This window comes from Peromyscus leucopus, chromosome 3 (genome assembly GCF_004664715.2).
Source record: "Peromyscus leucopus breed LL Stock chromosome 3, UCI_PerLeu_2.1, whole genome shotgun sequence".
NCBI classification, from domain to species: Eukaryota; Metazoa; Chordata; class Mammalia; order Rodentia; family Cricetidae; genus Peromyscus; species Peromyscus leucopus.
The window spans coordinates 141,929,061-141,988,951 of NC_051065.1; the positions used below are offsets into that span (position 1 = coordinate 141,929,061).

Genomic DNA, 59,891 nt, shown 5'->3' on the forward strand with positions numbered 1-59,891 from the left:
CCCTCTAACACAGTAGTAGATTTCTCATTACTCCATTGAGCAGCAGGCATTTCAGGGCCCCAAATCTCATCTTAGCATCTGTTTTCTTGGACCATTCTTATTGGTTATTTTTACAGGTTTGGTCCCCTTCAAAATGTCCTTTGGCCTTTGATGGACATTGGCTTGCTAGGGTATTATTAAAAGCATGTTTCTAAATTCAATAATCTCTCATGGAGGAGAAAGAAAAGGAGGAATTGACCAGGAATATATTCTCAATAAATTACTTGGCCATCTCTATAGAAGATTCTGAAATCTGTTCACAGGTCATTGAATATTGAGATTCCTAGGAAAGAAAATGGATTAAATTGTACATATCCTTTGCATATAGAGATTTTTATATATATTTTTTAAGTAGTTTTAGAAATAGTTTATGTTTGGGGAAGCTGTTAAAATGAGATTGCATTTTAAATTTTATTTCCAACTATTCATTCTAATACATAGAAATATGTTTGAGTTCTGTCAATATTCCATTGACTTTGATATGATATAATATTTACTGTAGCAATTAAAAACTATATTAGTTCAGATATATATAACTATATTATCTACAAATAAAATGTTTTATTTTAACTTTTCCCAACATTCAAATTGTATATGCCTTCTTCTTGCCTTATTCCACTGCTGAGTTCAAACTCTAACAGACAATAGAAGTTGTTGAATGAAGTAACTGATGAAGTTCATCCTTATCTTGTTCTGAAAGCAGAAATATGTTTTCTCTTACTAGAACTATGGTGTTAATTTCAATTTTATAGTATTTGCTTATTTGTGTGCTGTTTATTTCATATCAAAATTAGATTATATTTGGGAAATCTACTCCTAGTTTCTTATATTATAACGTGACTTTAAGTATTCATCAAATGCATTTCTATTTCTATTAAATAATTTATTTTTCTTTCCAAACTTTATTCTAAAAATGCTAATAAACCTCTAATACAAGTTGTTCATTTCATATTATTCTTCCTATGTGTTCCCCGACTTAATTTTCTCTGAGGTCGAAATTTGCCTGCTTCATCTTTGGAAAAGGAGGCAAAATAGGCTTCATAGACTTGTGTTCAGCATACTGTATGCTAAAAAATACATGGTGATAAGCTATGAGTTAGTGTCCTGACAGTCAGTAAAGGAGACAAAGAAATCTGGACATAAACATTAGGAGAAGCAGATCTGTAGTCACATTGTTGTTACTATGTTTGTGTGAGGCAGGAGATGCACACTGCCTAATGTTCCTCTATATGACAGGTGTCTTAGCTACTTTTCAACTGCTGTGACAAAACACTATAACCAAGGCAACTTATAAAAGGAAGTGTTTAATTTGGGGTTCATGGTTCTGAAGGGTTAGAATCTTTGACCATCATGGTGAGGAGGATTGTAATAGGTAGGCAGGCATGCTTTGAGCCGTAGCTGAGAGATCACATCTCAATCCATAAACACAAGACAGAGAAAGAACTGATTGGAAATGGTGTGGACTCTTGAAAACTCAAAGCCCACCATCAGTGAAACACCACCTCCAACAACGTCATACCTGCACATTTGTCTCACACAGTCCCACCAATTGGGGACCAAGTATTCAAACATGTGAACCCATGGGGGCCATTTCTCAAATATTAAGGACCAGCCTTAATAATCTTCTTCCTAGGGGCCCAGAAAAGAAGCTATGAATGGTGAGAATTATTTTCAGGAAATGAATCTAAGTTCACCAAGCTCTTAGTCCGTCTACTTTTATCCCTCTGGGATAAGATTCTATCTATAGAGCTACAGTTCTGTACTCAAGCCTAGTTCCTTTTGAAAGGGAAAAATCAGTAGCCATCTTGAGAGATGCTTCTCCCTCCCCTCCTCCAAAAGTATTTGCTGACCAGCAGCTTTAGAAGTGACCAGAAGTTGAACTTACAAAGCTGGGACAATAAATCTATATATCCTGAACTTGGCAAAACAAGATATGAGGAGTAATGGGCTCAACTGACCAGAAGTTGACCTCAGGGGAGAGTAGGACTGGAACAATAAATCTGAATGTATGTATTCTGGGTTCAACAAAAGCAGGACATATGGAGTAAAAATTTATGACTTTGTAGATCCCCTGAATCCTGTTAGCCATCAGTAACTTCATGCTTATAGTTCAGCCAGTAACGTCAAAAGAACTGCCTCACCCCAGCTCCCTCGTCCAATCCCAAGCTGCATGTAAACCTTTCCTATATAAACCCCTTAAAGCGAGTACTCGGGCCATTCTCCTCCACCCACTGTGTCTGATGTTGGACGTGAACCAAGCCTGCTTGTTTGGTTATTAAAAACCTCTGTGTGCTTGCATCAGATATTAGCTCTGTGGTGGTCTTGCTTGGGGGTCTTGCAACCTGGGCACAACACTTTCTTGCCTGACTTCTCTCTACCTTTATCTGTTGTCCCTTCTAAATTCTATCTTAATTCTCTCCTCTTAGTTCTGCCCCATGTTGGTCTTACTCATCTTGTTCTTCCCCATCTGGCTCTTCCTCATCTTCCATCTCATTCTTCTAGTTCTCCATCTAGTTCTCCAGTCAAAATCCTCTCCTGTCAAAATCCTCTCACAGTCTCTGAGATTTAACATTAAATACCCATGCAATAGCAGTGCTCTAGCTAAAGCAAGGTCACCAGGCTTGAATTCTTACAGGATCATAAAGGCAGACAAGTTTTCCTAAGGCAGTGACCTTCAGGCTTTCTTTTACAACCCAAAAAGAGAGTGGTAAAGGAGGAGGTCAACTGAGAGCTAAGATCAGTTAGTATATAAAAAAGGGAATTTATGTGTTCAATCTACATTCCTAGAAGAGAATAGGTAAGAAGTTAGGAGTCTATAATGTTACTAAGGCTATATAAGAAAGGAGGGTCTTAGCTTAAATTGCATGAGAAATAAAGCTATCTGCCTGTCCCAAGAGACAGGTGTTGTTTCTATAAGGGTGTTACCGGAGTTCAGGAGATCATTTGGCCTTAGATGCCTGATAGGTATTTTAGATAAATACACTGCTAGGAGTTCTTGGAAGCACTTATAACATACATATAGCACATTGCAAGAATTGGCTAATGTATATACAAAAGCTAAAATATCATCAAGACATCTTAAGCCATGGCTCAACCTTCAGAAAAGTCCTTGACATTTCCAAGTAGCAGCTTTTGTGATAGTAGCTGGATTCCATTACATTTTCCTGCGGCTTGCAGCAGCCATTCTCCTTCAAACCACCACAGCAGGACAGTAGCTAGAGCTAATCACCTGCAGCAGCTACCCGCTTTCCTGTGGAAGGTCATTCAGTACACTTTCCACCTGTACGTTGCCGGCTGTCTCCTCACATATGATACTTTTCTCCAGAGTGCAGTATGTATAATGAACATATATTCCTTCTATATATCCACAGTACATTTTACGTAAGTCATATGCGCTTCTTTCAAACCTGTAAGAGAAAAATAAGTACACTTGGCAAGTTATATTTTGATTACACCCACAGAGGAGAATTTTCAACATAAAATTATTGTTTTTATGGTCTATTGTCTAAGTCAAATTTGAGTTGATGATTGGGGGTACATACACGTGATATGAAACCCTGTTTTCTCAACTTTCTATGTCTGAAATATTTTCTGTCACTTAATTCCAGATTTAGCCTCTCTTCCCATGGCTGATATGATTCACAATAATGCCACATCCTAACTCTCCACCTTAACTTTTTCAGTAGTGAAACTTCGGCACTATCCTCACCAAGTGTTTTCATAATAATGACCCAAGCTAGAATAAAACTAATCTAGGAAACATTAAGTCCTGGATCATCTCTAATGTGGCATTTCCTTCTAGCAAGGTCTCAGGTACTCCATTCTGACTAGTAGTTTGTAACATTGGATGAGTGATCATAGATACCTATTTATAAATTTAAAACATTTTCTTGATAAACATAGCATTGATTCTTGGGTCCATTAATAATGGTCATCAAATAACTTCCTCAGTCAATGTGGGGAGCAAAAGAAGCCCTGAGTGTGTGAAGGCTTAAGTGGGTGTGTGTTACTGACATGAGCCAGGCATGTTGAGGACCGCGGCCTGATACCCACAGTGAAATGGCAAAGCCTTAGTCCTCCTGGAGTGAGGCTCAAAGGGATGGTGAGTCTTCCTCCCTACCCTCCCTTCCCCCCTCCACCTGCCCTCCTCAGGGTGAGGCTCAAAGGGATGGCAAACCCTTCCTCTGGTCCATGTGCAGATGTTGATGGTGTAGAAAATGTCCACCATAACATTCTCCCTTGGTTGTTTGTGGCCTGGAGAGTGTGCCCCTTCAGAGATTGCTCCTGCTGAGATCAACTAAACCTGCTTCCTGGTTTATCTGTATGAAGTAACATCCCCCACATCCAACAGTAGAAAATAAACACACTGAACTTCTGAGGTGCCTCAGCTTTTCCATCAGAGAGCCCAGACTTTCTGTGCGTTCATGTGTGCCTGTCTTTTCTTCATTCCCTTGCCACTCCAGTCAGGTCCACACATAAGGCAGTGCGAGAATGTAGCAAGTTAGATTTTCAGGAATGAGGTTTCCAGAGAGCTGGAGAAATGGCCCTGTGGCTAAAATGGAGATTCCAGAGGACCTGAGTTCAGCTTCCAGCTTACAACCATCTATAACTCCATAACCTATAACCTATAACTCCAGCTCTGGGGTTTACAATGCTTCTGGCTACCATAGGTACCTGAAATCATGTGTGAATACTCATATAAACAGATATACACAGAGACACATAGTTAAAAGTAAAATAAGTGTTGAAAAAAAAGGTTTTTTTTTTTTTATGATATCTAAGTAAACATCATCGTCCTCCAGAAAAGGCCCCCAAACAATAACATTGAGAATAACAAAATTTCACACACACACACACACACACACACACACACACACACACACACCCCATATTTTTACACTTATTATTTAAGGATTGTTTGATCACATCAAACATCCACTGCTCTTATTCACTTATTGTAGAGGAAGATCCCACAGGGCTTTGCAGTTGGCTTGAATTCAGAGTGTTAGCACCTGGGCTTTGAATGGTCTTTTGTGACTGCTATCTTTTGTAAAAGCTGCTTTTTGTTTGAAGTGTTTAAAGCTTATCTGAGTTCTTCCTGAAAAGTTCAAAGCCTCTGAAAAACTTAGTTGCAAAAGAACTCAGAAAACCAAGAGGTCTTGTGGCTGAAAATTGCTTTTGCATTTGTTTCCTTTGGGAGCTTCAGATAAGAGGTTTTGGTATGCAGAAATTGATTTGCCAAGGTGTAGATTGAATAACAATTTTTTAAAAAAATGGCTTTTGGAAAGCAATAGCAGTCAGGTCACCAGAAACTGGCCCCCCTACTGCTGTTAAGCCAAAATTCATCCTGGAGTGACCCAATTTCTTCCATGGACCCACAGAAAAACACAACACCAACACTTGGTGCCCAACATCATGGGTCTTGGAGAAAGAAGGGACTCAGGTGCTCTAGAACTGAAGGTTTAAAAAAAAAGGTGTGCTCTTAGAGTATGAGGATTCCAGGGTTTGGCAGGGTCACTGGGAAATTAAATCCCCCAGCTCAGAATTGGCAACAAGTAACATGGCTCCCAGGACAAAGAATAAATCAAGGGAAAAGGCCCTTTTAAGTAGAGAAAAGGGAAGGAAAGGAAATAAGAAAAGAAAATTTCTCAATGGGAAAAGGAGAAATGTTTAATCAAGAAAAAAAGGATTTTCCCTGTAGAAGAAAGAAAAATGTTAAATCAAGGCCTAGAAATAAAAAGACCCCATAAAAAAATAAATAAATAAAAGGAAGAAAGAAAGAAAGACAGAAAAAGAGAGAGAGAGAGAGAGAGAGAGAGAGAGAGAGAGAGAGAAAGAAAGAAAGAAAGAAAGAAAGAAAGAAAGAAAGAAAGAAAGAAAGAAAGAAAGAAAGAAAAAAGCCCTTTCCCAGTAGGCATAGAAGAACAGAGAAGGCTCTTTCCAATAAAATGAAGACATTAATGATAACTGGAACTCAGAGCTCTCTGGCTGCCACATGCTGCATGCCAGCTCTTTCTGCCAGCCCAGAGAGGTGGCATTTGAATTTCAAACAATGATGGGCAGGGCTTAACTGCTTCATCATGAGTTAGCACAGCTGGCCCAGAACTAGAATTTTCTTGTTTGTTTGTTTAATTTTGGCTTAAATGTTTTTGGTTCCCCCCGACCCCCCCAATACCAGGAATAACTCATTATCAATCAATGGTCCACTAGTGGGAGAAATAAAAAAAACGAAAACAAGCCCAACTTCTGGTAAAAAATTAGGACAATTAGGGCAAAAAAAAAATGGCAAAAAATTGCAATTAGGGCATAAAGTACAAAACCAATCCTGTTTGAATTTCCAGAAGTATTAGTCATTGATTGCATGGAATATGTTATCTTCTTTTGATCATCTGATCAATGCTGTGGGATGTTCTGTATGTTAAATGTGTTGCTCTGATTGGTTAATAAATAAAATACTGATTGGCCAGTAGCCAGGCAGGAAGTATAGGCGGGACAAGGAGAGAAGAGAATTCTGGGAAGTGGAAGGTGCAGGCGGAAAGACACTGCCAGCCGCTGCCAGCCACCGCCATGGAAAGTGAGATGTAAGGTACCGGTAAGCCACGAGCAACGTGGCAACTTATAGATGAATAGAAATGGGTTGACTTAAGCAATCCAACTTTATGTCAATATTTGTGTATCAATCACTGGAAATGGTCCATAAACAATTTCCTCAACCCATTATTACCATTATATGGGTGATATTTTATTGGATGCGTCTGATACAGACACTTTAGAACAAAAGTTCAATGTAGTACAAAAAAAATTTACTCTGTTGGGAATTACATACTGCTCCTGAAAAAATACAAAGAGGAGATTTTCTTAATTATTTAGGATTTAAATTAAGTAAACAGTAAATCTAGCTACAAAAGGTACAGTTAGGAGAGATCAATTCACACTCAATGATTTTCAAAAATTAGTGAGTAATATTAATTGACTGCGATCTACCATTGGACTGACTATTCAAGGATTAAGTAATTAGCTTCAAAATTTTCAAGGTGACTTGGATTTAAACAGTCCAAGAGAATTAACAACTGAAGCAGAAAAGGAATTGGCCCAAGTAGAACAAAATTTACAAAACGCCTATGGGAATCAATTGGCTCTCACAACTGGATGTATATATTACCTCCTGCCCATTCCCCTACTGGACTCATTACGCAAAGGGAGGATAATACTGTAGAATGAATTTAACTAGCTCACAAACAAAGTAAAAAGTTAAAAAAACTTTATAGAAAAGGTTTGAATTAATTATAAAAGGAAGAATAAGACTTCATCAATTGTCAGGAATGGATCCAGCTGAGATTGTAGTACCCTATATTAATGCTGAAATTATGCAATTGTGGGTAATTAATGATGATTGGCAAAAACTTGTAGCAATTTCTTAGCAGAAATTTACAACAAATATCCTAAAAGTAAGTGACGTCAATTTATAAAAAGAACTGAACAAATTCTTCCCTGCATAGTGGAAAAAGCACCTATTTTTGAGTCTCTTACATTTTATACTGACACAAACAAATTAGAAATGGTTGGTTATAAAGCAGGAACCATAAGTAAAGTAATTCAAAGTCCATAAGATTCGGTTTAAAAATCAGAGCTTTATGTCATTTTAATGGTTTACACGTTAAAGAATCTCTTAATATAATTATTGACTGATAATATAATTACTGATAGGAAGTGTATTAAAAGCTTCAGAATTTCATAAGAAACATCATGTTAATAGTAAAGGCTAACGGAAAAAAATTTTCCATTATTTGTCAACAAGCTAAGAAAATTACAAAAAAAAAAAAACCCAAAAACCTGTCCTACTTGTTCTTTGTATAATCAAGTTCCTTTACCTGCAGGAAGTAACCCTAAAAGTACACAGACACAAAAATAAATTGCAAATATTTATTTTTACTGCAAATGAATGTATTTCATTTAATAGAATTTGAAAATTTAAATAGACTCATTATACCATTGATCTATTCTCTGGATTTCAGTGGTCATCCGCCTTCAGTTCTGAAAAGGCTGATTCTGTAATTACACATTTGTTAGAGGCAATGGCTAAATGGTCACACCAACTGCAAATTAAACCTGATAACGGCCCTGCTTTTATGTTCCCAATAAAATGAAACTTTTTTTTTTGTACATTATAGCATAAAACACATTATAGGGATACTGTATAATCCTACAAGACAGGCAATTGTTGAAAGATCTAATCACACTCTAAAAGAGATGCTTTTTAAAAAGAAGGAGAATATGAGGACCCCCAGCGATAGATTACATAATGCTTCACTTACTTTAAGTTTTTTAAATGCTAATGAAGTAGGGACTACAGCTGCTGAAAGGCATTTGATTGTGGAAAAAAAAAACTGCTAAACTGAGTCAGGCTGTGTATTACAAGGATGTTTGAACATCAGAATGGAAAACAGGGAAAGTTGTGTGTTAGGGCTGAGGGTGCTTTTTTCACTATGCAGGGAAGAATCCAGTTGGTTCTTTCTATAAATTGAAGCCACTTACTTTTCAGGTATTTGTTGTTAATTTCTCCTAAGAAATTGTTACACGCTCTTTGCCAATCATCCTTAATTGCCCACAATTGCATAATTTTAGCATTAGTACAGTCTCAGTTGGATCCATTCCTGACAATTGACAAAGTGGTGATGAGTATGCCGAAATCACAGTGTCTAGTCTCAGCATGGTAGACTTTCAGCAAGGTGGGCCCTGCCTGCCTTCCTATTCAGTGTGTCCTAAACTCACACGTATGTGGTTGGGGGTCGAAATGCAACAGGATGCTAGCATTTTTGCATATTGAGTGCAAGATCCTGGATTCAACGCCCAGATGGAAACAGACAGACAGACGGAAACAGACAGACAGAGGGGTAACCGGGCTGGAGAAAGGGCTCAGTGGGTGAAGTACACACTCCCCTTGCAGAGAAGTCAAGTTCAGGCCCAGCACCCAGCTCACAACTACATGTAACTCCAGATCAAGGGCTCCGACACCTTGCTATAGCTTCTGTGAGCACAGCACGCTTGTGCACCTTGTGATGAATGTGGGTCCTGCAAAATTATCCAGCAGACTGATACTAAAGTTTCTATTTCTCATCTCAGATCCTGTTTCCCAAATTTCATGGATTATAAATACAAGTGGAATTTTCACATTGTTGTAAATAAAGCCTTAATTTGTTTGCAATAAAAAGCAGAACAAATACAAAGTACAAATCCAGTTATTGCCATATATTTATAAACAGCTTCCTAAATATGTTAGCAAGTTATAAAGATACTTATAAATTCATGCAGTCTATGGGGAAGTTCACATTATTTTTCACACTATAATGTTCGTCCAGTGAGTCTTCAAATAGTGCTCTCAACAGTCTCCACTTTAGGGCTATAGAGATGGTTCAGTCGAGTCCTTGACTAGCAAGCATAAGGATTTGAGTTCAATCCCCAGAGCCCATGGATAAAATCTGAGCGTGGGAGCACACACTTATAATCAATCCTAGCATTGGGGAGACAAGCAGATCCCTGGGGATCTCTGGCAACCTAGACTACTTGGGGAGTTCTAGACCACTGAGAGTTTCTGCCTCAAAAACAAAAAGTGGAGATCACCTGAAAAATAACACCAAAGTTATTCAGAGAATATTCAGTCTGGGGCAAAGGAGGCAGTTAATGACTACAAGCCAGACTTAACAGAAAAAAAGAACAATCTAACAGTCAGAGAAGGGCAATAACCACTCTGATTTCCACTGAACACACACACACATTCATACACATACACACACATCTCTCTCACACACAGCACACACACACATACACACATGCACCATACACACATGTATGTAGTAATACATTGTGTCCCCCAATATATTGTGCACCCTAATAAAGCTTATCTGAGGATCAGAGGAAAAAGCCAGCCACTATAGTAAACATAGAAGTCAGGCAGTGGTAGCACACATGCCTTTAATCCTAGCATTAGAGAGGCAGAGACCCATCCAGATCTCTGTGAGTTCGAGGCCACACTGGGAACAGAGCCAGGCATGGTAACACACCCCTTTAATCCCAGCACTAACCACAGAGGTCTGTACAGACAGAGAGGAAGTGATGTAGCTGGGCAGAGAGAGGAAGTGAAATGCAGAACAGAAAGGCATATAGGCCTGGGTATACAGGAAGCAGCTCTCTTTGGCTGAGGATTTTCAAGTGGTAAGAACATGGCTGGCTTCTTTCTGCTTTTCTGATCTCTCAGATTTTACCCCAGTATCTGGCTCTGGGTTTTTTATTAATAAGACAGTTTAGCAATTCATCTTACACATGTACACCACACACATACACATAAAGACACATGCACATGCACCCTCAACACAAACATATACATACAGTCTAAGAGTAAGTAATTTAGAGCTTTGTCAACCTTCCATTCACTCATCTTTGAATTCCAGAATATGGAACAATATTATGTACTTAAAGGTGTCTAGTGAATGGTTTCAGCTTCTGCAATCTTAACTATAAGCATTAATTACAGAAAAAATTCATAATTTGATTACTGTAGGTTATTGGAGACTTACCAAACTAATGACAAGACATGTATGGCAATTTTCTAAATATTCAAATACATCACAGAAGCCTGGAGGACAGTTGCCTTTAAAGATGTGGTGTCAGCTTATGCTGCTTTAAAAGGCTCTCTGCCAAGCTCCTGAAGAAATGTGCCCACTCACATGTAACCATAAAAATCCAGCAAGAACAGAGACTTACCCAACAGAGAGGAACATGTTCTCATTCAGTATCTCGGATCTTAAATAATTCTTTCTGGGCGACAGCCCCAGCCAATAACCATTTAACCCCTCAGACTTTACAAATTCCTAAAGAAACAGAGAAGGCCTGTTTAATACGCTGTTTCTTTTCTTTTCTTTTTCTTTTTCTTTTTCTTTTTTTTTTCTTTTTCTTTTTCTTTCGAGGCAAGGTTTCTCTGTGTAGCTTTGTGCCTTTCCTGGAACTCGCTTTGAAGACCAGGCTGGCCTTGAACTCACAGACATCCTGGATGGGTCTCTGTGATCCTCCTGCCTCTGCTTCCCGAGTGCTGGGATTAAAGGCGTGCGCCACTATCGTCCAGCTGTTTCTTAAGTCTGTATACTACCTCACAGGATCCCATAGTGCAGACTTCTGTTTTAACATTATAGTTTTGGTGTAGCATTACCACTTCTCAATGTTATTTAAAAGAAATTCAAAGTGCTTTTTAAGATGTTAGCATTTTTACAGCACAGTTTCCTCAAAGTGGGCCTGCTGTGTAGACAGGGAAAAATGAGAAGGAAACTCCGGTGCCTGGAGGCTGATGCAATCACAGAGCTGTGTTATGGCAGGACATCCTGCATCTGCTCAAACAGTAAAAACCAGCACCATCCCAAGCTAATCAGGACCATGGCTGCTAACCCTGGTAACTGAAACAGTCCTTTGCTTCCCTGTTATGGTCTGATGAGGCTTGCATAAAGTGCCACTCCCATCATGCATCTAGTATCACAACATACCCAACCCCACCTGTGTAAGAACAGAAAGGGTCAATCCGGGTCAATCCTAGTTCATTCCAGAATCTCCCCTCCTACACCCATGAACGTCTCTTTTCTCCCAGTAAAACTTCTCATAAGACAAGCCATCCAAATTCCCAGGGATGATACCCTCCTTTGAGACGCTCACATCTCTCCTGGTGGTTTACTTGTGCTTTCTGATAAAATGTTTCAACTTTTCACTGTGTGGGAGTTCTTTGTTTGATGGCTACAAGACCTTGGCGACCTTGGGTTGACGCCTCTGAGATCTCTTCAGCCTTCCCCACTGGTGATAGAAGGACCTACTGATTCATTGAATAACCTTCATATGAAAAGCTTAACAATTTTCCTGATCTAAATATTTAGGTAGTGAATATTCAGTCTTGAGCAAAGGATATGGCTAATGACTACAAGTTAGACTTAACAGAAAAAGAGAACAATACAATAAAGTCAGAGAACAGCAATAACTACAGAGCCCAGAGTTAGCAGCACAGGATGCTTTGCCCAAAGTTACATGTGTTTTTCTGTTAAAGCCAGTTGTCTTTTTAATAATAAATAATTATGAATGATTACTTGAGAAAGGTCAATGAAACAGAATAATCAATCAAAGTCCCTTCTCCTATAAAAGATGACAAAGTTTTGAAAGACCCCCACTCCATTATGAGGACATGGGGCGTTGGGCCGATGAAATGCCCCCCCCCCCAATAACTTAGCCTAAGAAACGCCATACTAAAAGGCAAGAACCAGAAAAACAGGAGTTCACAGCTGTGGCCGGCCATCCGGCCTTAAGAGAGATAACTATGGCTGGCCACCCGGCCTTGAGAGAGATAGCTATGGTCGGCCACCGGCCTTGAGAGAGAGATAACTGTGGTCGGCTACCGGCCTTGGGAGAAAAACCGTTGAGTCAAATCAGGATATTTATGGCTGCCCCCCCCGCCCCCCCGTAACTATGCTTCTTGCTTCTGTAACCGCGCCTCTGCCCCTGGGATCCTATAAAAGGTCCCCCTTGCCCTAGGAAGGCATGCAAGTCCTCCGAGAGACTTCGCCCCAGGTACCTGTGTATCTAAATAAACCCTCTTGCTGTTTGCATCTGATCCGTGGTTTCGGCGTGTTCCTTGGGTTTGGGGTCTCTCCTGAGGGAAGATCTCCCCTGGGGGTCTTTCAGTTTCTTATGGTAGAGAAGCTGAGCCATTTAGGGGAGATAAATATATATAGATTTGGTTTTTCGAGACAGAGTTTCTCTGTGTAGTTTTGGTGACTGTCCTGGATCTCGCTCTGTAGACCAGGCTGGCCTTGAACTCACGGAGATCCACCTGGCTCTGCCTCCCAAGTGCTGGGATTAAAGGCGTGCACCACTGCTGCCCGGCTAAGGGATATATTTTTACTCCAAGATAAATGACTACAATCTAGGATAAGTGGCTCACACAGGTAATTTCAGTGCTTGGGAGGTTGAAGCAGGAGGATTGCTGTGAGTTTGAGATAAGCCAGGGCTACTAAGTGAGATTTGTCTCAAAAGAAAGAAAGAAAATAATAAAGGATTACTATGTGAGAGACCAGAACTATTTACTAATAAGTGACACAAAAAGACATTGTTCAAACCAGCAGTTCTCAACCTGAGTGTCATTATCCCTTTGGAGATAGAATGACTCTTTCACAGGGGTCGCATAAGAGCATCAGAAAAATCAGATATTTACATTACAATTCATAATAGTAGCAAAATAACAGTTATGAAGTAGCAACGAAAATAATTCTATGGTTGGGGGCTCCTACAACCTGAGGAATTGTATTAAGGGGTTCCAGCATTAGGAAGGTTTATAACCACTGATTTAGACATAAACAAATAAACAAACCAGAGAATTGACTTTTCATTGGTCCTAAAATCTCTGTGTAATATGTCTATTTAACATTTGCCTCCTCTCTATCAACCCAGTATACTTATTTGAGCAAATATCACCCTAGCTGTCTTAACCTGGCTTTTTTGCCTTGTCAATAAAAAACACAATATATTGATAATAAAGATATTCTCCTGTGTGGTTTTTATGGGGTGGTGATAACTATTCTGAGGGCATACACAGAAACCTGCTCCTACACTTCCAACTTGGAACCAGACAGGCCTGAGGATTCTGGGAGTCCCTGGTCTACTTGCCTATCTTCCAGCTTCTAAGATTCTGCTTAAGCTAAAGCTGTGTGTGTTTTAGCCTGACGGTGATTTTCCTGAGACAAATGTGCAAGTCCCAGTCCCCTCCCCAGGCAGCGAAAACAATCCTGAGTCATGAATGGGTCACTGTGTGTCTTCCCAACACATGCTTCTTCACCCCATATTTCACGATGTGAAGGGATTCCGTTCTGAGTGAACAGAGACATGGAACCTTACCAGCTCATTCCTGTTCTTAATCTTCAGCAGGCTGGCATTCCGAGCTGAACAGAGCATTTCACTCTTTTGCCATGTTCCAAACCCATCAAGTTTAGAGTAACAGCTGTCCTTGAACCATTTTGAACCCTTTGGACAAGGTTTGCATTTGTGCTCTGGAAGGAGGGCAGAGTGTTACAGGTTTGTATGAACACCCTTGACCACTATTTCTCTACTGTCTGTGTAACAGTGACAAGATTTGCTGTGTTTCTTCTCTTTAGGTCGATGAGAAAGAAATCAAGTCCTCTATATCACTATACATCACCCTAGAAACATAACAAAAAACTTGGGCAAACAAAAATGTTCAAGTACCTGGCCAGATTCAAACGTATTGTCCATCATTAGGAAACCTGGGTAGTTTTCATTTGTTTTTTGTTTGTTTGTTTGTTTGTTTGTTTTTCACTTATGACTCTAAAAATTAATCACAGCAAATGCTGTCTAGTAAAAACCAGGCTCACAGAGTCACATTGGTCTGGCTTTCTCCAGCAGGTGTGTCTTTGGCTTTCAACTTCCAGAGTGTTGAAGAGGTACCTTAGAAGCACGGGAACATAGTTTAGCCACAAAAACTACAAAAGCACCGAAAGATAACACTCCTTTCCCCGGGTCCATACATCGCTTCATTTCTTTGCCAGAATCTTTCACTCCTTCAGCACTAGCTGAAATTTAGGAATGGGGTCATGTATAAAGAGGCATCCTTCCTTACTTACCACCTCTTGAGCTTTGTGCCCAGAACAAGGGGAATAAACTGCAGATCAGAGAAACTGAGTATACTGTCTGATGCTTCAGTATGTAAGTGTCAGAACCTTATAAATTGGCAGTCTAATTATTTCTCCTTTCATGTTTTTCCCCTAACTATGGAGAAATATCAATGACTCATTTACTGAACACATTTAATTCCACGTTTAATATTGGCTCCATAAGGAAGTGATTCTTAAAGGACCCTAAGGTTTAGTTTGTGGTCCAGGAAATAGTTTTGAGAGCAATATAAGGTTACCTGGTTCCTTTTTACACAGCTCACGACACAGCTGGATGGCTGTCTTTTGCAGCATGGCAGAGAGGTTCCTGATTTTCTTGGAGCTGTTGAAATTGTGCATCAGCTGTAGGGAAACATTTCTCTGAAGTTCTTCCTTGATGTTTTGTAGTTGATTTGATTTTATCATTTCTGTCTTCAAAGTTGTATAAACTCCAGGATTATTTTAAAGACAGAGAAGAAAAGAAAATAGTAGATGATTTTAAAAACCTTATAAATTCTCAGTTATTCTATCACCTTTAGAAATTTGGTGAATTCTTTCTTCGGAAATAGTATTAAAATATTAAAGTGGTAGGAAAAGGCCTCTCTATTGGATTTATTCGAGGAGATAGAGTGTATGTCTATGGACTATGTTATAGGAACCTCTTTGGGGCATAAAGCCTTAATTCCAAGAATAAACGTGGATTCAACAACTCATAGCATTCTAAACCAGTCCGAAAATACCTATATAGATACATACATTTACAAATACATATATATATATGCAACACTACACAAACTCAGCAGGTTGCATTTATATACTTATTTATATAACTATGTAACAAAAATAATTAAAGATTAGGAGGCTATGAATTTGAGAGGGAGCAGGCAGGGACATGAGAGGGATTAGAGGGAAAAGGAGGGAATGATACAAATGTATTTTAATTAAATTTAAATGTTCATTTTAAAGAATGGGATGATACATACACAATCCTCCTAAGACCCCCAGTCCAACGAGCAGCAGAAAGCACAGAAGAGTCAGAATCAAGACTGTGTTATGCTGTGAATGGGATGGAGAAGAAGGTACTGTGAAAAGAAAAAGAGCGTAGCATTTGAGAAGCAGCTCACACTAATTTCATTCATTCATTCATTCATTCAGTCAGTCAGTCAGTCATCCTCCCCTCATTTCTTTTTACTATGTATTTTGTAATGAAAAGTATTTTGCTAAAAACTAAAAGACTTTAACTTATTTTCAAGAATAATCGGATAGGAAACCATAAGTAAGACATCAGGTTTTATTTTGAGGCCTTTGACTATGCTGTGTTACACTCCAGATTTTTTTGTTCATGAGATGTCTTAAATTTCTTACCAATAAGATCAAGGCAGTGATTTTTTTTAAAGTAAGAAGCATTCAGTAAGTTCTTTTGTATGAGAGGGCAGTCTCATAGACAAAGATGTTAACCCTAGACTGATGAAAGATACAAAAAGTAAAGATAAAGTTTAGAAAATAGAGAGGAGGAAGGGAATGGAGAGTACAGATAGTGAGTGTGTGTATCCATGGATACATTTGTGGAAAGTGAGTGTCTGGAGGCTGAGGGAAGCCAAGTCAGTCTGGGGAGTCTCTTGGAATGCAGAGGTGAGGCTTGACAAGAAGCAGTTCCAGTTGTTAATGCACTCCTCTCGAATGCCAAGAGTGGAGATACAGAACGGCAAAGCGGGCTATCACTCTGTTCCGGCATCCCTCGTCAGCTCTCCTCCTCGCCTAGTCTGGATCTGCAGTTCTCATTCCAAATTTTTCAATATTGTCTGTGATTTTCCAGCAAAACATTGTAATGGAAAGATTTTATTATTTTCTGACCAATGAATCACAGACTACACCATTTTCCTAGAAGGTTATAAAACTTACATTGTGAATTATTTTTAAGGGATTATATGACTTAAATTATCTCTATGTATGGATATATGTAAAGACTGTCTCAAGAAAGTAATTCAAGAATTACCTAATATTCTTTCTCTGTTCCTGAAATTTGTCTTATATCAACAGCTGATAGCATAACAATGTTGTAAATTCTCACAAAAGTGACATATAAAATATAAAACTCAATTTCTTAATATTATTGTTAGTGAAAGTACTATAAATGTTCCAGTCCTTATCTGAAGTTTAAAATACAAAGTCATAGGCTATCTTTCATCAAAATTATTTTCTCATTTTTTGTATGTATTCAATTATTTAAAAGTTATCAGATTTAGATACTGGACACTGTTGTGGCTGTTAATAAATCAAAGTAGTAAGGTGTGCATGTTTATGGTGTCATGTAGATGCATTTTAAAGTGATAGGAAACAAACAGCTGAATGATTGATAAAGTAATGATAGACAGGAAAATAGATAGATAGATAGATAGATAGATAGATAGATAGATAGATAGATGATAGGTAGATAGACATTTGAAACTCATATTTTAGAAATTATGTGGTTCAGATGTCACGGATATGGGGAAGAAATGTGCAGAATTCTTGTGAAGAACGTGACAGTAAGAGCACCCACCTCAAAAACCATAATTTAGGGGAGATATTTTTTTTATTTGAGGAACAGAATACGTTGAGAGTAGCTAAAGATAGATTGTCCTGTATGAGAAGAGTTGTTCAGGGGGGTTTAAAATGGAGCCTGTGCAAGAGTGGGACAGGTGCTGAGTTTCCTTTAGACGACTGGGGGAGGTCCTAAGGGGATACTTGGAGGCCATGGGACTGGAGGCTGAAAGGCAGGGGGTGACTTAGAGGAGAAGGAGAGCTGTAAAGTGCCCTTGAGTGAACCATCAAAGAGTGTAAGCAAGAAGTCAGGACAAGCAACCAGTTCAACCGCAGGAACAGTGGGAGTGAGAAGATGTGTCATGGAGAACGCCCAGTGGGAAGGAATTTCACTTAGGTTGTGGTGTGTTGTGTCACATTGTGTTGAAAGTAGAGCCTCACACATGCTCAGCAAGAGCTCTATATACTCAACTCTCTCTTTACTTCTCATTTTGAGACAGGATCTCACTAAACTAACTGCCCAGGTTGACTCTGAACTCAGGTCTTGAACTTGTAACCCTCCTGCCTCAGCCTCTTTAGTAGCTGAGGTTAGAGAACAGCTCCCTCGTGCCTGGCAAAGAAAGTAATTTTAGAAGAGCGTCATGAGGACAGTAGGAAAGGACAGCAGGGAAAGAACAGAGACAGGAAGCCATGAGACAGCCCAGGGGGTAAAGGCACTTGCTGTGCGAGCCTGACAACCTAAGCTAAATCCCTGGTGGTTCACATGGTGGAAGGAGAGGATTGAGTCCTCAGGATGTCCTGGGGCCTCCACACATGCACTGTGGCTAGTGCAAACACACATACCTAAGCACACGTATACATGCGCGCGCGCACACACACACATTAAATTTAATCTAAATTTAAAATGACGAATAGAGATCTGAATGCTAGGATAACACAAGGAAACCCCAAGAGACTTGGACCAGAACCAGCTCCATGAACAATGAGGAAATAAGCTGGGTAATAAGTGTTCTTTCTGGACACACACACACACACACACATACATACACGTGTGCACAAAGTGTTCTCTCTTTCTCTTTCTCCTACTCTGTAAGCATTTTACTTTTCAAAACCATAAAAAGAAGAACACGTAAGTCCATTACGTTCCTGCACAATGTATAGTCCTAGTTCCATGACTTCATATAATGAACACACACACACACACCACCACCACCAACAACAACAACAACAAAAACAAAAATAGACCCTTCATAATAAAATGCCAGCATTTCTACATAGAAAAACCCTGTCTTGAAAACAAACAAAAAAAAACCCCTACATTTGAAAATACCATCCATGCTGGGCAGTGGTGGCCCACGCCTTTAATCCCAGCACTTGAGAAGCAGAGGCCGGTAGATCTCTGTGAGTTCAAGGTCAGTCTGGGTTACAGAGTGAGTTCCAGGAAAGGTGCAAAGCTACACAGAGAAACCCTGTCTCGACAAACCAAAAAAAAAAAAAAAAAAGAAAGAAAGAAAATAGCATCCTGTTCCATGTACCAATTTTTAGTACTTAAAAAAAAAATTGTAATGTAAAATACAGAGTGTTTTATTGCAGTGATTTATGCCTTAAAGGAAAAAATCTTTATAATCACTTTTGTACTTTGGATTTAAATAAAAGGCTTAATTAAAAATTTGCACTGAATAATTACTGTATTTGAAGTGTAAGGCTGTAGCCACTGCCACAGCCTTACATTACATCCATGGCTCAAAATCTTACCTTTTCTCCCACATCTTTTAGACTTCTGGGTATTTTCTTTCTTATCAGAGTCCTGGAATTTGAGATTTGCATAAACAGTTTCTTCAGACATTGATGAATAGTCAAAGAAAGCTCCACAAACTGTCCTTTGAAAAAGGTGAGAGAGGGCGAAAAGCTGAATGAGTCTATCTGGAATTTTAAAACTTCTGTGTGTAAACTGAAGCTAGTCTCACAAGATAGCAGTTCTTTTTAGAAACCCATTGCGTCAGTCTCTCAAATATGTGCCCAAGAGCCACAGACTGTCTGTAGCCTCAGACAAGAACAGATAAGAATCAAAAGAGGAAACATCTTTCTTCCTCATATGTCTTCCTTTTTCTCATTTCTACATAAAGTAATTTTTGGAATTTTGTTTGGATAATATTTGTATTGTGCAAGTTGCACAATTCATTTCTACCACATGGTGCAGACACAGCATAGGATTAAACCCTCTAGCAAGAAAATGATTGGAATAACTCAGTTCTTAAATGCTCGCTGATGGAACGGCAGTGGACATGCAAGGTGCCCTGTGTAGGATGGTCAAGGTCTCCAGAGAAAGCCTGGCTTAGTCAGAACTGAACATTCACTATGATGACACAGGAGGAATAGGCGATGAAGGACCATGCTTTCTTTCTGGTACAAAGGTTCTGGTTAGATTAACAGGAGCTTTGCTCCCAGCATTAGAGAGGCAGAAGCAGATGGATCTCTGTGAGTTCCACAATAGCCTGGTCTACATAGTGAGTTCTAGGACAGCCAATACTAACATTAGAGGGACACTGTCTCAAACCACCACCACCCCTGAAATAACTAACAAGCTAAATAAATAACACAAGGCACTACCACCACCGTGTAACTGGTAAATGAATGAACTCAAAACTGTAATAGTCAGTCAAAGCTGTAAGACATAACCTGGGTCATGCTGGTACCAGCTTCCTTCCCCTTTTCGGTGGCTCATTGAAGTACCTCATATGGATTGAGGCTTTGTGCAAAAAACGTAAGTCTGGCTTCAGGTTTCCTGGCCGCAGGGCTGTTCACAGAGCCCTCAAACACAGGTTGTTGCTCTAAGCATGCACATTCCCAGTTGTGGCTCAGAGCCCCAGGTTCACAGTTTTCTGTTGTTATTGTTGTTCAGAGAAACTAGGTTTTTTCCAGGGTTTGGAGACCTCACCTTAGAGAATGGGAGTCTCATCAGTGGGCAGTGCCCATTTTTTAATACCTTCTCCTAATATTTCTTTGGAATTCTTAAGTGATATCAACACATAAATAATGATATCAACACATAAACAATGTTAAATAGGTTGGCATTATTTTTAACTATGAAAGAGAATGTTTTTAATTCAATAAAAATTAACTGCTTTGTCATGATAAAAAAATGTACAGACAAGCAACAATAGATTGACTCAGTGAGTGTATATTTCTGTGTGTAGACATGAACAACAATAATTATCAAAGAAAGGAAGGCTATGAATTTGAGAGGAGGTAATGACAGAATGGGAGAGTTTGGAGGGAGAAAAAGAATGGGAGGGGGTGTGATTAAATTTTAATTTTTAAAAAGATAGCAAACAGAAGAGATTTTCTACAACATCTGCCAAAAGTAAACAAAAGAATCACAAGTACAAATAAAGTACATATTTTCAAAACGATATTGAAGAAAATTCTAAACTGTTACGAAGAGAAATCAGGAAAGTATGCTTTAACATTAGAAGTACTAACAGTGTAAGATCATTTGTAAAAGTTTCAATAAATATTAGTTGAATTAAAACAATAATGGGCCAGGCGGTGGTGGCGCACGCCTTTAATCCAAGCACTCGGGAAGCAGAGGCAGGCAGATCTCTGTGAGTTCCAGACCAGCCTGGGCTACAAAGTGAGTTCCAGGACAGGCTCCAAAGCTACACAGAGAAATCCTGTCTCAAAAAACAAAACAAAAAAACCCCATGGCATGGCAGTCATACATGTAATCATAGGACTGGGGAGATGGACATAGAAGGATCCTAGGGTCACATTGTGTTAGGACCAGTATCGGCTCAGGACACCCCAAGACCAAGTTCTAAGCACAAAGGAGATTTATTTGCTCCAGATGGGGAAAGGTCAGGGAATAGAGGACTAGGGAGAAGGGGGGGAAGGGGACAAGGGAGAGGGGGACAAAGGACTGCCTTTGCACAGAGAGGAGACCGACATTGCCCATAAGAAAATGGTGGTTTATAAAAGTAAAAGGAGAAACTCCACGTTAAGATGAGGTGTTTAATTCTAATTGGACATATTAATAAGGTGAGCCAAAGGGGGCTTTTGATTGCTGGACTTCAATACTTTGATAGCCCAACCTTGATAATCAGCCTCAGGAGGAGGATGTGGCCAAATAAGGAAATGAACCTTGGTAGCTAGCTTTAGGAATATAATCTAATGTTTTTAAGCAAGGCAGAAGGAATGGGAAAGAAGGGCAAGGCCTGTCAGAGCCATGTTTGCCATGCTCAAGCTGGCTAGATTTCCTTTACATTGTCTAGCCAACCTAGTGATCACCAAACCCCACTAAGATCCCACTAAGAGATGTTATCTCAAAACACAAGGCAGATTCCAGCCGCATGTTCACATGTACCCCTACATATTTGTATATGAAAATCCACACTTACCTATACATACAAGTGTGCATGCACACACATATATACTTATCAAGACTGTTAAGAAATATATAATTTTTATTTCCTTCTAACTACTTCATGAGTGGTGGTTTCCTGTTTACAAGCCTTCAAGACAGATGTTCTTCTTATCACCTTGATTCCCTTCCCAGGAATGCAAGTAAACTATAACCAGCATAGTCCTCAACCAACGTCACACAGGTGTCATAGCAGATGGAGAGCTGAGATATAAGTAGATCCCAGCTGCTTGTTTCAGACACGTATCCTCCCATGATGGGAAATCATTGGCCTTTCCTTCTTCCTGGCAGGGGATCAAATATTTCTATAGGAAGAATAAAAACATTCACATTTTAGAATATAACACATGAATGTGGGCTAAGTCTCTGAGTAGAGAAAGTTTTCTCAACAAGATATGAAAAGTCATTAAGGATGAACAAATTGACTACATCATAATCAAATACATATATACAGCAAAATAAAACACAGTAAAAATAGCCACAGTAAACTGAAAAAGTGTAAATATACATGAAATATATTATATATATCATAGAGGATGGGGTGAATTTTATAAATTCACAAAGTTATACAAATTAATATACAAAAAGGTGAATGTTGATAGAAAATTTGACATTAGTAACAAACTCTTTTGGTTTTTGAAACAATTTCTAATAATTAAATTTTTGGCAGGAAAAAGTGTGAGGAGATTTAGGGGTTTTTTTTGTTTTGTTTTTCTTGTTCTTTTCATCACATGTGACTATTATCACTTTATTTTTTTAATTAAGAAATTTTTTTATTCATTTTACATAGCAACCACAGATCTCCCTCCCCCCCCCCCCCAGCCACCCTCCCAAAACCTATGCCCTATTCCTTCCTCCAACACAGTAAGGCCTCCCACCGGGAGTCAGCAGAGTCTGGTATATTCAATTGAGGCAGGTCCAATGCCCTCCCCCTGCATCAAGGCTGTTCAAGGTCCCTCTGTAGGTAGTGGGCTCCAAAAAGCCAGTTCATGCACCAGGAATGGATCCTGGTCACTACTCAGCAGTATAAAACAATGACATCATGAAATTTGCAAGCAAATAGATGGAACTAGAAAACATCATCCTGAGTGAGGTAACCCAGACTCAGAAGGACAAACATGGTGTGTACTCACTTATAAGTGGATACTAGATGTAAAGCAAAGGATAACCAGGCTACAACCCACAACTCCAGAGAAGCTAGTTAACAGGGAGGACCCTAAGAGAGACACATGGATCACCCTGGGAAGGGGAAACAGATGAGATCTCCATGAGTAAACTGGGGGTGAGGGGTGGGCAATGGAGGTTAGGGGATGGGGTGATGAGAACATAAGGGAACTGGATGGTTGAGCTGAGACAGGGACAGAGTGGGAAAGCAATGAAAGAGATACCATGATAGAGGGAGACATCATGGAGATAGAGAGAAACCAGGTGCTAGGGAAGTTCCAAGGAATCTACAAAGATTTAGGGTTTTATATCTTACAGGATTCTTACATGTAAGGAAGCTCCCTCTCTTCTTCCCTCCCTCCCCCCTCCCTTCTTCCCTTCATTTGTTCATTTGTTCATTCGTTCGTTCCTTCCTTCTCTAAATGATAATTTTTCATATTTTAAAGAAAAAATAAGAATATATTTAAAATTTAATTGAAAGAAAAACAATCTAGTCTACTGCCCTGCTTCTAATATGGGACTTGGCTAAATGTGTATTGAAAAATAAACAGTGAATAAATGAACCTCCCCTGGATTGTGGGAGGGCAAAGGCCACCAGCCAGGCAGAGTACTGCTCTGTTTTCAAGGAAAATTTGTTTAATCAGTTATCACCATGGGATGAATGTTTACAGATCATTGGTAAGGACTTTACACCCAAACTGACAAATATGCTCTATCTGGCATTTTATATGACCAAGATGTATCCAAGATTTTCATGATACAAGTTCCATACAAAGTCTCTGTTAAAAAGCTAGCTAAAATGTTTATTTTTATATGAATTACCTGAGATCTGGAGTGAGTCTATGCTTTATATTTCATAACCTTTATCTAACTTGATTGCAGTCAAATACACAGAGACCCTCTTAAACACAGCTACAAATCTCTCTCAGTGTTAAACACAAATAATGCCAATATGTGCTTTGTGGATTGTTACAGAGGAGACAAGGGGAAGAAACACAAGGGTAAACCAAAGGGTAAATAAAGTACCAAAAGTTCTAAGTCACACAGTTTAAGAGCTAAGAGACCACAGCAAGCAACCATACAAAAAGAAAGGCCTCTGTCTGGGTCCATAAATGGGAACATTTGAAAGAGGGGGGCTGGAGAAAATCAAATTGTGGGAAATGGATAAAAAGTGGACAGGATGAAAGGGAATCAAGGAGACCATAACCAAATTAATTTTTAAATTAGCATTTACAGTCAGAAAAGAAATGAGACTCAAATAAAAGCCATTGTAATATTATCATTTTCTATTCTATTAGAAAAATATAGCTATTGTTTAATTAACTTAATCCCAGCCAACTGTGCCATGAGACACCTTAATTACTCATTTAACCAAAAAATATTAACTATGTGGCAACATGTAAATTAATAGAAGTGGGTTAATTTAGGTTGTAAGAGCTAGTTAGTAACAAGCCTAAACTATTGTCCAGGCATTTATAATTAGTAATAAGTCTCTGTATGGTTATTTGGGACAGAATATTGTACCTATACATAGCACCCAATGTGGGGCACCTACATCCACAGGCATAGGGAAGAAAGCCAAAAAAGACTACAGGACAGGTGTTGTGTATGCTGATCCCTTGACACTGGAACAGCTCAGAGATGAGATGAGACATGATAAATCTTGTTGGCTACAAAGTCCTCATGACTTATTATTGTATGTCATACTTTCATATGGCATGGATAGAGATTTATATTACAGTTTGATTATACAGTCCAAATGGACTTATAAAATTGACAGATGCATTTTATCTGCTCAAACATAAAACAAAAGATCATCTTTAATTGACTTGTGCATACTGCACATTCCATACTTCTGTTGATATAGATATGTATGTTACCCTTGACAGTTTATGTGTTTTAAGAGCAAGGGGACTAAACACCAATAAAATCACATGGCCTAAGTGATCCAGCCTCTTGGAGTGCCTCTGCTGTAGTTTCCTCAGAGTTCTGCATTTAGAACATCTTCAAGTCTGCTGGCTGAGATGGTCCAGCCTCACAGAATACTCTAACCAGGATTTCAGATAAGCTTTGCACTTTCCCATTTGCACAGAGACTGGACAACAAATAGCACAGTTAACTCTCTTGGGACCTGACCATTATCCTGATTTGCCCACGGCCTCCTAAAGAACCCAGTGTCCCCAGTCAACAAAGAGCAGTCTAGAGAAAACAACACCAACATTCCCAAGAGATGGGTTATGGATGTTTGTCACCGTCTGAGGAGGTTGGTGACAAGTTGCTATTAGTCATGGTCTGGAAAAAAAGCTTAAAAAGGGAGTTAGACTCAAGGATCTCTTTCTGAAGAAAAAAAGGGTATATAGTATAGATATGATGAGATGAAACGGTAGATTATTGAATCTACTTCAATCCAAAAAGTTACTATCAATCTCAAAATATTTTACATTGGTATTGATTTTGGTTTATTGATACAAAATTGAAGTTATTTTTGTTATACTATATGTATGTTTCTACTTTTTTTGGGATAAATTGTGTTTATGCAGCTCATTTAAATTAAAAATATAGGTTAGTAGTTACTCATCTATAAAATCAAACTTGGGCCAGGCGGTGGTAGTGCATACTTTAATCCCAGCACTTGGGAGGCAGAGGCAGGCGGATCTCTGTGAGTTTGAGGCCAACCTGGGCTACAGAGTGAGTTCCAGGACAGGCACCAAAACTACACAGAGAAACCCTGTCTCGAAAAAAGAAAAAAAAAAAAGAAAAAAAAAAGCAAACTTGTAGTCATATTAAGTATGTTTTCAAGGTCAAATATATATTTAGATAAGTAGATGGTCTTCAAACACCTCAAATATCTACAGATTATGGCATTTAAGATGTTTAATAACCTGAGGTTTTTCATGACCCCACCAGCTCCATATTCTGCTTTCACACATTCTCTGCCTCCCACTAATGCCACCCTAAGGATTTAAGGTTTCAACAACCAGGCCTTTCACAGGCATTCAAGATCCAAGCCATAGTGCTGAATGAAGTAAGAACATCACTAGCCAGGTTTCTGCAAAGTAAGCTTGCTATTTAAAGAAACTTTGTAGCACCAGCTTCTAAATCCAGGTTGCCGAAGCAACAAAAAGCCAACACACGTGTGTGCATTATACAACAGAACACTTGGTATAGCTGTAATCATTTCTGCTTTTTCCAAAAAGAACTAGAGATGTGATGGGGACAAATGCACCACCAACTCTGTACAACTGCCTTTTGGATGTGAAAACAAAAGGGATGTTGCCAGGCAACCAACTTTATTCCAGACCAAGTTCTAATCATTGTCACAACTACTGCAGACTCTGTCAGAACATTATATCATGTACTTTTACTTACTGCACTGCCAGGGGATTCTAAATCTCAAACAGTGTAGCTATCGACAACAAGCTGTCTTTACTTTGTGTCTAAAACTTTTCTTTCTCAAGTAATTCATTTCAAAATCAGACGATAGAAAAGATTCAGAAAAATGAAAGGGTTATAGCATAGGAGATGACTGACATAAAGGCTTAAAATAATATGATATGCTTAGTATAATCACAAAATATTTCTTCCTGGGATAAATGAGGAAAAAGCTCCAGAAGACATTTTTTAAAAGTTATTTGTAAGATTGAAATATCTTTAATTTTCTGCTTCTTTTTCTCCTTTCCAAATGACAGGAGTAAAATTATGGTGAAAGAAGAGCCACTAAGCAGTAACTCTCAGCCATGCTCACAAAGGGCTTGGCCTTATAAGCCTCTGGATAGATCAGCCACGGCACAAAGGAACCTGCAGGTTGGGAGACAAATAAGTAAAGAAAGAATGGTGGTTCATGGCCAGGCATCATGGCTCACAGTTGCAACTCTAGCACTCAGAGAAATGGGGCAAAACACAGGAAAGTTCAAAGTTGGTGTGGTGGTTTGAAAGAAAATGGCCCTTAAAGGGAGTGGCACTGTTAGGAGTTGTGACCATGTTGGAGTAGGTGAGGTATTATTAGAGGAAGTGTGTCACTGTGGAGGCAGGCTTTGAGGTCTCATAGATGTTCAAGACCAGTGTCTCAGTTGACTTCTTGTTGCCTGCAATATGTAAGACTCTCAGCTGCTTCTCCAGCAGCAATCTGCCGGCATGATGTCATGTCCCACGATGATGATAATGGACTGAACCTCTGAACTGTAAGCAAACTAGCCCAATTACATATTTTCTTTATAAGAGTTGCTGTGGTCATGGTTGTCTCTTCATAGCAATGGAAACCCTAACTAAAACAGCCAGCCTGGTCTAGATGGAGACTCTGTCTCTAGAAACAGACCAGCACCAACAAAGAGAGTCAGATTCCTTCACCCATGAATCATTTGAAATCACTCTCAAGGATTTTTTTTTTCTTTTTGAGTACATATGTGTGCATGTTTATATGTATATGTATGTATGTGGGTAAGGAAGGTAGAAGACAGCCATGAGTAACATTCCTCAAAAATTGCCCACCTTTTGAGACAGGGCCTCTTGTTGGCTTGAAACTCACCAGCTAAGCTTGGCTGGCTGGCCAGCAAGCCCCAAGGACCTGCCCATCTCCACCTCCCTAGTGCTGGGATTACAAAAGCATCATGCCACCATACCTGGCTTTATTTACATGGGTTCTGAGGATCAAACTTTGGCCCTCATGTTTATAAGGCAAGCACTTCACCAACTGAGGCATCCCTCCGCCCCATCCCACCCTGTCCCACCTCATCCCATCCCATCCCATCCCACCCCATCCCATCTCAATGCATTCCAACCCATCCTACCCCACCCACCCCTGAGCACAATTGCAAGGTTGCTATGTTCCTTTTCAGTAATAAGAAGTCTGTAGTGAGAAATTATCACCTTCAGTCCAGTACATCAGAACTTAAAATTATCATTATAAACTTCAATTTCCATGTAAAAACTCTACCTTCCTCTACCAGAAAAGCTACAGAGGAGGAGGGGACTGTTGGCTTCCTTTCCCCTGGTTTCATCAAATGCTTTGTCTTCCTGTTTCCCCTTGGGAGAGAGTGATAAGAGCATGTACCTGTGCTATGTAGGGCCCCCTCTCACCCCTATGTTTTTGAGGGTTTTCTAGCCATCATCTCATCTGAGGAAGGTCCTTCTCACAAGGTGTCACTCAGCTTCTGGAGTCCTGTAAATCTTCATGGTTAGAAGTCCATCACCAAGTATCCTAGTTAGCTTCAGCTGTCAAGCTTCACACACCCTATAGTCATCTGTTGGGGTCTCAATTGAGAGACTGGCCAGAACAGAAGTCTATGCCATGTCTATGAGAGATTATCTTGATGACTGAGGTAGAGGGGCACAGCTCACTGTGAGTCACATCATCCCTAGGCAGGTGAATCAGGGCTGTATGAGAAATCTAGCTGAACACCAGCCTGTGAACCAGCAAAGAGATAGCCAGTAAGCAGCTTTTTTCCATGGTTCCTGCCTCCAGGTTTCTCCTCCATGATCCTGCCTGAGTTCTTGCCCCTCATTAATGGGCTGTGGCCTGAAAGTGTGAGCAGAATAAACCTTTTCCTCCCCTGAGTAGCTTTTGGTCAGAGTTTTATCACAGCAACAGAAAAGCAAACTTACACAGTTAAGTCTTCTTACATAGGATTACAGGTGCATGCCACCACATACAAAACAGGGGAATTCTCCATGCTTCTAATGTTTTAATTACAATGGACTGAAACTATTCCTTACACTGGTTTTCAGATCCCCCAATACACATATGAAGAATAGTTTTATTGTTGGGGGGGGGGGGTTAAAAGTCAACAAAAATTGTAATTCCCCTTTCAATTACTGAAATCTGTAGGAATGATTCCAGCTTATGCCGGAATCTATCATGCTAAGCTGCTGTGCAGAGGATAGTGCCTATGTAGGGAACAAGCCTTAATTTGCCATGTAAACATGTAAAAACAATGAGTTTACTTTGCCAAATTTCACTATACAATCCGCAGGACAGATAAAGATCAGAGATATTTAAAAAAAAAAAATGGAGGCGGAGCTCAAAGACCAAGAAAGAATAAGCACAATTTACAGTTAGTTGAAACAACCCCAAAGTTACAGAGCTTTATCAGATTTGAGTTTTGGGGGGAGACTACACAGATTCTAGGAAAGTGCAAGCCACGACTGGATAGCAGAAGGCAGAGCTGATGCCAATCAAGCTTCCCCCGCGGTGATCGTCAGCCAATCCGGGGCTGCTAGCGGACACCGTTGGGGCGTGTCCCGCTGCCGTTACTCCCAAAGAGGAGCGAGGACAGGGCCAGTGAGAGATCTTGGGGCCCCTCTGGATCCAAGCCTGGCTTCAGTGCTGAACCATCAAGCTGGAGTGGTGCTGGGTGCTGTATCATCCGTTTATCAGTCTTGCTCCATCCCTGACCCCAGAGAAACAGCCCTCAGAGTCCAAAGGTTTGAAGACTACGGATGGGGTTATCAGTTCTCCTTTCGTCCTAAGAATTTTCTCAGCTTCTGTAGTTACTGGGGCATTGTTCCCATGATGGAAATTTTATACAGAGGATCCCAGACAAGTCATTTATCTGGGCGTCACAGGACAACTTTTGGTAAGGAGATGACAGGGTTTCTTCGCAGGCTAAGGCTGGTAGCCTTTGCTTAGCCTGTAAGGCAAAGGGTATGCATATGTACTTTCAAACAAAGGCTCAAAATCAAAAGGAAAAATGAAGCCGAATACTCTACTTCTCCACCAGATCTGCCCCTCCCTCCCTGCAAAAGGAGACATTTCATTAAAACAAAGCAAAACAAACAAATACAACCACAAACTGAAACCAAACCCTGGGGGGTGGGGGATGGGGGGGGGGTTGTTCTGCAAGCCTTGCTGGAGAACATAGGGTAAAACAGTTCTTGGAAATGACACATAGATGCAAAGCCACACCTGAGTACCTTTTGCCCCTTTCCAAATAGATCAATGACTGAGTTGTGAATAGGACGCTGAGAATATGGATTTTTTTTTTTAAATGGGGGTTTTGTTTGCTTGTTGCTTTTCTTTGGTAAATAGTGACCTGTCTGTTTGCCTTATGTGCAGATGGGAAGAAATTGCTGACCCTCTGGACCGTGCTTTGTGGTGGTGTTATTATTCTTCTTTGGGGTTTTTTCAGTTTTCCTAAAAAATGTAAGTGATCATTTTCCTCTGGCCACTTTACCTCCTAGAAGATCAGTTTTTGATACATAGGCTGTACTCAGTGCCAGCAGCTGCTGATTCATTCAGAAATGCGATTTCTTTTTCTTTTTCTTTTTTTCCCCTCTAACTGGACATGACACTCGCAAGTAAACAGCTGGGGAAGAGTAGAGCAAGTGCAGAAGTTGGTTCAGTTTGAAGCAGGAGGAGAGGGGGTTATGTATGAGTCACGGTGGTCAGGTAAAGCTTTATCAAGAGCTGTGTGTGTGTGTGTGTGTGTGTGTGTGTGTGTGTGTGTGTGTGTGTGATATTCATGTCAGAAAATCAAGCCAGCTCTAACGGTGGTGGAGGTACAGAGCAAAGGGAGGTTATACTGTGCTGCATTTCCAGAGTGAGTTAACCGTCACTGCCACAGGTGAGCGTGTGGCGCCTTATGCTAACAGAAGCAGTGGTGAGAGACATCTCCTACCACCACCGCCACCGCCAAACAGATTCTCCTGGCATGGGGTGTTCGGATTTTACACTAGACGCTGTATCATCTTCCTCTGTTGATAGCACTGCCCTTTTCCCTCTCGTACACCATTGTTGTTCATTGTCCACTGCCACATCGTTATCAGCAATATAATAAGATCATAGCTTACCCCCAAATTAAATGAAAACAAAAAAAATCTCATCAGCCCCTACTCTTCATGTAAGTTCTGCTTATGTTTGCTGCATGAGACAGAAACCTCCTTGAAATCTTTTTTTCCTGTTGTTCTCCTCTCCTGCTCCTCTGCTCCCTGACCGCCTGCCTTCCTCTCTTCCATTCATCCACCCACCCTTCCTTTCTCTCTTCAGGGTCTGCCATTAGACTACATCTCCAGCTCAAACTGCTAAGTTTTTGCTTGGTTTAGCTCAGTTTTCTGTGAAGACAATTGGTGAACCAGGGCCTTGCTCATGCTCTGCATGGGCCCTTGTCATGGGGCTAGACCCCAGCACCCTTCCTGTCCAAAAGTTCTATGAAACCCACTTTGATCAGGTTTCTGCTTCTGCTTTTCTAATGAAACCGGTTGTCAAGTTTACCAAAAATGCTAGTGCCACTAATTCTGGTAGCTGTCATCTGTTTAATCTTACTTGACGATTCACATTCATTTTAAAAAATATTCTATCTTCAAAAGTTTCATACTGTTCTACAACATATTTTGATCCTATCCATCTCCCGTGGGCCATTCACAACGGCTCCCTTCCAGTTTCATGCTCTTCCTTTTGTTGTTGTGATTTTTGTTGTTGTGATAATCCTCTGGATCCAATTAGCACTGCCTAGATCTAGATATGGACCACCTACTTGCAGCCATGTCCCCAAGGGTGAGTCACTCCCTCCCTCTGCAAGGGTCCACAGTCAACCCAACAAGGATGGGGTCTCAGAGAGAGGCTCCTGTGGTGATATTTTGTTCCCCAAAATATCGTGTACCTTAATAAACTTATCTGGGGTCAGAGAACAGAAAAGCCACTAGTTAGGCAGTGATAGCCCACGCCTTTTATCCTAGCATTCCAGAGGCAGAAATCCATCTGGGATCTCTGTGAGTTCAAGGCCACATTGGAAACAGCCAGGCATGGTGACTCACACCTTTAATCCCAGAGAGTGGTGGTAGAAAGCAAAGATATATAAGGCATGAGGACCAGAAACTAGAAGCATTTGTCTGGTTAAGCATGTGACTGGTTAAGCATGTGGCTGGTTAAGCTTCAGGCTTTCCAGCAGCAGTTCAGCTGAGAGCCATTGAAATGAGGACACAGAAGCTTCCAGTCTGAGGAAACAGGACCAGCTGAGAAGTTGACCAGGTGAGGTTAGCTGTGGCTTGTTTTGTCTCTCTGATCTACCAGCATGGACCCCAATAACTCACCTCGGGTTTGATTTTATTAATAAGAACTTTTAAGATTCCTGCTACAGGCTCCCTCATTAATATTGGAATTTTCACAGGCTTGATATTGAGAAAAGTCTTTTCGAAGCAAGAAGTGGTTGATGCAGCTACAGATACCTGGTCAAACTACCAAGTATAAGTTACTGTGTGTGAGTGTCCGCTGTGGATAAATCATCTATACTAACCTTCCCCCATCCAAGGCTCATATAATTTCACTGAAGAGTGAGTGGAAACTATGTAACTACTGATGGATACCAAAAAGAGCTATGAAATGTTGACTTCTCTATATCAGGTGTTGCTGGCAGCATCTCAGATCAGCTCTGCTGGATCTTCACATGTTTTAAAACTCCTTCCTAAAAATAATTTCATTTAGCCTTCAGGTCAGTACACTCCCACTGTTTGTGTCCTGCCTACGCCACTGCTGAGTTTATTTCCTTTCCTCATTCCTTCCTTTCCCTCTGCACTTATGGGCCGTGTTCAAACGTGTCTCGTCATGCATCCAATCTTTGAAGCATTGTTGGCCTGTTGGCCTTCTGAACTGGTCTCAAAACCTCATCACATAAATACATCTCCAATCTGGGACACTTCTCAAAATCAATCATTTTTTTTTAAAACCAATCTAACTACTTGATTATCTAATAAATATCTCAAACTTAATAATGTTCATGCTGAAATATCTCTCCCTCCCTCCCCCTCCCCGGGAATATGTAAGAGTATGGGTTCCCATAGAAGTAAGCCTTGGTCTGTCTTCAAGACTCATCCAGCTTGTTTTGGAGAAAAAGGCCCCTCTAGGTTTAGCTGGCTAACCAACACCTCCCAGGAATCTGCCGCTCCCCTCTTGGGATTACAAGACAGTGTAACCACACCCAGCTTTTCCTGTGGGTTCTGGAGATTTAATTCAGGTAGTCATGATTCAGTGGCAAACAGTGTATTAGCTGAGCTGTGGCCTCAACCCCCAAACTCTTCATCGCTTTCTCTTCTCCCATGTCCTTTATCTGTGGTCCTCCTCATCTCAGGGAACAGTAAATATATTCTTCTAACTTCAAAGTAAATAAAACCTTATGTAATTTTTTAACCCCCCCCCACACTTTCCAAATATAATCAGTAAACTGTGACTGTCCTTTCACTGAGCCAAATGTGAACTCTCTCCATTCACTTCCGGTTAACTAGCCAGCACCTCATTCCCTTCTCTGACTCTGATGTTTGTCTCTTTTCTACCCCTGATCTCTTAAAGCAACTGTGGATATATCACATAGTAATACACTTTCTAGGAATGAGATTTTTACATCCTTTCTTTCCTCCCATGACTTGATAATTAAAAGTGAATTAGATTTGAACTGGCCACATTTCAAGGTTCTTCTAATCACATATGACTGATGGCATCCATATGGACAGAGCTTATTTTCAACAATTAAGAAAAATTATCCGACCTGTTGGAAATTTTACACAGTTTTTCATTCACTTAGAGCCAAGTCTTATGGGTGGCTACACTGCCCTTAATGCACATAGTCACCCTGGACTACTGATGTCCTGCACTACTTAATCCTTCACTTAGGCTGTAGAAATGTAGACATCTTCATTATTTGGTGAACAAGCCAGGCACAATCACCTCAAACCTCTGCATCATCTCTTCCCATTGCTTAGAAAAAAATGTTCTTACCCTGGAGGCAGAAATACCTCCCTGTAGTGGGTAGCTGTTCCAGCTTTGATCTGAAAGTACCACCCCCATTGAGGCTTTGGTAATTGTCCCGCCTACAAGGCAGAGCCGAGAGAGGACCCCTGAAGACCCTAGATCTGGATGGGCTGGCTCTCTTGGTTCCTGGACCCTAAACACTGGAGGTAGACCGAGCAGAGTTCTCCGGAGAAGACCCTGTAACCTATCCCTTCACTTGTAAGTTACCCCACAAAATAAACCTCCCATTTAACTACGTGGACTTTCCTTAATATTTTAAGCAATACCTCCCCATCCACCTTTCTTCAGGTCTTTACTAGGCATCACTTTTGTCTAGCCCTACCCTGAATGTTGTGCTAGTATCCAGCTGTCATCCTTATCCCTTGACCTGGTTGTACTTCATGAGAAACTGTGTGGTTCCAGGCATGCAACTTTCATAAAAGCATGTTATATTTCATGTATTCCAAGAGCTACAAAAAGATAAATGTCTGTCACAAGGTAAGTGCTCACTTTGGATGTGGTTGGATATGCAAACGAAAGAAAAAATAAGCTAGTAGATGAATGATAAGACTGGATTTCTGATAGCCAGGTTTGAACCAACTATTCGACATTGATAGTAGTTGTTTATTTGAACCCAATGTTTTAGAGTAATTTGGGATTTACTTTTTTCAAGTAATTTTAGTGAAATACATGTTTTTGCTGTACTGTCATATCAGGTTTGTGTATATAGAAACTTACTGTTAATTAATGCTTCCAACTGAATAGTCTCCCATTTATGGACTTGAGTAGGAGACGGTCACCTATTGGTTTTTGTTTTTGTTTTTTTTCCCCCAGGCTTTGGGGGAAAGTACCTTCAATACTGTTTCTCTCAGAGTTATTCACAAACAAGTAACTTCATATATCTAGTGCTGTGAGTTAAGGAGTAAATGGGAAAAGTTGTAAAAATTTTTTCAGTGTTTTCCCCTTTTCTGTTTTATTTCCTCAAGAACAAAGGGTAAAGTAATAGCATCAACTTTTAAGGAAATGCTGTTTCTGAGAAACAATTGAGTATTGGTTAGGTCAATGGGAGAGAGCCAACGCTTTGATGTTATGACTATAGAGGAATCCATTTGTGGTAAAATATCTCAGATGGCATATCCAGTTTTAAGAGAAGAAGTGAAAAAGTAAATAATATCCAGTAGTATAAAAATATCAGAGAAAGAGTCAGAGGACATTACATTTCTCGAAGTTGGTCACTACTATTTTAAGTTACACGTAGATCTTGATTCTCCAAGGCTTCTTTCTCTTGCTATGCTCTTGGTTGACCTGTCATCCCTGAGTTAATGGCTAAAGCCTCTTGAAAGTCATTTCAGTCTCTTGACTGAAATGGGATGTGAAAGTGAAATCCTTTTTATCAGTGTGAAATATAGGAGACTATTTACAATGGAAGTCAGACTCTTTTCTCTTACAGTTTCTTCATGTCATGTGTTCATTTTAGTTGGAGCCACAAGAACAATCAGAAATAAGACGTGTGAGGATGAAATGAAGATATGCATGAATTCCTGGAATAAACTTAATCAGAACTGCTTCTTTATTTTCCAACATAAAAATTCATGGCTCACTGCACAGGAGACCTGCCAGAACTATGAAGGAGCTCTGGTTAAATTCAACGACAAGATTGAATTGGTTAGACTTCCCACTTAGCATACTGAGTAGTTAAGACACAGATCTTTTGCCTTTGGGGGAGTTGGAGCTCAGAAGGAAAGAAAGGCAACTAGAAATAATGAAAGAAAATACATAAATTACACAGTATATTAGATACAATCAAAGTATGTTATCACTTCTCCAAGGGGGTAGATTGGCAACAAGGTCACATTTCCTTGAAATAATAACATTTGAGCAAAGGAATAAAATTGAGGTGATGAAATCTCTGGGGGAAATAAATCAGCTGCAACACAGGGTTGAGGCAGGTAAATGCTTGGGATAGCTGAGGAACTGAAGATAGACAGGCAATCCCCTTGTTTACAGCTAAGGAGTGAGTATGGGTATGACCACAAGAGTTTTGTAGGCCATTACAGAGACTAGTTTTCTGTTTCAGGAAAAGCAAGGATATATTTCAGGATTAGGGTCAAAAGTGCTATATTCTAACCTCAGTCTTAACAGACTCATTTTCTTTGCTGTAACAAATATAAAGATAGGGTGGTAGGTCCTTGGCCCCCTGCAGGACCTGGTAAGAGCATGATGGACTCAGACAAGGGCAGTGCCTTTTCATGTCCTGAGAATGAGACTGCTAGATGTCCCTGATAGTGCTCTGTTTTGTCACAGGAAACTTTGATGCATCATGTGCAGGCACTCGGGTCATCAGCGTGGATTGGGCTGAACAAACGAAATATACGCAAATCCTGGGTTTGGACAGATGGAAGTAAATACAATAATTTGTAAGCCTTCATAAGATTTATTTAGTGTTAATTGTAAACCATAGTCAAAATTCTAACTCTCTAAACAGCTACATCTACTGTTCCTTAACGACATTTCCTAAAGAGGCCCTGTGTGTCTCTGTGTGTTTAATTGGGTTGTACCTATCTTCCTTTTCTTCTAGACTGGACAGAATTCTAGGCAGTTTAATTCTTCCCTGAGTACAGTTTACTCTTGCATGTATGTGTATGCAAGTGTGCACCCGTGTGTGCTGTGTGTGTGTGTGTATGTGAGTTTGTGTGTGTGTGTGTGTGTGTGTTTCATTTCTTGGTGAAGAGTGAGTATCTGAAGATACACTGATGACTACATGGTTTTTACCCATTAGGGGCCTAACAATATGGATAAGAAGAGATTGGAAAGATAGATGTTTAATTTCCTTTTATTTAAAATTCCAGAACTTCTCTGCTATCCTAAGCCTAAAGAATTAATTGTATCCTTAAACACTATTTTTGTTCTGGAAACATTTAAAATTTCCTTCAACTTCAGAGTGGAGGAGGACTTAGAAGAATGTTGTGTTTACCACAGAGGAGCCCCGAGCTCCCAAGCACTGGGTGCTTCCTCACAGCTTACTCTGTGGTATTAATATATTGTATGTACCTCACCAAAAGAATTACTTTAACCAAGAGAAGTTTCCATGATCATTATATTTATATAAAATTTAGGTTGAAAACACACAATGACATGAAAGCAGCAATATAACCAATAATTGTGGTTTCACTTTGAAAACCAATGTAAGAAATCTATGAAGCAAGTGAACTTGGAGAACAAAATATAATTTCTATGGTGTTTTCTTGATAAAACAATATTGACAGTTTAAGATGTTGTGTGTTACCATTAAAAAAAAAAAAACAGATGGAAAGGGAAAGGAATGAGCTAGTGGAAGTTGGTATACTAATTTGCTGGGATCACCACAGTAAGTGACAGACTGAGCAGCTTAAACAACTGATCTGTAGTCTAGAAGTCCACAGACATGTTGTTGTCAGGGCCTATTTCTTCTGCCCTCTTGCCTTGGTGTGTAGGTGCCTACCATCTCACTCCATCTTCCTATGGCTCAGCCTGGATACACGCTCAAGGAAGAGCCTGGATTCTTTTTACTTAAAAGATCATCAGTGGTGCATGGGGCAGGAGAGTGTTGCTCAGTGGTAGAGAACTTACCTAGTGATGCAAAGGGCCCTGGGTTCACTCTCAAAATGGCAAAAGAAAAAGAAAAAATTGTCAGATTATATGATATTAGTGTTTATCCAAAAGACATTATTTTAAGCCAGGTATGGTGATGTGCTTAGAATCCAATTTCAAAACATCATTTTTTTTTTAAAAAAAAAAAGAGCTTATTTTACTTATTCAGACCTTTTAAAACTTTATATGTAAATACATTTCCATTCTGCACTCCTAAGGAGTAGGGCTTCCACATATGGAATTCCCATAACAGTTGATGGGAATACTGGCATATGGGCATGTGTAGGCATGGAAGTACAGTAGGTCCTCGCCATCTACAGGTTCCATGTGTGGGCTCAACCAGCTGCAGATGGAAAGCTTTAGAGAGTAAACTAATTATGCTTCTGCTGAACACGTCTGGCTTATTTTCTAGTCATCATAGCTTGACAATACAACATAAGTACCACTTACCTAACATGGACATGTTCTAGATGAGTTATTTAGGGAAAATCTGAAGTCTGTGAGAAGATGTGTGTAGGAGCTGTGCAAACACTGCATCATTTTATGTAGGGGGCCTTACCTGAGCATCTGTGGCTGGTGGTCCTTCAACTTCTTAAAGGATACTGAAGAGCTGACTATATGCATATGTTTTAGAAAAGGATAAGATAAAAATTTGAGAGTCTCCTGGAAATCAGCAAAGTGTATACCAGTGCTGACATGTTCTCTAAATAAGGAACTGAAGGCATTTTTTAAAATTACATTATAGTCAGAACTTCACCAAGACTCACTGTTGGGCATTTTCTAATTTTGAATTTTCAATGTTACATGTTTATATATGTGACCTAAAGTAAGGACTTTGAAAATCTTTCCTAGTAACTCTGCATAGTGCCTTGCATGCACCATGCCACTCTACCAAGTAAACAATATCTATCTCACAATTGAGATGGTTACAGAGTAGCTAAGTGAAAAGACTTGTGCTGAAAAAAGCATGAAAAATGTTTCCTGAAATGTGAGTTACACTTTCCCCCTAAGTTGCCTCTAAATGCCTAAATATGTTGATTTTGTCATTTTCATTACCAACATAACCCCTCTATGAAGGATTATGATGTTTTCTTTCTTGTTGGCAGCATAAAGTGCCAGGCTATGGTGCTGAGGAGTGGAGTCACAGAGTACCTCCCCAGCCAAGTCCAAAGGTTAAGTGTGATGGTTGATAAGACAGCAGCAACAGCTCACATAACATTCTTTCCATAGAGCACATTTTGAAGTGGGATCACCAAACTTTAGATTCATTATATGAGGCTGTGCTGGGTCTGATAAATAAAGAAGTCTACTCTTTGTTTTGTTCCAGGAAGACCATCCAAGAGCATGGTGACTGTGCCTTCATGCATAAAAATGGTATAGACAGTACCAGTTGTGATGACCTAAAGGACTATATTTGTAGCAAAATAGGCCAGTGCCCTTGAAGATTTCTTCCATCCAAAAGAAAATGAAGAGCAATGTCTTGTTTTATGCATGTTAAACCCATGGTAATGTGTTTTCATTTCCATCAACATTGTTTTTAAATCTAATTTGACTGATGAACATTTACATGAATTTTATCTTCATCAAAATAGTTATTAATAAGCCTATAGATTAAGCAAAATTTGAGATGGTACTGCTGAATCACCAAAGTTGGTGCATTTGAGGTTTGGGGAAGGAAGGTCCTTGCTCAGAAGTGATTCATCTCAGTGGAGTACAACGGAGGGCAGAGAGAAGAGAAAGGAAGATCCTCTGCTTGTCTGAAATTTGTGAAAATCTTCAGAAAAGAGAAACAAGGGCTGTGGGAGGACATGAACTAAAAAGTGTTCCATTTGCCCTTAGCACATGGTTCATGTGGAATTGTTAACGAAGGCATGATGGGGAACTATTCTGATTCGGGGCCTTGTGTCATCACTGGAAACCAGGCAACTCTCCCCAGGTCTCTAGACCCTCAGTCAAACTGCTAAACTGAAGAACTAAAGAAAACCTGGGTTTGTTGTTGCCATACTTACAAAAAGAGCGAAGGAGGCAAGTTTTGTCGTGAGATAAGGACACGAGCAGTCGGACGTAGAGAAGAAAACAAAGGAAGGATCCTGGTGACCTCAAAGGACCTACTGAGATTAGCCTGGGTCCCCAAAGCTGTTTCAGATTCTGGCTAATATTGAAATGGTCTTGGAGGGAAGAGAGAGAAGAGGTTAACACTGGTCATCATTAAAAATCTCTTCAGCTACCACAGGTCTTCTCTCATCTCTGATGCTAGGGTTTGTTTTACATGTATGTGCAAGTGTGGAGAGGTAAAGGAACATAAACTAGAAAAGGGACTGTGGGTGGGGTGAAAAGCTCTGAAGGAGGAGAGAGGGTAATAGATACATGTGACATGAAACCAGGAGGACCACCATGAGGAAGGTTGGGACCATCAGGATGAGGACAGAGAGACAGAAGAGGAGAGTGGGGCAGAAGGACTTAGAACCTGAAAGCTGTGCTGGCCTAGATAAGTGCCAGCTACTCCTCATCTTGGAAGGGAAGGCAAGGATCACGCAGCATTTAGGCAGCTTTGTAACTTAAAGAGTCTGGTTTGTCATTTAGTTTTCTGTGGTCAGGAGCATGGGTTTGCCTTGTGGAAGTCGCAATAGAGACAAGCTTGGGGAAGACAGGCACTGGTTCAGGTGGGGTGGGGGGCTCCTAGAGCAGTTTCTACTGGTGACACCCACCTCTTCCTTCCATTCTTAGGAATTCTTTCCTCCATCTTTATGGTCTGAGAGTTGTCAGCTTCCTTAATCGCGGTGTGGTATCATCTGTACATAATTATAATGGGGGGGGCACTCATTGGTTTACAGGCTACATTAACTGAGGTGTGTTTACAATAGCCTTAGCTCAGGGCTTCAACTACAGTGTTTTGTTTCAGCTGTTCTCATCTCTAAAGTCATTTTAACAACAAAGATAAGTCCACATTAATTGTTCACTACCCAGTAGATATTAATTAAAATACATAAAGCATAATTGATCATTTCCTCCAAGTAAAAGGATAAAGCATGTATGAAAATGTTATGATGAAACCCATTACTTTGTAGGCTTATTTACAAATTAATTTTAAAACTAAAATGTCTTGTGTCCTTTAGGCAAGGAGGGGGTATCACAGGCCTGTAATCCCAGCACTTCAGAGGCTGAAGCAGAAGAATGGTGAGGTCCAGGTCAGCCTGTGCTACATAATGAGACCCCATTTAAAAACCAAACCAAGGTGCTGGGGAGGTAGCTCGGTCAGTTTAGTGTTTGTTGTGCAAACATGTGTTTTATTCTCCATCACCAGGTCAAAAGCCCAGCCTAGAAGCCTTGGGTCATAATCCCAGCACTGGAGTGTCCCGGAGAGGACTCCTGGGGCTTGCAGGCCAGCCAGTCTTGAACAAGTAAACTCCCGTTGGTTCCAGGGAGAGACCTCAAGGACTAAGGCATAGGGCTGGGGAGAGGGCTCATTGTGTTTGCTGCTCTCGTGCTGTTCCTAGAATCCATGCTCAGGAACCCATCTCTCCCTGTACCTCCAGCTCTGTCCCACACCCTCTCCTGGCCTCCAAGAACCCCTGCACTGACCTGTTCCTCTTCACACATGCACAAAGATACACGCTTTTTAAAAAAATTGTTTAAAAAACGAATAAAGTGGTAAGCAGTAGAGTAAGACAACCAGCGTCAACTTCTTGCAGATGTACCTCCATACACATTTACATACTCATTTACTTTTTTTTTATTTTTTATTTTTTTATTTATTTATTTATTTTATTTTTTTTTTTTTGGTTTTTCGAGACAGGGTTTCTCTGCGTAGCTTTGCGCCTTTCCTGGAGCTCACTTGGTAGCCCAGGCTGGCCTCGAACTCACAGAGATCCGCCTGGCTCTGCCTCCCGAGTGCTGGGATTAAAGGCGAGCGCCACCACCGCCCGGCTTTTATTTATTTTTTTTTTTAATTTTTTTTTGGCATACTCATTTACATACATAGGCCAAACTCAAATGAAATTCCGTTGTTCAATATTTTACCTTAGCTTCATTTTTGTGCTCCCCAATATAATAAAGAATTTTGTTTTGAATATTAACATTTCCTACAAACTATGGTATTCGTCTACCCTTTAGTATTTTAGGTAATTCTTTGAGCAAATTAAAACTTAAACTATTTTGCCTGACATTACACTAGGTGGTAGAACCACATTTTTAAATCCCATTCCTTCTCATGCACAATGTAGATGCTCAATCAACAGAAAAAAAAATAGAAGAAGAGTTTATCAACATTTTCATTTACTCTATAGAGTGGACTTCAATAATGCTTAAAATGTTAACAGGGGAAATAGAGTTTTTGTTAAAATAGAACTTACATGTTGTGGAAGAACCATACATAGTCTCGGGTTTCAGATTCTGAATGGGACTCATATATGCTCAAATTTCTTGTATGCTGGAGCTCTCCAGAAATCAATGCAGAGCAATGTCTATGTCTGTGTATGATGAACTTGCCACCAAACTGTACTGAGACATTATATGTGTGTGTATATATGTGTGTGTATATGTATATGTATATGTATATGTATATGTATATGTATATGTATATGTATATGTATATGTACATGTATATTAGAAAGAGCCCCAGGTTGCCCTATGGTGAATAGGACAGACTATGAAGGAAAAGATAGCAAAGAAAGGGCCAGGGGTGAACTTCATGATGGTGATCATGCCTTTATGTAGAATAGGTGGGTGATTTTCATCCACTCCCAACTTACACCAATGATGGTGCCCAGAGTGGATCTCACATGCATATTGGATTACACAACTCAGAATTATTTTACATTTTATCAGTTTCCTTGGAGTGCTAACCAGAGACCTTAGAATGGCCAAATCATAATTGGACTGTTATTTGAACTCATCTTTCACTATAATCTCCCTCCAGATAGAACTACCTTCCTGCCCTTTACACAGGGTAACCTTTGCTTAACACCTTGACACACTTGTGCCAGAATGATATTCTATCATGTTCAGCACACTTCTCCCCTTCACTCTCAAGTTCACTCCAGTTCCATTTCTGAGATGGCCATTCCAATGGCACTGTGGCCCTTGGTACGTTATCTTGTTAACCACCAACTTTTTTTCTTTCTTTTTCTTAATAGAGCTTACTGCACAGTGAAATGATATATGGTTTATTATTTTAACTCAGTTTTTAGCTTTAGCTTATCTTGCCCAAATGGAAACCTTTGTTGCTGGAGGGCTTCTCTCCAGGTTCCCCAAGCCCCGCAGTCCCACAATCCACTTATAAAATAATCACTCAGACGCTTATATCACTTATAAACTGTATGGCCGTGGCAGGCTTCTTGTTAACTGTTCTTTTATCTTAAATTAACCCATTTCTATAAATCTATACCTTGCCACGTGGCTGGTGGCTTACCGGCGTCTTCACATGCTGCTTCTCCTGGCGGTGGCTGCAGTGTCTCTCCCCTCAGCCTTCCGCTTCCCAGAATTCTCCTTTCTCCTTGTCCCACCTACTTCCTGCCTGGTCACTGGCCATCAGTGTTTTATTTATATAGAACGATATCCACAGCAACCTCAGGATTCCAGAGACACCCCTGCTGTTTGATCTTCATACATAGATCCTGAGCAGCCAGAACAATATCAAGCACATGACTATGTTTGTTAACTAAAATGATGGAGACAATGAGTGTATGCAAATAGGCAATTCAAACCGGTAAGAAATACTGTGTGTTTATATCATCATACCAATTATTAGCAAGTGTGAAGGACTAGTTATCGGATTTTAATCAGTGTTTTCCAAAAGGACTCTCAAGAGTCACATAAGGGAACCTATTTGACTCTTGGTTTTGAATACTGAATATTTGAATATTGCCTCATCCTTATCTATTTAAGACCCATTGCATGCATAAATCACATTTTCATCTTTATTCTCCAGGACCTTTCCTTTGGAGTGACAGCAATTACTTGGTAGGTAGCCTACTTCATTGTGAGAGGCAGAATTAGAAGCTCATTTTTTTATATGCCTCTATGACTTCAATAACAACCTTTTCAGTAATAAAGCCAATATTCTGAACCAGAGAAAAAGGAGACTATAGTTTTCCCATCTATGAAATAGCAACATCACCAACTTTGTATTGAACCTTCTGGGTAAATTCTCACAACTCTAAGCATTTCTGTTTCAGAAGTTTGAGAGAGCATCCTAGGGTCATGGAATAGGTTCTAATTTTGTTCCTTTTGAAAATATGTGCAATGTTTTGGGAGAGCTCAGTGCACAATTTCATATCTTCTATAATGTAGTGTTTAATAATGTAGGCTTTAATTTGTACAGCTTTTACAAATATAACCACCCATGGAGAGAGGGAGGTGAGTTCTGTAAATACAGGACTCTGTACTCATATATTCAAAAGAATGTGTTTTTAATGTGTGCCCTAAATATATATGTATATGCAAATGTGTGTATGCCCATATGCTACACATGAATGCATATGTAATTCTATATATTAGTGTATTCATAAATGCTTACAAATAATACATGTGCATGAAGTTCATGCATGAAAACTGGCATAAAATAAAGCTTGACTGTCTACAATACTAGATAGCAAGGCAGATTTCAGTGGAATTACTGGATATTATTAGTGTGCATAAAGAGATATAGTGACAAACAGAAATTATTTAACAGAACATTATTAGGATTTCATAGTCTAATAACAGATTTTTAATACATGAAATAGGCTGTGAGGAGGCTCAGTGCATAAAGTCCTTGCTACATGGTGAGGACCTGAGTTCAGGTCCCCAGAACCTACACAAAAGCCTGGAAGGCATAGTACCTGACCTACAATCCCAGTGATCAGGAGGTGGAGATAGGGGAGTCACCAGGCCAAGCTGACCAGTTAGAGTAGCTCAATTAGCAAATTTCGTGTTCAACAAGAGACTCTGAATGGAATACGACCAAACCAGGAAGAAAGCTGGCATCAGTTCTGGCTTCCACATGCACTCACCTACATGCACTGTACCTACACACACACAGGTTCAAACATGCGTATGAACACACAAAACGCAGAAGTAAAAATATATGAAACAGCTGGAGAGATGGCTCTGCCATTAAGAGTGACTGCTCTTCCAGTACCCACATAGTGGCTCACAACCAGTAACTTCAGTTCCAGGGGATCTGATGCCCTCTTCTGGCTTCCTCTGGCACCAAGCATGCACATGCTGTGCAGATATACATGCAGGCAAAATAGCCACATACATAAAAATTGTTAATGTTAAAAAAAACATGAAACAAAACTGAACTGAAAGGAAAGATAGACACACGGTTATAACTGGGGACTTCTCAATAACTTCTCTCAGTAACTAACAATATTTATAGAAAAAGAAGACTGAATGACACTATCAACCAACTTTGATAGAGGATGTTCTACCCAACAATAGCAGAGTTTAACTTTTTCAAGATCATACAAAAATTCAAGTTAACCATATTTGAGTTACAAAAGAAAACAAATTTCAAACAATCCAAAATCTTTAAAATACTTTTGTCCAGAGTGGAACAGAGCTAGAAAGAGACCAATAACCTATACTATACCTAGAGGATCCACACCTAGGCAGAATATAAAATTAAACTCAAAATGAATGCATAAGAATGAAAGAACCACGAAATATTTATGGTTGAATTAACATAAAACATCACGTAGAGGGATGAACTTAATGCAGAGCAAAAAGAAGCATTGGGTCACCAATGTCAGAAAGGAAGAAAGGCCTCAATCTGATCAGGGTGTCCAGAATAAACGTGTAGAAAACTAAACCCAATGCAAAAGAAAATAGGGATAGAGGTGAAGTAAAAACAAATAAATGAAATAAAAAAAGAAAAGAAGTCTATGTAGTGGTCTGAAAAATTCAATAATGTAGAATAATATCAGGATAAGTCAACAAACTGAGAATACAGGGGAATTTTCCATACTGCCAAACATCACCTACAGTACTTTACATCAATACAGTTAATAGTAGAAAATGAGTGTTTTTCTCTGAAAATTTTCATCTTGCAGCCAGCATTTATTGAGAGAGTTGGCACTGTAATCAGATGAGGAAAAAAGCAAAACCATTAATTGTGAGTAAAGTCACCTCAGGCCACAGGTGTCATAAATACCCATGTAGAAAAGCCCAAGGAATCTAAGAAGCCAAGCAACACAGACAAGCGAACAGTTTGCCCAACTCTTGTGATCTCAAAGAAACAGAGTCGACTACGTTTCTACTCTCTAACAACAGACAACTGGAGAGTAAAGCATATAACACAAGTTACACTGAAACCAAAGCTAAGTGTTTAGGAATATAACATGTACGCACAAAATCCGTATGCTAAACACCAAGTGTTTGGATGCAAATAAATGGAAGCCAAAGTAAATGAAGTAGGACTCACACTGAAGACTACTTGTCACTACGCTGCCTACTTTCCCCCAGATGACAGGAATTACACTATAGCTCAAGATGAACAGTCTGAGGACAAAGCATGTCTTCCTTCAGCATTTTTTTCCTGTTGCAGACTTGAACTCATCAGATGAGACTACTCGGAGAAACCCTGTCTTGAAAAATTAATAAGAGAAAAAAAAAATCTTTTTTTTTTTAAACTAAGCTCTTTTGCTGTCTATGCAAACATGGCTTGGGAACAAAAGGACACTGTTTTATGTGCCTGTGAGTAACCCATATAACATAATATAAATGAAATGGATAAAATAGTTCGTGAAAGAATTCATATAACAAAATCAAAAATAATATATGAATATATATGTAAAAAATGTCTTGCTTTGCTTTGTTGAGACAGGGTCTCCTGCTGCAGCCCAGGCTGCCATAATACTCATGAAAACCCTCTTGCTTTAGCTTCCCCAGTGTAGAGACCCTAGGCATATGCATATCTGACATGTCTGACAAACCCCATGATTAAACACCACTACGTTGAGTAAAAGAGTAACAGCCTTTCTCATGGTCATAAGTGTTAAGTATATAGAGACGATTCATCTCACTCGGCCGTGCATGCATGCATGCATGCACTGATCTAATCAATATTAACTAAATACGTAGACTCTTTCAGATATTGGAGGTATATGGCTAAAACCATAATTATAAGAAAGTGATACCAGAGTTTAATTGTAGCAAATCTATTTTATCCATGTATTATAATAGCTTATGAAACACGAAATAGAAGCATTTGTAACTCTTGTTTTCATATTCTCAACATTCCTCAGCTTCCACGCACTTGTTTAGAATACCATGTTGGTATCCAGATGCAGAAGGGGAAGGGCTGCAGGTAGGGCTACCCCGCTGGTCATTCCCCACAGGAAGTTCATCTGGGATAAATAGCTCCTTGCTGATGTTTCACACGACCAGCAGGGGGCACTAGCAGGCAGAAAGTCTTCAATGACCTCACTGGGATTGTAGATCTACTATGTCCAGGAACACAGAATCATTAGGTAGTGGTTCTTAATTCACTGACTTTGAGGGTTCTAGTAACTAGGCTAATTGTGTCCTTGAGGTATAAAGAAGCTATAGATTCAGTTTTTTTTCTTTCATATTGATTAGGCGTTTCCATTGATCTATTCATCGCATCAGAATTGCCACACACTGTCTGCTAAATGTCTCTGAAAAAGTTTCATCTTTTTAACTTTGGGAGACTATCTTCTCTTCCAAAAGTTACTAAAATATTTTAGATTTGAGGAGTCCAGTGAGGTAGCTAAAGGTCAGGCATCTGAACCTAACCACTTGAGTTTGGTTCTTGGGACCCACACCGTGGAAGCAAGGAGCCAAATCCTGCAAGTTGTCCTTTGGTCTCCACACACACTGTAGTGCCTACGTGTACATACCACACATACACACCAATTTTAAATGTCTAAATATTTTAAATTTTTTGCTTATTATTAAATGTTCTGTTAGATAAACAAATATGCATATCAAATTTATGAGTGGAAATAAGTTAAGTACTAACCCTGTGGTATCAAAGCCAATTGTCCTCAGATGCATCTAGTTTTACTTATTTCCTTATGTTTTGAGACAGGGTCTCACTGTGTAGCACTGGCTGTCCTGGAACTGACTGTGTAGACCAGGATGGTCTTGAACTCACAAAGACTTGCCTCTGCCTCCTGGTTGCTGAGTCTAACACCATGCTCTGCTTTGCCCAGCCCCTGAATAATGTTTATTAAATACTCTGTCAAAGCATGTGCTGCTAAGCTCCCTGGAGCCTCTGCATGATGCTTCCTGTCTTGCCAGGGATTCCTAGTCCAGAGTGAAGCCTCTTTCTCATTCACCATCTACCAAGGAAACAAGCGGGGCATGCCCTTTAGCTCAGCCAATAGCAGAGTCATGGTTACGGGGGCTAATTTTGCTCAGCCACACTGCCTTGCGAGACAGTTGCCAAATTGTCGCTCCAACTGTAACTACAACCTTTGTAGTTCTTCGTTTCTCTGTGGCTTCGACGGTGTTCCCAGTGTTCAGAAAGGAGCACCCAACAAACTGGGTTGTTGTATTCCCATTTGGGGGCCAGTACTGAGGAATTAACCCAGGATCTGAGCCATGCTATGTAAGTGCTCTACCATTGAGCTACATCCCAGACTACATTAAATTATGTGTAGACACTCCCTCCAAAAGTTGGTTGAAATATTTTTTAAATGCCAGATAGCCTCTACACGTTTTATCATCTATCTATCTATCTATCTATCTATCTATCTATCTATCTATCTATCTATCTTCTATCTATCTATCTATCTACTATCTATCTATCTATCTATCTATCTATGATCTATTTTCTTTTACTTCTTCTTTCTTTCCACACAATGTCTATTATTTAATTTAGGTTTCCTTTGAAGTGGAGTGGTTGCTATGGTTATACCTGACAATATCAATCAAATTTTGGAGCTGATTGACAGAAGTATGGCACAGTTTGGTGCAGAAAACTAGAGAAGACTCAAGGTGTAGTAAAGGAGCTTGGTGCTTGATTCTTTTGGGACTCACGAGACCAAAATGATGAAATAAATGGAGATAATAGTGATTATGATGAGGTTTCAGATGGAAATGAAGTTCTATTAAAAATTAAACCATTGATCACATTTTTACACTAGGACAAATAACTTGGCTACACTCAACATTCCAGCATGGGGAGGAAAGGTAGACATACAATAAATCTAATTTCTAAGATTTTTTAAAATTGTTTTGAATTATGTATATGTATATAGATCATGTGTGAGAATGTGCATGTGAGTGCAGGTGTCCACGGAGGCCAAGGATATCAAATCCCCCTGGAGCTGGAGCTGTAGGCAATTTTGAGCTACCCAACAAGGGTGCTGGGAAGTTAAGTTCTCTTAATAACTCAGCCGTTTCTCCAGCCTAACCACCCCACACCATTTGTTTGTTGCTTGGTTTTGATTCTGTTTTGGTTTTTGTTGAGACAGGGTTTCTCTATGTTGTCCAAGATAGACTGAAACTACCTAGCCCAAGATGCTTTCAAACATGTTATAATCTCCCTGCCTCAGCCCCCTGAGTACAATCCTAGGATTATAGTCAGGAACCACTACAACTGTGTTATACTCCTTGTGAATTCTCTCATTCGGTCTTCTTTTACATTAGTTCAATTACTTACTGGATTTGTACATACTTTGTACTAGAGTAATCTTTTGTTAGAATTGCGAATGATCCCATCTAGACATGTCTGAATTTTTGATAAAATTTTAAATGCATTAGACCTCCCAAAATACCCTTCAACTTTGTGACTTCTTGTTTCTAAAAAAAGAACTTAAATGAACTTCTGATAAATGACATAGGTTTTGTGGTAAAATGAAAAGAAACTGAAGAGGAAGCAGCCACGTGAAGTAGGATTTACATCCTCATTTGGTCATAAATGAGCTCTGAAATTTTAATGAAAAGTAAAAGGTGAGTTTTCCTAAAACCAGCATAGACAAAAGTTATTCCAATTTTCAAAGACTTTATATAGACTAGTTGAAAGGTGGTTTACTGTATAATTGCTTAGCAAACTTTATTATTTACTAATTTACTGACTACAACCACCTTGCATTGTTACATCATTTTGCAATAGCTTTGCAGATAAAATGAGTGATTTATGAGATTTGTATTTAAAAATCAGTCTATAGACACACATAGCAGGGACATTGTCTGAGTGTCTCATCTCCATAGTTGGTTCTTCTAAATACTTGTTGTGAAACACAGAACAATAAAGGTTTTTGCATATAGTCTTAAAAAACAAAAAAGAATTTCCATTTTGTCATCAAATTAATATTAGTATGCTCTATTGTATTTCTGGGTATGAAATGCTCATTTATTTAGCATTGAATCACATTCAACTCAGTACATCCATCAGTCAAGCCAATCATTTGTTTAATATAAACACAACACAAACATAAACAGATCACTTTAGCTACCATAGTCAGATTTACAAAATTTGCCTTTTTAGATACTTCTTGCTATTTCTTTACAAGAGAAAAAATATTAATGCATACACTATGGTGAGTAGAGGCTGTCAATGAGATCACACCCCTCCACTGTTCAAAGTATTTACTTTAAAATGGGCAGATGGAGTTGCTGTTGAGATACATCAAAATCTATGGGTGCTCTTTGTTAAGTAGAATTGTTTGCTTTTCCTTTGCCTGAGACATTGGTGGTTCCTATAAATCTGATAGGTTTCACACAAATTGTTCTTTTTCCTGCATATATTGGAGAATGAAAACACCTAGGGCAATTATTTCCCAATGCTAGATTCACAGAGCTGAAGAAGTAGCTGCTATTGAGGTTTAGGCTGAGGAAAGTTCTGCATCCCTCTGTGGCAGACACTGGTATTGCTCTCAGGGAGTAAAGATTACATCATCATGCAAAGAATGAACAGGTTATAGGTGACACCTCACTACTTGCTAGGCTGTGTCTCAAAATTTATTCTTGACTGCAGGTCAGGTTCTCCAGAAAAAAAAAAAAAGGAGGTTTACATTTGATATCGAGGTTTGTATTTGATACAGGATATAAATTAGCAAGTGGTCCCCCAAAACCAACTCTTGTGGCTGAGAAAGACAGGACTGGGCAAATAGAGATATTCTACAAAGGACTTGGCTAACTAACACCACTGGAAGCACTGGAGGTGAGTGTCATTCAAGTTTAGATAGAACTTAATAGAACATAAGTGTCTATAGTGCCTTATGTACCAAGCACAGAAGGGTAACAGTGTATAAATGAAGAGATAAATCGGGCAAAAAAGGAGCTAAGTAAGAGAACAAAACAGAAGCCGTGTAAAGAGAGAACTGACTCAGAAAAATAAAGTGAGTTTCGTATGTACAGATTCATTTCATATCGTCGAAGATTAGATTATCAGTTGGTTGTAGGTTCTTCCACAGACCCTGGGAGAGAGCTATCAAGGGTCTGGGCCCCAACAGTCCCCATTAACTATACTAGGCTGAGATGAAGGCAAATTCCTCTCTGTGTGCTCTACAGAGTAACTTTCTCCCATCAAAACCTAAGTCACGCTCCATCAGCATCTATTTCCTCTCCCCAGCCCCATCTTCCTCAGCCACGGGTGCTAATTTGATCTCCTTCCTGTGCACAAACCTCTAGTTCAGAGTCGTTTTCCCAAGGGCCTTGACCCACGGCGGGATTTTACTAAGAATAATGAGCTCCATGAAATTGTGACTTGCTCCCATCCCCCTCACCTCAGCGTCAGTCACTTTAGCTGTAAAAACAAAAGAGCTTACAACTAGAGTGCTCGTGGAAAATAGCAGTCTAGTGGGCATGTGAGGGGGCAGAAAGAGTGCAGGACTTCAAAAGACTACGCTGAGAGTATTTTCATTTGGACTGTTTGGAATTCCCCTGGAAATTCCCACTAGTAGGGTATGACTTTACTCCATCTGAGCTGCTGCGGTACAAACAGCCTTTCCCCCTAGGGACATCTGTTAAAAACAGCACCAGCTGCTTAACACTGTAGCTTCCTGAAGTGGTGCTGTGGCTGGATATGGTCTGAGTACAGCCCCAAAGCTCTGTGTGCTAGACGTTCAGTTTTCAGTGCCCTGAAGCCTTTTAGAAGTGGGATTCCAGTAATAGGTTGCTGCCGTTGGATGAGTAGTTCTCATGGGCACCTTTGACATTTGGGAATAATAAAAGGATCCTGGCCTCTGGCTCTCTCTGCCTTCCTGACCTTCCATGTGACTGTTCTTGCACTTGTTTCTCCCATCATGATGCCGTTGGCTCCAAGGTTCTCAAGCCAAACAAATGGAGTTGCCTGATCTTAGATATTCAGCCTCCAAAACTGTAATGTAAATAAGCCTCTTTTCTTTATATATTACTCAGTCCTGGGCATTTTATTAGAGCATAAGAAAGCTAACTAACACACATGGCAATAATCATTGGAGCAAATGAAAAGTTGACCAAAAAATTCAGGCGGGAGTAAGATGTACTTAGAGGGGGCTTTAAACATTCAACATTATTGCTAAGAATAATATGTGCTTTCGTAAATCTATGTTCGTGCCCGAGATAAACTTGGAAAGACCCTAAATTCCCCCTCTAATTATGTTTCTCAGCAGACATAAAAACAAAGCTTTCAAATCAACTGTTTTAAATACAAAGAACTAAAGCAAATCATTTCTAAAGTAATAGAAAGACACATAAGAATGACAGCCCCCCAAAAAGAATGATTTCCCATTGGATAACAAACAGTTATAAACTGGTGCAGATATAAACTGACCTGTGTAATTTAGAGAAGATTATGGGAAGTGAAGAAACTCCTTATGGAGTTTACTTTCTTTGTGGCAAAAGTTAGTCACTGGGTAAGAAAGTACCCTTGCCTTGACTGCTGACAGTATGCTGTCCAAAATAGACAAGCAGGACACAAAAGAAAGAACTGCCAATCCTTGCCAAAAAAAGGTAGGGAGGCTCTTCAGGATATCCTGTTTCATAGATGAGTCTGTCAGATATGCTAGACCTGAAGATCGAAGATAGATGCCCCAGTGTTGCAGAAGAACCTTGGGTGACTGTCCAAGCAGCCAGCTGTTTCTGTCATTTCTCATATTTTTTGGAAGTTGCTTGTTTGCATTTCCTGTCTTCTCAGTAAATATTATTTCCTTCTCAGGTCTCTGAGGGAGTTGAAGACTAGATAGTTATATTTATAGTTTGTCTTGTTAGGAACTCAGAGAAGAAACTCACTAAAGAAGTGTAAAGTGTATAAGTTTGAAAGACATCAAAAGTTAGTTTTTGGTTGTTAATACTGTAAGGATTATGTCCTTATTACATCACCAGCCTAAAAAGCGGGAGTGTCCTCTCTGTGCTCTTTCTTTCTGCTCTCTCGCTCTCCCCCGTATTCCCTCTGTCCTCCGTGTGATCTCTCTCTCTCCTTTTTTTAAAAAAAGTTTTATTTATTTATTATGTATACAGTGTTCTGCCTGCATGTGTCCGTGCAGGCCAGAAGAGGGCACCAGATCTAATTGCAAGTGGTTGTGAGCCACCATGTGGGTCCTGGGAATTGAACTCAGGACCTCTGGAAGAGCAGTCAGTGCTCTTAACCACTGATAATAAAGCTCTAGAAAGGTAACCTAATAAAGCTCTAGAAAGGTAACCATGGCGCATGATTCTTCGGCCACCACAACATCCAGCGCTCTCTTCTGTTGGCATGGCTGCCGTGAGCGCTGCTTAACCAACAAATACAGTTAGGATAGAAAGTGAATTAGGTACAGCATTTTGGACTCACCAAAATAGGATAAGTAATGGAATATTTTCTCTGAATCTGTCAAATGTTAATAGAATGGACCTTGTTAATATAATTCTTAATTATATATTATATATGCTTATTGTACTTATTGTATATAGTTTTTCTTATATTAGTTATAACATTTTATTACTTTAGACAAAAAAGGGAAATGTGATTTTATTTTGTGTACCCTAATTTTTTGTACCCTTTTTATTGTGTACCCTAATAAAGCTTGTCTGAGGATCAGAGGACAGAGCCAGCAACTAGATTAGACATAGAGGTCAAGCAGTGGTGGCACACACCTTTAATCCTAGCACTCAGGAGGCAGAGATCCATCTGAATCTCTGTGAGTTCAAGGCCACTCTGGACTATATGAGATTGACTCAGTCTAGGAGAGAAAACAGAGCCAGGCAGTGGTGGCACACACCTTTAATCACAGGAAGTGATCAAAGAATTATTCCTTAATCCCAGAAGTCATAGCTGGGCAGAGAAAGTTATACAAGGTGTGAGGAGACAGGAACTAGAGGCATTCAGTCAGAGGGTTCATGGAGTCAGCGAGGTAGGATGTGGCCATGGCTTGCTCTGCTTCTCTGATCTTTCAGCTTTTATCCCAATATCTGGCTCAGGGTTTTCTATTAGTAAGACCATGTAAGATTCAAACAACAGTCCGGGGCGTGGTGGTACCCACCTGCATCCCAACACTAGGATTATGGAAGTGGGAGCATCCCTGGGAGTTTGATGATAGCCAAGGTTACAGAGAAGTCCCAGGTTTGTGTGAGCTATATGGTGAGATTATGTTGGCGGAGTACATGAATTTTTTTTAATAACCAAATAGGAAGGCTAGAGTTGGAAAGCAAAGTAAAGAGAAGCTCAATGGCAGATTTGAACTGATGGAAGAATTTTTTAAGGTAAAAATGGGTTAACTGAAATTATCAAATCTGAGAAAAAATAAAATAAAATGAAGAAAATAATATCTCTGAGAACTGTGTGATAGTAACATACATGTCAGCATCATGTTTCTGAAGAGAAATGGAAGGAAAGGGAGAAAAAAGAGTATATGAAAAGCTAACTACCACATATTCTGAAATTTAATGAAAACAATAATCTCTACATCCAGTAACCTCAATAAACCACATATAATAGATCCTAGGAGATTCAGCACTAAACACTCACAGTATTAAAAATGATGACAAAAAGTTTACCTTAGAGATGAGCATAATGCTTCATATCTGTTGTCGCAGTACTTTGGAGGCTGGGACAGGCAGGTATTTTGTTGTTGTTTGAAACAGTATCTCACTGTGTGGCCCTGTCTGTTCTAGAACTCACTTTGAAAACCAACCTGGACTTGAACTCACTGAGATCTGCATGTCCCTGTGTTGCTGGAGGGCTTCTCTCCAGGCTCCATCAAGCCCCGCAGTCCCACAATCCACGTATAAAATAATCACTCAGACGCTTATATTACTTATAAACTGTATGGCCGTGGCAGGCTTTTTGCTAACTGTTTTTATATCTTAAATTAACCCATTTCTATAAATCTATACCTTGCCACGTGGCTGGTGGCTTACCGGCGTCTTTACATGCTGCTTGTCCTGGCGGTGGCTGCAGTGTCTCTCCCCCTTCTTCCTGTTTCCCCAATTCTCCTCTCTCTTTGTCCCGCCTATACTTCCTGTCTGGTCACTGGCCATCAATGTTTTATTTATATAGAATGATATCCACAGCACCCTTCTAACACTTTTTAAAACTTAGGCTTTAAAAACTGTCTTGCAAAGTAGTTGTTTTCCATATGACTTTTTCATATACTCCCACTTCATGTCCCCCACCCCTCCCAATGCCATCCATACTTAAACCATTCCAACCCCAATTTTCTCCCTCCCTACTTACATATCATATATATTCTATTTCCCCCTCCATTTAGACATACCCCAACTAATAGCCTCCTTCTATTTTCCCAGTTTCTAGAGGTGCTACAAATTGAACTAACATGTCCTGTGAGAATGAATGTGGCATTTGTCCTTCTGGTGTGGTTTACCTCAGTATAAACTTTTCTAGTTCCATCCACCTACCAGCAAATTTAATTTTTCCTTATAGTTGAATAAAATGTCTTGTGTACACATACCACATTTTCATTGACAATTTATCAGTTGATATAAATCTGTGCTGGTTCCATTTCCTGGCTATGATGAGCAGAGCAGCAATGAACATGGTTGAGGCACAATCTTCATAGTAGGATACAGGATCCTCTGGGCTCATGCACATGGATGAAACAGCTAGATCATATAACAGTTCTGTCTCTAGGTTTTGTTTTGTTTCAGTAATGCCACAGTGATTTCCAAAAATGTACCAATTTACAGTCCCACTAACAATATATGTGGGTACACATGTTCCCATGTTTATACTCATAAACAAATGCTACTTTCAGCCTTAATCAGAGATTCTTATTTTTTCAGTGAACATCAGTAGATAAAGAGACCTGTGATTGGCCAAAGTAGTGAGAATAAATGATGGTTGAGTTTTCAAGGACCAGTATGACAGAGTGTGTGACTTGTGCATTGTAATCATGATCTCACAGTAACTATGGTTGCATACATAGCGCCTGCACAAGACTTGGTCTGTCAACAGTTAGTCATGGGTCAAGGAGGGGCTCACAGAGCCTATCACTCGCTAAAAAATATTGGCTACTGATGGGTTCTGGGGTAAGAGAGCTATTGTCTTCAGCTGCCTACTCACTAATGAGTCCACCAGACTTAGATGGATAGTTTCAAATTCTCTATCACACCAACATCACTAGTTAAACTCATAAACTCATTGGGCCACAAAAGAAAACAAAATGACATGATTGTGAGGAAGGGATACTTATGGAGAGATAAGGGTTGAAAGGGATGAGAGAAATATAAGGGAAGGCCAGGGGTTAGAGTAGTCAGAATGCATTATATACATGTGCAAAATCATTAATCAATAAAATTAATAAAATTTATCAAAAAACATTGATCATGATGATCTGTCTATGATCATAGTACTCAAAGCAGACACATGATATCTCTAATAATATGGCTAGTTAATATGGACCAGTGAGTTCTGGTTCAGTGAAAGAGTTTGCCTCAGTAAAGTAAAAATTGACCAAGGAAGACCCCACCATCAACCTTTGGCATTCATATGCATGTTTATAAATGTGTGTGTGCACTTATGCACATACATCTATCTACCAATACACATGTGAACACATACATCATATACATATACATGTCAAAAATGTAATTTTGGTGGAATTGCACAGAGGAAGGAAGAATGAACAGAACAATTAAAATTACACTTGTATAATCTGAACTAGATTACTATAAATTAAGATTAATCATAATCCTCAAGGATTGAAAGGATGGATGAAAATCACTACCAAGTATAGTAAAGTGAAGGGGTTGTATGCTAGAAAATAAAAACCTATTTCATTCAAAAGGTAGAAGTTATAAAACAGAGTAACCACAGTGTATAAAACATGAAAACAAGTAACAAAATGGCAGATCTAAACACACTCAAAAAACCTGAAATCCTATTAAATGTAAATGTATTAAGCATCTAAATCAAAAAGCACAGACTGGCTAACTTGATAAGAATCATGATTTAACTAAAAGCTGTATACCAGAGATACATTTTTACTAAAAAGTATGGTATGAAGAAAAGTTATATTACTAAAATAATGAAAAGAATGGTAGGGTGGCATATTAACATCAGATGAAACAGTCTTCAAAAAAAGTATTGGTGGATTCAAAATGATCCTTAAAATGACAAACTCAATCTATCAGAAAAGCACAATAATTTAAACATAAGACATTTAAAATCTAGCCAAATTATCTGAAATGAAAGCCGGCATAATTGAAAGGAGAAAACAGTTGAGCAACAATGGCTGGATAATTTCAGATCTCTTAAAGGAGTGGACAGAGTGAGGCAGAATATGAAGAAGAGGATACACTACTCAAGGTGTATACAAACCAACTAGACCTAACAGACATCTATAGGAAATTTTACTTAATAAAAGAATCCAGACTCTTCCCATGGTAATATGAAAAATTCTCCAAATCAAGGATATGTTAGGTCAAAATAAGTGAAATCTTAATCAGTTTAAAATGACTAAGTGTTCTCTGACTGAAATGAGTTAATATTTGAAATCAATACTAGCATTGCATGTTAAAGCATAAACATGAGAAAGTTAAATGACACAGTTATAAATAACCAGTAGATCACAGAAGATATCATGAGATAAACTATCAAATACTTTGAAATATATGAAAATAAGCACACAACATACACAAATTTATGGACTATGGAGAAAACCTCATCGATAATGTATTGTTCAAAATATAGAGATATTTATGATCTAGTTTTAAAAAGAAAATTAGAATCAATAATTAGCCTTTTACTTTGGAGAACTAGAAAAAGGGAAAAACTGAACTCAAAGCAGTGAAAAAAGGAAGCCAAACAACAGAGACAACCATTCTAAGAAGAATTATGTTGTCTCAGAGATCAACAAGGTTGATAAAGTTTTATCTATAAAGGACATGAAAAAAATGAGAGAGTAGACTGGATTATTAACTGAATGGCCTGTTCAACTGCATATTCTGAACTCACAAAATCATTGTTATTTTGTTCAATGTAATTCTGCAGTGCATATTTTAGTGTTTGGCACAAAGTAGGTGCTCTTAAAGTGTGTGTGTGAATGAATAAATGCACTAGTGAGTGTGACTCAGCAAAGCTCAGAGGGGCCAAAGAAATGGTTCAATGAGAGAAGGTGCTTACCACATAGTCTGGTGACCTGAGTTTGATCCCTAGACTCTTCATAAAGGTCTGTCCACATAGTTGCTCTCTGACCTACACCAAACACACACACACACACACACACACACACACACACACACACACACACACACACACACACCAGAGTGACTTCCCTAGACCCAAGCATTAGCAATAGTAGATTCAAATTGCATCCATTTATGTGTACCTGGCCAGAGCTCTGCCCCCTGCATTCCAAGACACCCACTGGTTCTTTTCCATTTCAAGGTTTTACCATTGGTCTACATGAACCTCTCTTTTTTTTTTCTTCTTTATCTGATCCTGCTACTCCCCACCCACTTCTTTTAACAATATTTGCAGGAGACGTCTCTACAGGACTTGGACAGCAATTCAAGTTATCTGATGTGGTTTTAGAGTTTCCTGTTAGGAGAATTAGACAAATGTAAGTTAGGAACACTGAGTTCCTAGGCTTGATCAATAACAAACACGTCTTTGGGGCAAACATTTTAATTATTTTGCAGGATTTTCTCCAACCCAGTAGGCAACTCCTTCCTTTATCTTCATCCCCTTCCATGACCCCACCAGGAGCCAGAAATAGGAGACTCCACCCTGAAACTCAGGGAGCAGAGCCTAGCTGGGTAAGATAATCATGGCGACATTAATTATATGCCAGGAACTGAGTTATAAAAGGCCACTAAGACAGAATAGCTAATGCCTGTTGAGAACGAGCTTTCAGGGGTGGGGAGACGGCTCAGTAGGGTAAAATGCTTGTTGCACGGCACGAGGGCCTGAGTTCAGATCCTCAGCACCCACACAAAAAGCTGGGTGTGGTGACATCTATGCTATCTTGTCACCACACATCTAAGGAAGAGCTGTAACTTCCTTATCTACCAAGCACCAAGAAACACTTCCCCCTGACCCCAGGTGTCCACAGAGTCTGAGTGGAGAACCTGGCAGGAATGAGCCAGCCGTCCCCTTCCCACCCCCAAGAGGTGTCAGAGGAAGCCAGCCAGGACACAGCTGAAAGACTGTCTTAGTTAGGGTTTCTATTGGTGTGATGGAACACCATGACCAAAAAGCAAGTTGGGGAGGAAGAGTTTATTTGGCTTACACTCCAACATTGTGTTCATCAGTAAAGGAAATTAGGACAGGAATTCAAACAGGGCAGGATCCTGGAGACAGGAGCTGATGCAGAAGCCATGGAGGGGTGCTGCTTACTGACTTGCTTTCCATGACTTGCTCAGCCCACCTTCTTATAGAACCCAGGACCACCAGCCCAGAGCTGGCACTACCCACCATGGGCTGGGCCCTTCCCCATTGATCACTGAATGAGACAACGCCTTACAGCTGGATCTCATGGAGGCATGTCCTCAACTGAGGTTCCTTCCTCTGATGATTCTGGCTTGTGTCAAGCTGACACACAAAACCAACCAGTACAAGGACTATGGGAAGACACTGCAGCAGATGAGCAGAGGCACACGGTTTGAGTCTTAGTTATCCCCAGCTGACACATATATATGTCCCAGCTGGCAGAAGCATCGAGAAGGTATAGAATCTTTAGGAGATGGGGCCACACTAGAGGAATTGGTCCTTCTAGGAAAGTCCTTAGGGGAGCATGAGCCTGTCTCTTTCTGTCATACTCTGTTTCCTAGTAAGCGACTATGTGAAAAGTGGTCACTCTACACTCCACTGTGCCAGGCACGGTGCGTCCCCATGACACACAACACCCTCTGACATCATGAGCCACAGTAAACCTTTCCTGCCTTAAGCTGTTTCTGTCTTGCATTTTGTCACAACAATAAGAAAAGTAAGTAGGTATGTTAAGTTTCGGTGTTTACATACACATACACACACACACACATTTAGTACTCAGAACCTGAAAATATCTACCTGAATGAGCACTGACAGCTAGAAGACCACTACTGAGAAGACGGATGTAAGGGTGAGCTTAGAGAAGACAGATGCTACAATCTAATTAAAATAAAAACAACCATCATATAAACACTTCAATAATTGTAGATAAATTCAAATCAAGTAAACAATACCTACAAAGAAACAAAAAGTTCAACAAAATCAATGAACTCATTTGCATAATTTAAGGGGTAGAAGAAAATTCCATAGATTTGGAAGGAGAAATAGGAATCAACCATCTGAAAAAAACAAAATCAAACACTTGATAATTAGATTTTCAGTTAGACCCTTTGGTTATGTGAAAGA

General features: G+C 39.6%; 2 protein-coding genes across 2 annotated transcripts; one reads left to right on the forward strand and one right to left on the reverse strand.

Moving 5' to 3' along the window:
- Positions 1 to 2,968: 2,968 nt before the first annotated feature.
- Clec12a (C-type lectin domain family 12 member A) lies at positions 2,969 to 19,230 on the reverse strand. Its single transcript, XM_028881485.2, has 6 exons — positions 19,008 to 19,230; positions 15,713 to 15,811; positions 14,990 to 15,178; positions 13,960 to 14,111; positions 10,801 to 10,907; positions 2,969 to 3,446 (listed from the first exon to the last, which is right to left on the reverse strand). The coding sequence occupies exons 1-6, from the start codon at positions 19,096 to 19,098 to the stop codon at positions 3,278 to 3,280; spliced, it is 807 nt and encodes a 268-aa protein (XP_028737318.1). The 5' UTR covers positions 19,099 to 19,230; the 3' UTR covers positions 2,969 to 3,277.
- Positions 19,231 to 26,535: 7,305 nt separating this feature from the next.
- LOC114701461 lies at positions 26,536 to 39,410 on the forward strand. The gene is made up of 6 exons (XM_028881570.2): positions 26,536 to 26,640; positions 28,961 to 29,408; positions 29,888 to 29,974; positions 35,028 to 35,215; positions 35,855 to 35,967; positions 38,508 to 39,410. The coding sequence occupies exons 1-6, from the start codon at positions 26,536 to 26,538 to the stop codon at positions 38,620 to 38,622; spliced, it is 1,056 nt and encodes a 351-aa protein (XP_028737403.1). The 3' UTR covers positions 38,623 to 39,410.
- The last annotated feature ends 20,481 nt before the right edge of the window (positions 39,411 to 59,891 follow it).

What these genes read in the sequence shown, in the direction of transcription:
- Clec12a (XM_028881485.2), bottom strand. Translation starts at nt 19,098, where the DNA reads ATGTCTGAAGAAACTGTTTATGCAAATCTCAAATTCCAGGACTCTGAT. An exon ending in TAAAAGATGTGGGAGAAAAG is followed by an intron (nt 15,812 to 19,007) that starts GTAAGATTTTGA and finishes TTCTTTTCACAG; the next exon opens with TACCTTCTTCTCCATCCCAT. An exon ending in TTAAGAACAGGAATGAGCTG is followed by an intron (nt 10,908 to 13,959) that starts GTAAGGTTCCAT and finishes CTGTTTCTTTAG; the next exon opens with GAATTTGTAAAGTCTGAGGG.
- LOC114701461 (XM_028881570.2), top strand. Translation starts at nt 26,536, where the DNA reads ATGGTGAAAGAAGAGCCACTAAGCAGTAACTCTCAGCCATGCTCACAA. An exon ending in TTTCAGTTTTCCTAAAAAAT is followed by an intron (nt 29,975 to 35,027) that starts GTAAGTGATCAT and finishes TGTTCATTTTAG; the next exon opens with TTGGAGCCACAAGAACAATC. An exon ending in GGAAGTAAATACAATAATTT is followed by an intron (nt 35,968 to 38,507) that starts GTAAGCCTTCAT and finishes GTTTTGTTCCAG; the next exon opens with GAAGACCATCCAAGAGCATG.